At 48.5% G+C, this 60948-nt stretch overlaps 1 long non-coding RNA gene across 1 annotated transcript; it reads left to right on the forward strand.

Annotated features, from left to right (window-relative positions):
* The first annotated feature begins 48112 nt into the window (after window positions 1-48112).
* Window positions 48113-50452, forward strand: LOC308252523. Its single transcript, XR_013961042.1, has 3 exons — window positions 48113-48278; window positions 48874-48968; window positions 49786-50452. It is a non-coding gene; the product is annotated as an uncharacterized lncRNA (long non-coding RNA).
* Window positions 50453-60948: the final 10496 nt, after the last annotated feature.

Consider the following 60948-nt stretch of genomic DNA (forward strand, 5'->3'; position numbering starts at 1 on the left):
ATAGAGAGATAGAAACATCAATGATGAGAGAGAATCATTGATCAGCTGCCTCCTGCATGCCCTACACTGGGAATTGAGCCTGCAACCTGGGCATGTACTCCGACTGGGAATCAGACCAGGAATCGAACCGTGATCTCCTGGTTCATAGGTTGATGCTCAACCACTGAGCAACACCAGCTGGGCTAGTTTTTAATAGTTCAGTAGGACAACGAAAAGTATTTTTTACTTTAAGAATAAAAACACAAAGCAAAGAAATCAAAGGCTTCATTTGAGATTCAGCAATTGACTCTGAAACTGAGGACCATGGGAAATAAAAGGAAGCTCTGAATGAAAAGTAGCAAATATTTTATCCCATAATATTGAGGCAAATGGAAGCAGAGCACTGAAGCTTACACTGTGCTGAATCCTGTTTGGAGCAACCATGAGATATTATCTTACACTTAGTTCCAACACATATTCTCTAGGATCTGACAATCCTTTCCTGGCCGAGGATGGTGGCAAGGTGTGGGGAACAATCTGGGTGTGGATCAAACCCAGCAGCTCTTTTGGGATGTTCTGCTCCCCCCCCCCACCACTGTACCCTTTGCACTCTTTCCACCTGCAGAACTGAGCTCACCTTTCAGGACCCCATTCTACAGCCACCTGTTCTGTGAGGCCCTATGAATCTCCCGAATGGTTTTTATTGCTTCTTGCAGAATCCCATGACAGCTTTGCATCACTATTTTCAACGCCTGTATTTTTCTGATAATATTGATGTACTGCCCTCCCCACAACCGGGCAAGGAACTGCCCGAGGAGCAGGGTTCTGGCACATGACAGACTCTCACTGAGTACTCATCGGATGAATGAAAAGACAAATCACAAGAAGATGTGATTAGAGGCCCTGGCCTAGTAGCTCCATTGGTTAGAGCATCATCCCGATACACCAAGTTTGCAGGTTTGATCCCCAGTCAGGGCACATACAGGAATCAACCAACGAGTGCACAAATAAGTGGAACAATTGATTGATGTCTCTCTCTCTCTCTCTCTCTCTCTCTCTCTCTCTCTCTCTCTTTCCCGCCCCCCTCTAAAAATCAATCAATAAATCTAAAAAATGGGAATAGAACTTAACAACTTGTCCCAGGGTCAGGAGTTCTGAGCTCCAGTCGCAGCTCCACCATAACTCTCTGTGTGACTCAGGGGAGAGACTCATCTTGTCTTGGTTTAGCAGAGTGTCAAAGAGGAATAAGAATCATTCCCCACAGGATACTCAACTCAATCACATGAGATAAAGGGTGTAAAAGTGCCCATCAAATGTAGTGAGGTAATAGTACTCATCTAAAGTTGAGGAAATCAGTGGAAGACAGGTTAGCAATTTGCAAAGGCTGGAACCAGCATGAGTGTTCACTGAGAATCAGGGGACCTTCCTTGTGGTCAGCACTGTCACCAAACAACCTTCATAATATTGAGCAAGTCAGTTTTTCTCTGGGCCTTGGTTGTGTTACCGTAAGTTATAGGTTAGGAATAGATTGTCCCCGAAGAGCCATCTGCTTTAAGGATGTGACATTCTTGAGACCGAGGACAATGGGACTCTGGGTGGAACTGACTGATGTGCATTGGGGCAGGGATACTTTATGTCACGAATGTCCTTAGGAATCCACATTTCATTTGACTTCATCTCCCACCAGCACATGGGCAAAGCATGGTCTTAAGCAACCCCTGGCTTTCACGTTGCAGAATGCTGTAGGGTTTAACCAGCAGCAAGCTGTTCCTGAACACTGACTGCCACCTGCACCTGGACAGAAACTCCACTCGCACTGAATAGCATTCTGAGCATCTCCTCTGTTGGCCCATAGCACTGAAGAGGGGACAGGGAATGTCCCAGGGCCCGGGGTCCACACTAATCTTCTCCACAGGCACCGCTTCCAAATCTCCTCTGGGGTCAGAGCCTCTCTCCGCCCTCAGCCCCTGAGCCCTGGTTCAGCTGAGCTTTTTCCTGTGGCTCTTCCATCTCACCAGAGCCCAGCGGCCATTCCTTCTCATGGCCCAAGGCTGAACGAGGTTGTGGATCAGCCTGGCTTCTCCTTTTAAATCAATCCTTTTTGATGCTCTGAACCACCCTGGTGAGGATAGACTAACAGCCTCATATGGCACCCTGCATGGCACAAGCTACACTGTCTCAGGACAAATGGGTATTAACTTTGGACCACACCCAGGGTCCCTGCTCTCAAGGAGTTCAGCCCTGTTGGTGACACGGATAGAAAGGAAATTCTAATGGAGTGTGAGGAGTGCTAACGTTGACCCTGAGGACCATAAGCACTGAGAATGTGAGCCCATCGTGGGAACATTGTACAGACTCTCTTTAGAGTGCAATTCCTAAACCAGAAAGAAGAGTAAGTACTTGTCTACCCTCTTCATCCTGATTTCACAATGGCAGCTGATGAAAGCTTTGTGAAATTAAATGGAGGTCTGGAAATCAAGGGGCAGGTCTACCTTAGAGGTCCATGGTGATGGTCAGTGCACTTGTGCGCACTGGCAATGGGCCTGGAGGAGCAGCCACCCGCCTTGTGTGGAGCGTCTCCTCACCTTGGAAGCTCAGAACTGTGGTCTCAACAGATGCTGTTTCCTATTTTAAATTACACTTTTCAGTTTGGCTCTACTTTCCAGTGTCCTTTCCTAAGTTTCACAGCCATCCTCAAAACTGGAGGCAGAGGGTGTTAGAAATGAGGGGGTGGGGACTGGAGGGAACTGGGAGGAGAAAAATGAGGGAGATAGGAGGGCAGGGCAGGGCCTGGTGTGGGACGACCATGCTAGTGATCTATTGCTGAGAGTTACCCCACACTAGAGACTTAACCAACACACACTTACTAGCTCACACATCTCTGACGAGGAATCCCGCATGGCTCAGCTGGGACTACTGTGGTGTCACCTGAGGCAGGATCTGTGTCACTGAGGGTCTGAGCTCACTCGGGGGGACTCTGGGATTCAGTTTGGATGGAAGGCCTGACTTCCTCTCTGTCTGTTGGTCTCATTCAGTGCTAGGCCATGTGGGTCTCTCCAGATAGCAGCTCACAGCACAGAGGCTTATTCCTCAGTGTGTGTGTGTGGGGAAGAGAACAGATCAGAGTGAGCAAGTGGTAGGCACTGACTTTTTAAAAAACTTTTCAGGGTGGGAAGAGATCAACCAAAGAACTTGAATGCATGTAGCATAACCCAGGGACACAGACAATAGGGTGGTGAAGGCCTGGGGTGGGGGCAGGGATTGGCTAGAAGAGATCAATGGGGGAAAAAGGGGACATATGTAACACTTTCAACAATAAATATTAAAAAATAAAAAAAATGAATTTGCTTTAAAATTGTTAAATTTCTTTTTCAAAAAATTGACTTGAGGCAGAGCGGGACGGGAGGGGGTGAGAGGGGGGGGAGAGAGAGAGAGAGAGAGAGAGGAACATCAATGTGAGAGAGAAGTATCATTTGGTTGCCTCCTGTATGCACCCCAACTAGGGATCAAACCCACAACCTAGGTACGTGCCCTGACCAGGAACCAAACAGCAAACTTTCAGTGCCCAGAATGATGCTCAACCACTCTGGCTGGGCTAGGCACTAACTTTTAGAACCAAATCATGGAGGTCATTGGATCCTTTTGCCATCTTCTATGGAGTCACTACTGACACCCACACTTAAGGGGAGGGCACACATTCACACCACATGAGGAAGGTGAAGACCATGGGGAGTCACTGAGGAGAGAACCGGTGACCCGAGAGGTCCATGCCTTGCCCAGGATCACAGATGGTCAGAATGCAGAGCGTGAGATAAACCCAGCTGTGTGTCCTCAAGGTGGGGTCCTAGGTGCACCCAGGTTCCATCAGGGGCTCTGGAAAAGGCGGTGCTGGTGGAATCGTGTACAGACATGGAAATGGCCTGGGGGAGACGGTGAGCATTTGGCAGCCTAGACAGTATTTGTCTGAAAAGGCGCCCAGATCTGGAATCACAAAGGTGCACCTCTATCCACAACCCACTCATGGTGGAGAAAGCTGAGACTGGGCCCCCTTATGCTGAGCTCATGCTTACACAGTCCTGAATCACAACCTCATTGGATAAGTGGGAAACAGAAGCCCATAGTCAGGCAGGGATTGGACAGGGTACATGATATTCAGAGTCCAGAGTTCAGGAATGTTCAGACCTTCCAGGCCAAGGCTCCCACCTCCCCGACAGAGTTGGTCTGGAAATTAGAAATCCTGACGTACTGGGCAGCTCCTGCCTGTTTTTCCCTATGTGGGGCTGTTTTGTTCTGGGATCCAGAAAGGGAGCACTGGCATGCACGCGCGCGCGCGCGCGCACACACACACACACACACACTCTAGATGTGATGATCTTGGGTGGGATTAGAAGAAAAGCAGACTCAGAGGAGGTGATAACAGGAGGGAAAAAGAGGTTGGAGGCACTACCTACATGTGACAGTCCTCCTCCTACTTTACAGCTACTCCCCACATGAGCCTGAACAGCCCTCAGAAGCACTTGCTGCATAACCCATTGTGCAGGCAGGAGAAAGACGAACCCTGACAGGCACAATGACTTATCCAGGATCCAGAAGAAGTAAGAATGAGGGGTTGAGTCTGAGCCCAGGTCAGTTTCCTCAACTCTGGGATCCTGGCTGCACCCAGAGTTTCTAGGGAGCTAGGGGTGTGTTGGTGCCACTGTGTACAGATCAGGTGCTTCACGGGGAAGAGAGGTCCACTGACAGCGCCCACAGGACTATTTGCATAGCTGTCATGAGATGAGGGGACTCAGGCAAGACAATCCCAGGTACTGAGGTCACTAACCAATAGAACTTGGAAACCCTGTAACCAGGCCCCCACATCTAGCCCCACAGGCAGCTCACTTGCCAAGAGGCATTTGCCAATGCAAGATGTTCTCTTGCTGTGTTCCCAGTGATTGGTGCTCTTGCTTCCGGAGACCTGGCAGTGAGAGCTTTTCCAGACGGTGCAGACGTTGGTTCAACCCTCGTCCCCGACGTTTTTGGCCATTTTCAAAAATATGGCCTCAGGTAACACAAGGTGGGCTGGGTCAGACCCATTCAGGCCAGGCCACCTCTGTGCACCATCCCTGTGCAACCCACATCCCCTCCTCTTCATGTATTGGGAAGAGGAACCTGAAGGGAGACCCCTGGGGCAGGAACAGCTTTTGGGGCAGCGCATCACCTAGAGGCTCTGCTGTGATCACACCCCAGGGCAGGGCAGGGCAGGCCATTGGAGATGGGCTTCCAGAGGGGTCCCTTATCTGCGCCAATGGGAGTCCTAGGCCCTCAGGCTGTCACTGCTTTTCCTCCGCAGTGTAGTTCTGAACGGATCACACTGTGTGTGTCTGGAGTGGAGGGTCACAGGGGTCACAGAACCAGCAAAACAGGGCTCTGAGGCTTTCCCCTGGTGACTGGGAACTGTCTTTACAGAGCTCCACACAGGAGAATGGACTGGAGGCATCAGATGGGGTCCTCAACTCCATGCCCCTGCAGGAGGCACAGGTGCCCCATACCTCCTCCATTGTGCAGCAAGGCTGTGGGGTGAGTGCAGATGCTGAGGTGACCCAGACTCCAGGATCCCATGTAGTTGAAAAGAGCCCTGGGTTCCAGAAGCTGCTCTGCTAGGCCCCTAGGTCCCTCCTAGAGTCCAATTTCCAAAGGAATTTGGGGCCCGTATCTTCCCCACAACCCACACTCACTGTCCAGCCCCTTCAGAAGAGATGCAAAGTCACTGCCCACAAAGTGTTAGGAGTATCAGAGGAGAGACATTGTTCCATTTCACTTTATTCTCAGTCAAGAGTATTTTTGCATTTTTCTACAGACTTTCTCTTTTTAACGCCCATCTCCATGTGTCCATGTTGTTCTGACAATCCTTACACACCTTCTCCCACACTTACACATCATCGTGATTAGTGGGGATGCTTTTGCCAAAAGGACATGGGGCTCAAGGTACCAAGTCTGTTGCTTTACCCTTTGCTGCCCCGAGAACCACATCCCCATAGACCCTCCAGGTCAGGAGCTGGGTCTCCTTGTGCTGCACAACATACCAGGAGGGAGACCTGTTATCAAGGCTAGTGATCCATCTCTTCACTGCTGTGGGACCTGGATATGATCCCATCCTGTTGACATGTCAGCTGTGCTGCCCTGTTGACATGTCAATTGTGGGATCACATACAAGTCCCACCCCATTGTCCTAATATCCAGACCCTCCCACCCCAGGAAAAGCCTCTGTGTTCCCATCTTAGAATGAGATGTTTTGTCAGAAATCCCAGGACTGATGCTGTTAATACAGAGAGGTGCTGTCCATCCTCTGCTAAGAAATGACCTAAGGTACTAATGTGTTTCATCATTCCTCCCCTACAATTCCACTTTTCCTGTCAAGTATCTTTTCTCATGTCAATGTAAAAAATTTTTAAACCTGTGAAGAATTTTGGTGAATTTATTTGAGCCAAAGTGTCACCAATTGCTGGGAAACAAAATCTCAAATGGATGGAGATAATGCTCTGGAGAATGGCAGATTTGCACCTTATTTATACATTAAAATTCAAACAGGAGACCTCTGTGGGTCCCATGAAATCCATTGGTGATAGACTAGGGAGCCAGGAGAAAGCAAAGTGGGGAAAACTCTGAGGTTGGATGAATAGTAAAATGGTGACACGTACTTCTTTCAGTTGGGTGTGTGCAGGGTAGTTAACAGTCAACAACGAACCCAATAACAATGAGGGGATGTGTGGTCTCTGCAGAGAGCAGAGCGGCGCTTGTGCTTTGAGGGATCTGAATAAAGGAAAATTGTGTTGACATTCAGAGGATATGTTATTCTAGATGCAAAAAGACAATAGGCTCAGTTAAGGTAAAGATTGATCCTCGTCAGGGAAGATGTAGGCCTAGGACTTGACTACCCACCACAAACTGCATTTAGTTAAGTTTTAATTTCAGACCATCCTTTGTGGTCACTTTAGGTCTCTGAGTTTGCAAGGCCGCCAGGTTAGCATGTGGCACCTGTGGTCACTTCTGTCCCACCTCCTGCTGCCAATCACTGAGTGCCTGGAAGTTCGGTCTGAGCTGCAGCCCCCAACCCACCTGGCAGTTTATGAGCTGCCTCTGATGGCATGTGCCCCCTCTCCCAACACAGAATAGAAATCAGAATGCTATGTTGGCGCCTGCGGGCCTGGACAGCATGCTCACCGCACTCAAAAAAAAGTGCCCATGAACTTGTTTTTGAATGCTCCAGCCCCACCTGCGTGCCCAGGCTGTGTAGCCTCACCTTAGCCAAGCTGCTGATCTACAAGAAGTTGGAGAAGAAGCTCAGCGCTGTGGGGATCACTGTGAAACTGCAGGGCTCTAAAAACATCTTGAGGTCAGATGAGATTCTGCTGCCCCCCTAGCGGTCACGTGAAGACCGACCTGGCACTGACCTCACTGCAGTACCCTCACTTCCTAAAGAGAGAAGGCAACAGCTTACAGATCATGCTGCAGCAGAAGCAGCGTCTTAAAAACCAGACCATCCTGGGTTACGGGAAGCTCGCCCTGGGCACCATCGACATGGCTGAGGTGATGCAGCGACCCCTTGAGGGTGGCCAGATGCTGAGCCTCATATAGCACCATCATGGAGGCATGTGCCCACGTGGGTGAGGTCAGCATCGCCTCCCTGTCCAGCCAGCCCATTGACCCCGAGGACAGCACCTGGCAGGCCGGCCCCAAGACCCAGTCCAGGGTTCATTTCTCAGAGATGGAGTATGAAATCTTCTCGGAGCAACATGCCAGCCATGATTCCAGGCACGGGCAGGACCAGGAGGAGGAGGACTTCGACTTTGAGGCACCCAAAAAGCAGCGCCAAGGAGAAGTAAGATCGCCATTCATGACCAGGCAACAAGATGCCAACAAGAAAGTTGGGGCTTGGCTGCGCAAGGTGCAAGTGTGGAAGGAGGTCCTGGACTCAGAGCAGGAGTCTTCGGAGCAGGTCCCTGAGGTGGAGGACCTGGATCTGCTGTATGACTCACTAGGGAACCCCAGGGACAGTGGCCCATGAGCGTGTCCTCAGGACCCCGAAGCTCTGGCTCAGGCCATACTTGGAAGACATGTCCCAGCCCAGCTCTCATGGAGAGCTAGAGCATCCACAGTGCCAGTGCCAGGAGGAGCCTCCAGGTCCAACCCATGTGCTTGAGAAGACGAGCCCCAAGCAACCAGTGGGCGCATCACCAAGACCGAGTCTCTCCTCATCCCCTCCACCAGATCCCAGAGGAGCAGGAGGGCTGCTGGGGCTGAAGCACATCCCTGAAGGAGCGGCAGGAGGCACAGCCAGGAACAAGTGGGTCCACAGCCTGGACAACAAGCACTGCCCCAACCCGCTGAGCCACATGCAGATCCCCAGGGAGACGGTGTACGACCAGCTGAACCACATCCTCATCTCTGACACCAGCTGCCCCAGAACATCCTCCTCCTCAACGCCTTGACTGGCAGAGGCAGTTCCCGTCTGAGTTCTGCAGCAACACATGCTGCCCGGGGTGTGCACCTGCTCCAAGGCTGAGGTCCAGGCGGCCTTCAGCACCATCATCTCGTGGATACAGAGGTACTGTCACCTCAATTCCCAGTCCCCGAAGCCTGTGAAGATCGTGGTGGCAGGGGCACAGCACTACTTCAGCGCTGTGCTGTGGCTCTTCCTAGAGCTGCTGTCCTACAACCTGCCCCCCCACCCCCTGGCTGGGCTACATTCGCTTCCTGGTAATCCTGATGGGTTCCCACCCTGTGGCCAGGTACCTGGGCTCCGTGCATTACTGTTACAAGAGCTTCTTCCAGGACCTGGCCTGGAAGGACCTGTTCTACAAGGAGGACCACAGGGCTGTGCACGACATGCTGGGCTTGGTGTTGAGAATCACACAGTACGTCTGAGGGGCCAATTGTGCCCACCAACTGCCCATCGTGGAGGCCACACTCACCTACAAACAGAAGAGCCCCAATGAGGAGTCCTTGACCATCATTCCCTTTGTGGGGGTGGTGGAACTGGAATTGTGGGACCATTCTGGGTCGCATCAGGACACTGAGATTATGTGGCCCGCTTGGGCTCTAGCGTGCTGTTGTCCACCCCGCCACACAGGTCTGTGGCAAACAAGGAGGCCTCACACATCCTTCCCTCCTCCCCTTCTGTGAGTGGAAACAAGTCCTCCTCCAGCCAGGGTGCTTGTGCTGAGCTGATGGGGCTGCAGGTGGATTACTGGACGGCAGCGCAGCCCACAGACAGGAAGAGAGACACCGAGAACAAAGACCAGGCTACTGCCAACAGCACCCTCAAGTGCACCTTCCAGTCTCTGCAGCTCAGCAGGCTGCCCAGCAGGGGTGAGGCTGCAGCCACGCCCTCCAGGTCCATGACTGTGGACAAGGAAAACAACAAGAAGGTGATGTGTTTGCCCAGGAAAACCAAGGACAAGGATGTGGAGTACCAGAGCCAGTGCCGGGAGGGCATCAGCCGCCTGATCTGCAGGGCCAAGCACCCTCAGGACGCACTGCGGGTCCTCATCGACGGCGTTGAGTAGAACAACGTGAAGCTCCCAAGTCAAGCACTTCCCCACCTGCATCTTCAGACGCTCCAATCCCACCTTCAAGCCTGCCCGTCCCCTGCCCTTCTCCTGCCCTGGCCAAGCCCGGGAAGGACCAGCCGCTTTTCTGTTCACATTTCAGTTTAGCACCGAGACAGACTCTGGAAACACAAAGTGGAACCCTTTTCAGTGTGAATGAGCTCACAACCTGGAAAGTAACGTGGTGGAGCCCACAGGGAGCCCCCAGCTGCTCTGCTTATTACCCAGAATGCTCTGGCGAGTGGGGGGCCAGGCAGACAGGGTTGAGCTGGACAATCATTGAAGGTGATGGCCCTCAGGACCCAGAAACTGCCATTGAGAAAGGTTCTCACCGTCAAGACCTGCCCCTCCTGGAAGCCAGGACTCTGCTTCCCGGGGAGTCAGCCTCACTGTGTGCCCGACTCAGCGCTGGCCTCCCATGGGAGCACCTGACAGAACATGGAGGCCGGTCAGCCAGCCCTGGGCCCAGCTGCAACCAGCCCAGTGGCCCCAGTCCCACCCTCTCGTGGTGTCCAATAAACTCCCTCCTCACAAGGCAAAACAGAAGAGAAAAAGCAAAGGACCAGTGTGGTACTGACCACCTGGGCTCAAAAACTGGTGCCCACCTTCCTGGGCAGGGACCCCACATTTGTCCCCACCTTTCGTTGTTATTATAGAGCATTTGCTACAACAGGTGAGGGACCAGCCATGTACCAGGTGAGCTGCTGCCCCTGCACAGCACAGTGGTCATTTGACCACCTGTTTGCTGTGAAACTTCAGGTCACTGCATGTCTCTGAGTCTTTGTTCTTTGGAACATGGGGAGAAATGAGGCCCAATAGGTTATTGTAGGGTCTCAGTGGGGTGCCTCTGGATGTCTGGACAGTGGAGAGGTCTGCTGGAGGGGCTGTGTTTGAGCCAATTGGTCATTTTCTCTTACTATTGACAAAGTCTCTGCCAAATTCATGATTCTCCTCAAGGCCCAGGGCTAAGCACTTTTCTCATTAGATAAAGAGATTGGAAATTCCATTATGGGTCCCTGTCCTGTGTGAAGCCAGATCAGAAACCCCAGGGGTGAGCAGTAGGGCCCAGACTCACCCAGCTATCTGAGATGGGGTTGGTTTGGGCTCACTCACTCAGCAAATATATGAGAAGTCTGCCAGGTACAGACACATCTCTAGGCACTGACCATATCCAGTGCTCAGAGCAGACCCCAAGCCTGCACTGCAGAGCTTCCTTCTAGTCGGGAGCGATTCTGCAGTTGGCTCAGCGATTCAGTCACAGGTTCATAGTGTCCACAGGACAGCCGATGTGACATCATCCTGGCCTCCTCTACCTATGGCGCATCTTCCCGTACTGTGAAGAGGACGGTGGACCTCTGTTCCAGCAGAAAACGTGAGTCAGTTTTGGGTCAGAGCCAGGAGAGGAGTATGGGGAGTGTGAATTCAAGGTGCTGGCAGAACCCTGGATCACACTCATGGTGGGATTTCTGCAAGAGGGCAGAGGTCTGAGGGCTTCTCCTAGAGAAAAGACATGAATCAGAGAGCTGTGCATGTGGATATGGGTGGTGTGGGCGAGTGGGGAGGTCAGTGGACAGAGTGAGCCCCTCAGAAAATTCATACCTGTCCATTCCTAATCCCAGCCCTGCCTGCACCCCTATCCAGGGACCTTGCTCACTAATCTGTAGAACCTCCTCAGTGGCAGTGTGGCTGTTGCTCTCTACCCATGGGAGGTAAATGTCAACGGGAGGAGAAGAACCCCACAGGCAGCTAGTGAATCAGGCAGCTAGTGAATTAGGCAGCATGTAGGTCCAGGAGCCAAAGTCTGAGGTGTTAGGAGTCAGCAGAGGTGGAGACGGTTTTTCTTTGTTCGCTCATTGGTCAGCTATTCCTGGAGCACCTACTGTGTGTCAATGAGTGACATGAACAGAGCAGACACCAGCCCTCCCTGTCCTCATGGAGTTGACATTTGGGCGGGAGAGTAGGGGGAGGGGACAGGGACACTGAGAGAGCATGTTAGGTTCCCGTGAAGAAGGGGTACAAGTGGTTCCCTCATTGATCCAGAGCTGTCAGTTAGGAGGGCTTTCTGCCAGCCCCTCCTGGGTGACCAGACACATCTCTGCCAGGACTGCCAGGTTGAAGGTGGACAAGGAGTAGGTCTGGCTTCTGGATGGGCAGGAGCAGCAGACACAGGACCCCAGTCTCTCTGAGTGGTGCTCTGGGAAGGCCGTGTGGAATGAAAGGCCAGGCCTCAGACCCTGCTGTCCACCTCTCTCTCTCCCCAGGGCCAACTCCTGCACCCTGGCATTTGGCTGGACCAGTACCCTCAAGATTTTTATCGGCCGCCAGAATTTCCCAGCCTGATCATGCTTTTGGCCTCCATAGAGCTCACCTTTCCAGTCCCAGACCTGCCAAACCAGGCCCAGTATCTCCCTCACAGCTGGAGCACCTGAGCCCACTGAGGCGGAGACACAGAAGGAGGAGGAGTGGGTGGTGTGTGTGAGGGGGTGGGATGGGGCTGGACCACACAGAGAAGAGCTCCCAGAGGCTGGGGTTAGGCAGGAGCACAGAGTTGCTCAGGTCAGTGCCTATGGCCTGCAGTCTGGAGGACTTCCTGGGTTTGGGTTTGAACTGGGATTTTAGTGATGGAGATGGGAGGTTCCCTTCCTTGGAAGGTACACAAAAGGCAGTCATGGTGTAACATATTCTCTTCCTGGATCCCTAGAAGCAGCTCCAGAATAAGATGAAGAAATACCTAAAGAGGAAACGCCAACTCTGGTGCCGTCTCCAGAGCCAGAGCAGGCTCCAAGCACAGCTGTCACTGAATTTTCAGATGTGGACCCACCTCAGCTTGTGAGCAACTCGCCTCAGCTCCTGTGAGGCCTGTGGTCTCAGGTCCTGGTCGGCAGCCTGTGTCAGCTGCCATGGCAGAGAGGGCTTCCCCTCCCCAATAATAGCAATTTAAAACATTTTTGTGTTTATCTTACACATACTTAGAACTTTAGTGCATTTTCCTTATACTATTGAGTAAAATAAAATGTATTTTAAATATTATATTAAAATAAATTTAAATTATATAAATTTTAGTTCTTTGATCCTTCCAAGTATAAATTCCAACATCAAGTACATTCACAATTTTTTGCAACTGTTCCATAACATCACAAACACTCTCTAGTTCCAGAACATTTTCAGAACCCACAACCTAGGTATGTGTCCTGACCGGGAATCAAACCTGCAACATTTTGGTGTATGGGATGACTCCCCAACCAACTGATGAGGCACCCTGTCCAGGGTGAGAAAGAGCAATATTTTCATTTGAATTTTTCATTCTGGTTTAAACTGCAGTTGGATATCTTTTACACATTTTTTGGCCTATTCCTTGTTTTGGAATTTCGGTTTGAGACCCTTTGCCCTCTTTTCCATTGGATTGCTAGGAAATCTGAACTGTTATGGATATCACCTTCTGGCAAAACACACATCAAATTGAGACAAATGGCAAACTAGAGAAACCATATTGGAGGTCAGGCGGGCAGTGCTGAGCTGGAGACTCATGGGAGGTGAGTTTGGCCTCAGGACCCCTAACACTCCCAGCGAGAAGGGCTCTCACCTTCTCTACCTGCCCTTCCTGGAAGCCAGGACTCTGCCCCCACAGAACTCAGAGCTGGTGGTCAGATGCCAAGGGCTGGCCTCCCAATGGGGGAGTCCTAAGCAGAACACGGAGGCCAGTCAGCCCAGCCCTGGGCCCCAGCTGCCAACCACCCAGTGGCCCTAGCACCACCCACTCGTGGTTCCCTAAAAAAATACCTCTATGGTGCAGACCTCCAGGAACACCGACTAGACAAACTGGTGGAATACCAGCTGCCCGCCTTCCTGAGCAGGGACTCCACTTCCACCCTCATATTTCTGTGTTATTACAGAACATTTGTACCACCAAACAGGTCGGGGACCATCTATTTACCAGGTGAGCACCCTGCCCCTCCACAGCACAGTGGTCACTTGGCCACCTGCTTGCTGTTAGCCTTCAGGTCACTTTGTGTCTCTGAGTGCTTGTGCCTCCCAACACGGGGTGAGCTTAGGATCAAGCTCACAGGTTTATTGTAGAGACTCAGTGGGGTCCTCCCTGGAAAGCGCTGTCTGGGTGCCTAGACAGTGGAGAGGTCTGCTGGACGGGCTGTGGTTGAGCTCATTGGCCATTTTCTCTTCCTCGTGTCAAAGCCTCTATCTCATTTGTGATTCTCCACGAGGCCTTGGGCTAAGCTCTTTTCTCCTTAGATACAGAGATTAGAGATTCTATGAGGGGTCCATGTCCTGGGTGAAGCCAGAACCAAAAATCCCAGGAGTGAGCAATGGGGCCCCATGTAAGTTTATTCTTGACTAAAAGAATACAGAAAAAGTTTGAAAAAAATTCTAAAATACTAGTTAGTGTCAGCACTGTGTAGTGGATGAGGGACAGCATGTTAAAGAGCGTGTCTTGCTGAGGAAAATATAGACATGTGTAAGAAACCACAGGGATACATTTAACTGAATGTGTTTTAACTTAAGGGAAAGCATCCTGTCTTGCAAAATAGAATGCGTTAATTTTTAACCTCCTTTAAGAAATAGGACCTATTAAATGAGAAGCAATAAATGATTTTCTAAAAATCAGAAGAAAATTTGACAAATGGAAGTTATTGTTTGCTTTGTTATACATAGACTAGCAGATTATACCCAGTCTTTTAAACAAAATAAATCATTACCACGTACTATGCCACATAGGAAGTCTCAATAAATTTCAGTGAAGAAATATATGTTTGTTCTCCATTGACATGTTCATGAACCATAATGCATAATGCATGATGCATATATGTTGTCTAACATAATGCATTAAGGTAAGAAGTTAATGATAAAGGATAACTTTAAAATTCCCAAATATCTGGACACTGAAGAAGGTATAAGTGAAGCTGAAGTGAAGTATATTCTACATAAACCCTGAGTTCAAAGGAAATCATGAGTGAGATTATGGAATACTCACAACTAAAAAACAATAAAGAAAAGCTGCCAATCAAAAGCAGCCATAAAAGAGAGAGTTTTAGTTTTAAATAGACTTCTAAGGGAAGAATTACAGCTGTGAAGAGAGATCTAAGTCTCCAAATAGTAAATTAGAGAGAGCAACAGAGTGACCTTGAAGAACCAAGGAAGGGGGAAAACATAATGGCAGAAATCAGTAAAACAAAGAATTTCAAAACAACCCTCAACAAACTGGAAAACTGCTTCTCTAGAAATATTGGTAAAATAAACAGATTTCTAGCCAGACTGACCAAGAAACAGAAGAGCGCTGTGCACATAGTTCCAACAGGTTAGGTGAAATGACCGATTCCTGGAAAGAAACAAACTATACAACCTTCCTCAGAAGAAAGTGATGTGCTGACTAGTCTATTAAAGAGACTGAATTTGTAGTTAAAGCATTCTAATGAGGGGCTTCCAGGCCCACGTGGTTTCACTGGAGAATTAAACGGAATAAATGAACAGACACTTCAATGAAGAGGCTATAACATGTCACATGCGCCCTTGAAAAGTTCAACATCATAAGCCATTAGGAAAAGGTTAATTAAACCACAAGGAGACTAACTAAAATAAACGATGGTGATAACACTCAATGCTGGTGAGGATGTGGAGGAACTCACTCATTCAGGGCTGGTGGGAATGTAGACCATTACAGCCACTGGGGAAAGCAGTTTGGTCGTTTCTTATAAAACTAAACATGCAACTACCGCACAACCCAGCTATTGCACTCCTGGGCACTTATCCCAGAGAAATGGAAACTTTCATCCACTCAAAAACCTGAGCACAAATGCCTATAGGAGCTCCATCTTAAAACTTGCAAGCTTTCTCTGAAATCCCTTGTTGGGATTAATATCTAGAGTTTTTAAGAAATGTCTGTCACATAAAAAATGGGTAGAGTATATGAAAAGGGAATTTCATAAAGGGAAACCCAAAACGTTAACAAGATATGAAGAGACGTTAAATTGCACTTGTAGTCAGAGAAGTAATGAGGCGCTCTTTACACCAATCTGCATGACGATTAGAATGTGATGATGCCAAGTGTTGGTGAGTCTATGGGACAAATGGAAACATCGTGGACTGATGGGACTGTAAACTAGTACAGGCACCCAGGAGGCCCATCTATAAGTACTTAGCAAAATTAAAATTAAATATGCTCTTAGATATTTGAATATTCACATATATAATTATGCTAAGTCCAAAGAACATGTAGAATCACCGTAGAACAGTGGTCGGCAAACTCATTAGTCAACAGAGCCAAATATCAACAATACAACGATTGAAATTTCTTTTGAGAGCCAAATTTTTTAAACTTAAACTTCTTCTAACGCCACTTCTTCAAAATAGATTCACCCAGGCCGAAAACCGACTTCTGCGCATGGGCCATGAAGTTTCAATTGCACTGTACGTGCACACCCGCACGTGGCATTTTGTGGAAGAGCCACACTCAAGGCCAAAGAGCCGCATGTGGCTTGCGAGCCGCGGTTTGCTGACCACTGCTGTAGGAGAACCTATAACATAGGCCTCTCATTCTCAAGCTTGAACTGATCACTTTTTGAATAACATTTCCTCGGCTGGGACACAGGGGAAAAGCAGGGCTTCTGTGTCAAAATATAGCCCCTCAGAGTCTAAGAGCATGAACCTGGTTCTTCTGATCAACATTGTAGGGCCTTGAAGACCCCCGGTGGGTCCTTTGGCAGAACGACGACCCCAAATCAAACGCCGAACTCGAGTCTCGATGCAAAAGCAAGAGGTTTCTTTATTCAAGCGCGGCGCAGGGACTCACAGGCAACAACTCTAATAAGAGACTGCTGACTGGAGCCCTGAACCAGGGTTGGTTACAAGCTTTTAAAGGCAAAAAATCACACGCAGGTGGGGGGCAAGATAGAATGTTGACTTATTCTCACGGGAATGGTATGTTTTATCTCAACAGAAAACTTTGTGAGAACAGAAATTTTAACAGAAACCAGAAGCTAGGACGTTTACTGATAAGCGCTGAGGGGGAGGTCAGCATGCTCTTCTCTGGGAACAGAGCTGTGCCTGCTTTATTTTAACTATTCCTGCGCCTGCTCTGAGAGTGCATTCTTTCATTCCCCCCTTTTCTTTTTGGGGAGTTCCAATCCTGGGACTACAGACCCTCACTTTGGGAAAGCGGTTGGTATCTCTGTTGGAGTACCATTACCTGGACTGTACTTATTCTATCCCGGATAAAAGCTACCAATCTGTTAAGGATGTAGGGGCCAAAAGTCAGGAGTATCAAAAGAATTACTAGGGGCCCCATTAGGGTGGAAATCAGGGTGGTGAGCCAGGGGGAACGATTATACCAGCCTTCAAACCATCCCTGGTTAGCCTCCCGTTCTCGCCGCCGGGTCTCAAGCCTCTCTCTAAATTTGGACATTGAGTCTTTTATAATCCCAGAATGGTCTGCATAGAAACAACACTGTTCCCTCAAGGCGGCACAGAGTCCCCCTTCCTTAAGGAACAGGAGGTCTAGTCCCCTCCTATCTTTAGGGCAAACATAGAAAGGAGTCCCTCTTAGCATTTCTCGCGCCCCCCGATAACTGCAATGTACCGAACCTCCAGCCTTCTTTCTACTTATGTTTTCTCTAATTTCTAACCCCGTTTTAGAGGCTTCTTCTGAGGTGTCGGGAAGATCCCATTCCAGGACTCCGGCAGCCAGAGCACAGATGTCAGGGGTTAGCTGAGGCCACCAGGTCCAGAGAGTTGCTATCTTGGTCGTCTCCCAAACTATTTGATGCGTTTGGGAGGATATAACTCACCAGTTTAGTCTCTTCGGGGCATGGGGGTTGCTACTACTACTTATCGGCAGGCCCAGCAGGAGAAGGAGAACGACGGCAAACATGGATCTTGAGGGGGTTGTCAGTCCTTTCCACTGTCCAGTCATGGTCCTGCGGGGGCGCTCGTTTAGCGTGCGAAGCGTGGATCTAGGTGGCGATGCCGTCTACTTTAACAGCCGTTGGAGTCGTCAGCAGTACCAGGTAGGGTCCCTTCCACCTTGGCTCGAGATTGGCAGCGCGGTGGCGTCGGACGTAGACAAAGTCCCCAACCTGGAACTGGTGTGGCACCTGAAGCTCCCCTGGTTGATAGAGGGCAGCCAAGGGGGTCCACACTTCCTTCTGGACAGTCTCTAGCGCCTTCAACCTGGCAAGTAGGGATTGGGGGGTATGAGTACCAGTTTTAACCGACCAGGGGTCTGCAGCCAGGGGCGGAGGGGCCCCAAACAAGATCTCGAACGGAGTTATTCCTAGGGGGCCAGGAGTGTTTCGCACGCGAAAAAGGGCAAAGGGAAGGAGGACTGTCCAGTCTGCCACGCCAGTCTCTATGGATAATTTTGTCATGGCCTCTTTTAATGTTCTATTTATCCTTTCTACCTGACCTGAGCTCTGGGGCCTGTACGAACAATGTAATTTCCAATCCGCCCCCAGTATCCTGGCCATTCCCTGACTTACCTGGGCAACGAAGGCTGGTCCGTTGTCTGACCCAATTACCTTTGGTACTCCAAACCGGGGGAAGATGTCCTCTAAGATCTTCTTGGCCACCACGGTTGCGGTCTCCTTCTTAGTGGGGAAGGCCTCTACCCAGCCTGTAAAGGTATCTACAAAGACTAGGAGGTATTTATAGCCATATCGGGCCACCTTTACCTCTGTGAAGTCCACTTCCCAGTAGCTTCCTGGGCGGTCGCCCCTGAGTCTCTGCCCAGGTGGGAGTCGGGAAGGGTGTGAGTTCACCAGTTGGCACACTTTGCACCGGCTGACCACCCTTTCCACGAGACGAGTGAGTCCTTTGACGAAGTACCCGGAGGCCTGACAGGTAGTGCGGAGGTGCGTTGCTCCTAGATGTGTGAGCCGGTGTAGCTGCTTAAGATAGGCTCTGGCGGCTTCCTCAGGTATTACTATCTTCCCTTCTACCGTCCTCCAAATTCCTTGCTCGTCCCTTATATATTTCTCTGGCCTTTTGACCAGTTCTTCCTCCTCTTCCTGGGAATATTTGGGAAGTTCCGGCAGGCTCATTGGGGCCTCAGCTAGAGCTAGAATATTCAGTCCTAGAGCCGCTCGTTTAGCCTCTGTATCCGCCCTCCAGTTTCCTTCTGCTACATCTGAGGTCCCTCTTTGGTGGCCAGGGCAGTGGATAATAGCTACTTCCGGGGGGGGGGGGGGGGCGTGTATGGCATCCAGAAGGGAAAGGATTTCTTGCTTATTCTTAATTTCCTTGCCTGCTGAGGTAAGGAGGCCTCTCTGGCGGTAGATGGCCCCATGAATATGGGCAGTGGCAAAAGCCATGGTGAACGGCACTTGACCAGGACTCCCAACTTTAGGATGCGCTGCATATGGGGCTTAATCCCTTCCCAGGCTGTCCTTGCCATGGGGTATTGCTTTACTGCTATCGGGGTAGCGGAGGACTTGAGCTCTACTACCACTGGGGGCTGTCTATCAGCTAGGCCCATTCCAGTTGTCTCCGCCCATGCTCCTGGATACTGATGAAGCCATTCAGTTGCCACCCCTCCTGTTTGTAACCCTGTTTCAAAGAGCCGGTGTTCGTCCTCTAGGCGGAGAGTCAAGAGGGTGGCAGCTTCTGTCTCGCCCTGGGTTACAACAGGGCCTCGGGGAGTGAAGGTGATTTGGGCCCCCATTTTGGTCAATAAGTCTCTTCCCAACAGGGGGGCAGGGCATTCAGGTATCACGAGGAAAGAGTGGGTGACCTTCCCTGACCCCAAGTCTATAGTCCGGGTAGTAGTCCAAGGGTACTGCTTATTACCGGTGGCCCCGATTACCCAGGATGTCTTCTTAGAAATCGGCCCCAGCGGCCCCTTTAAAACTGAATATTGAGCTCCAGTATCTACCAGGAAGTCTACTGGTTTCCCCTCCACTCGAATAGTTACCCTGGGCTCAGGGAGGGGTTCCGAGCCCCGTCCCCTTCAGTCACTGTCCTCATGAAGTGCCAGTACTTGCTTTGCTGCCTTATCTGGTTTCTTAGGGCATTCCCGCTTCCAGTGCCCCTTCTCTTTGCAGTAGGCACACTGATCCTTATCCAACGGCGGTCTGTTGCCCAGGTTTCCTGACTGCCTCCTCTTTTCTCTTGTCAGTGGTCTGCTTTCTCCTACCACTGCGGCCAGGATACGTGTTAAGTTCTTCTCCTGTCTCTTTTCCCTTTTATCCTCTCTCTCTTCCCTTTCTCTTTCTTTCCTCTGTTCCTTCTCCTCTTCTGTTTCCCTCTTATGATAAACCTTTTCTGCCTCCTTAACTAGGTCCTGGAGGGTGTAATCCTGTAACCCTTCAATCCGCTGAAGTTTCTTTTTTTATGTCTAGAGCGGACTGACCTATAAAAGCCATAACCACTGAAGCCCTCTGTCCTTCCGATGCAGGGTCAAACGGGGTATATCTCCTGAACGCCTCTATTAACCACTCGAGGAAGACAGAGGGGGGTTCAGCTGGTCCCTGAAGGACTTCTCTTACCTTAGCCAAATTGGTGGGCCGGCGCGCTGCCCCCCGGAGGCCAGCCACTAGAGTCTGGTGGTAGACTGTCAGTCGCTCCCTACCTTCTGCTGTGCTGAAATCCCAGTCTGGTCGGGTAAGGGGAAAGGCAGCATCCATCAGGTGGGGGAGTTGAGTAGGTCGCCCGTCGGGACCAGGTGCGTTCTTCCGGGCTTCTAGAAGAATTCTTTCCCTCTCCTCAGTAGTGAAGAGGGTCTGGAGCAGCTGTTGACAATCGTCCCAGGTGGGCTGGTGAGAGAACATAAGGGACTCCACCAGCCCCGTCAACTTCTGGGGATCCTCTGAAAAAGGAGGATGGTTAGTTTTCCAGTTATAGAGGTCAGCAGAGGAGAAAGGCCAATACTGAAGGGGCTGAAGCGGTGCCGGTCCCCCATCGTCCGACGGGGGAGGCGGAGGTCTGTATGCTCGGAGGGGACACGCGACGGTGGAGTCCGGGGAAGGGGGCAGTCCCTCCCCTTCGGCTTCGGGTGCCCTGAGCCGGTCCCTCAGCAGGGGGAGGATAGGGAGCAGAGGGGACCGCCGGCCCTGGGCTCCTTTGTAGAGACGGCTGGAGGGAGGGAGGATAGGGTGGCGGAGAATCGAGAAGGAGGAGGTCGGCCTGAGGGTCGACCAGCGGCTTCTTGGTCGGCTCCTGTGGGGGAGACTGGACAGTTAGAACCCGCGAGGCGGTTCGGGGCAACCAGGGTTGGACCCACGGGGGAGGGTTTTGCACAAGATCCTGCCAGACGACAATGTAGGGCTGTTGGTCGGGGTGCGACCCGGGTCCGGGCTGAAAAACAGTGTCTTTTACTGCAAAAATTACGGAAAGGTCAAAAGTGCCCTCTGGTGGCCACCCGACATTGAGCCGAGGCCATTCAGAGGAGCAGAAAGTCTGCCAAGGTCCTTTTTTAACATTTACAGAGAGATCAAAACCTCGTCCCCGCACGTCCTTCCAGTTAGTGAGAGTCAGAGACAAAGGAGTACTCTTTCCCTGTCCCATTCCGTCCGTGTCAGAATGAAAAGAGAGAAGCAAACAAAAGGAGACAATAATGAACAAGACACTTAGACAAAGGGCCCAACGAGACTGAAACAATAACCTGATATAACCAGACGGACGGACACCCGTCCTACAGATTGCCCGGCCGGACTTTGACTCGCCCGTCGCCGGACACCCGACGACGACCAATTTTACTCGGTCGTCTCCTGAATCTGGGGCGTCCCCCAGTTTGACAGTTTTTCTGACCGAACCCTAATCGGCCAGAGGAGCCCTCTCCTCACGGAGAGAACAACCTGTCTTTACCAGAACCAGAAATCCTGAAACAGTTAACAGACGAACCAGACAACAGACAGCAAGACGAAATCTTTTCGGGGGCCCCCCTTACCTCCAAGGTCGGTTCTGACGCTTGAGGGGTGGTCGCTTCTTCCCGGCCAGCGCACCAAATGTAGGGCCTTGAAGACCACCGGTGGGTCCTTTGGCAGAACGACGACCCCAAATCAAACGCCGAACTCGAGTCTCGATGCAGAAGCAAGAGGTTTCTTTATTCAAGCGCGGCGCAGGGACTCACAGGCAACAACTCTAATAAGAGACTGCTGACTGGAGCCCTGAACCAGGGTTGGTTACAGGCTTTTAAAGGCAAAAAATCACACGCAGGTTGGGGGCAAGATAGAATGTTGACTTATTCTCACGGGAATGGTATGTTTTATCTCAACAGAAAACTTTGTGAGAACAGAAATTTTAACAGAAACCAGAAGCTAGGACGTTTACTGATAAGCGCTGAGGGGGAGGTCAGCATGCTCTTCTCTGGGAACAGAGCTGTGCCTGCTTTATTTTAACTATTCCTGCGCCTGCTCTGAGAGTGCATTCTTTCACCAGCTGCTTGGATGTTGGATGCTCATGGCTCCTGACGGCCCTTTCCCTGTCCAGAGGGGTTAGGCGCTCCCCCTCCACTGCCCTGGGATGTAGGCTCAGCCAGAGGCCAGTAATGACTGGCACTGGGTAGACAAGCCTGGCTCCTTTCCTCCAATGGGACTCATTCAATGGGTACCATTCCTGTCCCAGATTTCCTCTTAAGACCAGGCTGAATGTAATGTGCTGAGTCCACATCTCTGCTCACCTCCCTCCATCTTCTCCTTCTGAGGTCACTCCTTCACTAAACTCTGTCCCAGTTCCCAGGAGTCACTGCTTCCAGGGAGCCTGGAGCAAGATGACTAATATTGCCAAGGTCTCTCCAAAAGGGCTGCACCAGTGTCCACAGTTAGGAGAGGCTTGAAGGCTGAGAAAGATGAAGCCCTTCCAAGAGATGAGGTGGGGGAGGGGGAGAAGGCAAAGGCTCTGAGATGAAAGAGCTTTGTGAATTCCACAAACTGAGTGAAAGCCAGTATGGCTGAAGTGTGGGGAGCAGAAGAAGGAGAAGGACACTGGTTGAGGTTGGAGATGTATGTAGGAGCCAACAAGTAGACCTCATAGGCTAGTTTCCTTATTTTTAATTGTAATGGGAAGTTCTTTAAATGCTTTGAGCAAGAAATAGATAGGGTTTGATTTAGACTAAGAAAATTCGTCTGTGTATAGAGAGAATGGTTTGGAAAAAGATAAAAGAAGCAGAGATTTGAGTATCCATATAGCAAGCAGAGTGGATCATAAAAATTATAGTGTTAGCACAGAAAGTAAGAAACTCTATGGGGTTTTTAGCACAACACTGTGTGTATATAAAACACACAAGCATACAAAGACATGAATTATTCAAGTGCAATACCTATTTTTAAGTGGCTACCTTTGTGGAGGGAGAAGGGAATGGAGATTCGATGTAATAAAAGACAATAATATTAAGAAGATAATCTTGCAAGGAATGGTGGTGACGAGGTGTCATGAATTGAGGCATATGATTTACGGAGACTTGAACCAAGAAAACAAAAATCAAAACAGCAACCACCCACCTCCCTACCCATTATTTTCCTTCGCCCTGTGGAGACCCATGTCTGGGATGGGGAACAGGTTTTCTGAGAAACTTTCCAAATAATCCAACTTTTACCCACTAAGCAGGTTGACCTGGATGGCAGAGACCTTCCTAGTGATTAATGCAGCATCTGAGTCAAGGAACCTGGAGGAAGGAGGAGGCAGAACCTTCCTGGAGCCGCATTAGTGAGGGCACAGATGGTTGCACTGAGGCAGTCTCATGCCTGACCCTGGTGGGTGCTCCTGATGCTTCCTCTCAGCCCAGTTCCTCCTTTCCCTGGGGGCTCCATGGAGCCCGGTCTTATCTCTGGGATCAGAGATATTCCAGGTTAACAAGTCCTGTTATTTCGCCTTTGCATAAGTTTCTGACCTGGTCCCAGGAGATCTGGGGACCAAACTTCTACCATGTCTGGTAGCTTGGTGCCCAGGGCAGCAGTTGACACCCATTAGGCATCAATAAATGCCTGTGGATCAAAAGTGATCCCTTGAATCTTTGACTTTGGGCAAGGACCCTGAGACTTCCCTTGACATTTTTCTTCAAGTGCCCAGAGAAGCACATGGCATGCTCTGCAAATGCATTTGTCAGTTGGCGTTCAAAGAGTTTGCTGAGTTGGTGCCTTTGTTTCACTGTATGGCCCTGAGAGACAAAATCCCAGTGGACAGAATAGAGTGGATGCTGGCTTTACCCAATGGCATGCTGCTCTGAGGCACTCCAGAGCGACACTCTGGCAATATGTATAAAAATGAAGTGTGCTTCCCTTTGAATGTACCTAGAAATATATCCAAAAATGATGTACAAAGACATTTACTGATTCATTGTCTATAGTAGGAAAAAACAGGAAAAAAGCTAAATATTATCAACACAATATTCATTAAAAATATTTCTGATGCAATCATAAAATGTAACAGCATGCATCCATTTAAAATGATGAAAATATTTACAGAGTATGTTCACTAGCACATTGAGTGAATAAAAATAATTTAGTAAGAAAACAAAATTGGAAGAATTTTCACGAAAATGTAAACAGGACCTGGAGTGATTTTTACTTCCTTTACATTTTATACTTAAGGATATTAAAGAAAATTCAACAAAATCCAAATATTAGAAAATAAACATATGTGAGTGCAAATTCAATATGGAAGTTAATGCAACAGATATCATAATAAAAAGTAAGTTTGGCACACACAAAAAACCAGCTGTGGACCAACTTATTAATAAATATGACTACAAAAGCCTAAATAAAACATTAGCATATCTACTTCATTAGGTTATACTGGAACACAAGTATGGTTTAACATTAGGAGAGCTTCTAAAAGCTCTGCCTCTATGCCAAACTTTTTGACTCGAGGGCCACAATGGCTTCTTAAACTGGACCGGAGGGCCGGAACAAAAGCATGGATGGAGTGTTTGTGTGAACTAATATAAATTCAAAGTAAAGGAGTGGAGGGGAGAGCAAGAGAACCCTCCGCTCTTTCGGCTCCGTGGGCCAGATAGAACAGCCGAACGGGCTGGATCCGTCCCGCGGGCCGTAGTTTGCCCATGGCTGCTCTATGCTCTACCCTTATGTTCACTGCAGCATTATTTGCAATAGCTGAGATACGGAAGTAACCTAGGTGTCCATCAACAGATGAATGGATGAAGATGATGTGGTGCATGTGTACAACAGAATATTACTGGACCATAAAGAAGAAGGAAATCTTACCATTTGCAACAACATGGGTGGGTCTAGAGCAGGGGTGGGCAAACTTTGTGACTCGAGGGCCACAATGGGTTCTTAAACTGGACCGGAGGGCCAGAACAAAATCATGGATGGAGTGTTTGTGTGAACTAATATAAATTCAAAGTAAACATCATTACATAAAAGGGTACGGTCTTTTTTTTTTTTTATTTCAATAGTTTTATTCATTTCAAACATTTTAACAAGAAGAATGTAAACACTAATTATTATAATTTGAAACTTCAAAAAATGGAGGAATCATAGCACAATAACATACCTTATATTGAAGGTGGCAAAGGCAAAATAAAATTGCCTAACAAAGGAAAGGTACAAAAGCCTTTCAAATGAAACTTAAATATAATAAAATAATTTAAAACTAAAACATATAGAAAAGAACAAAATGTGTAAACAGTAAATTAAACATTTTCTTTAGTGCAACTTCCAAATTATGCCCGGTACGTAGATGTAAATGGCAATGTAGACTGGGTTGAAAGGTTTTTGGTCTTTAAAACATCAACTTCAGTGGGAACAGTGTTGTTGGTCTCCTTTTTAGCTAATGCTCTGATACTGTGCTCTCCAGGGGCGTGTCTCCATACATCACCATGATAACGTGTCTACGCATTCCCAGGGTGATGTCGGGGGACGCGTCCGCGGGCATTACAAGGAGCCTCTGGAAGATTGAGAGGTTGTTCCTCCTACTGAATGGGCGGATATAAATCCGCCCACTCAGAAGAAGGAGCTGCGGCCGTGTTTCCCGACGTTGCCATGTTAACACTGCTGCTGGTGAAGGAGCAGAGGGGAGAGCAAGAGAACCCTCTGCTCTTTCGGCTCCATGGGCCTGATAGAACAGCCGATCAGGCCGGATCCGGCCCGGGGGCAGTAGTTTGCCCACGGCTGGTCTAGAGAGTATTATACTAAGTGAACTAACTCAGGCAGCAAAAGACAATTACCATAGAATTTTATTTATATGTGGACTCTAAAAACAAAACAAAACACAGACTCATTAAAAAAAAAAGAGAGAGAAAAAGGAATAGTTACCAGAAGGGACAGTGTGGGGGATGGGTGAAAGGGGAAGGGAAATATAGTCAATAATATTGTGATAAGTTTGCATGGTGACAGATTGATTATAAGAATTGGTGAGGTGATAAAATGCTCCAATTACTATATCATACACCTGAAACAATATTTATACTAATAAAAGGGTAATATGCTAATCAAACCGGGAAACCTTCCGGGAGACCTTCTGGACATCCTCCCGGACAAAGCCATGGTGGGAGGGTCAAGGCAGAGGTGTTTAGGGGCGATCAGGCCAGGAGGGGAGGGCAGTTGGGGGCGCGCAGGCTGGCAGGGAGGACCAGCTGGGGGCAAGCAGGACAGCAGGGGGGGACAGTTGGAGGCGAGAAGGCTGGCAGGGGGACACAGTTGGAGGTGATCAGGCCGGCAGGGGGGGGCAGTTGGAGGCGAGCAGGTCAGCAAGCAGAGTGGTTAGGGGCAATCAGGCAGGCAGGCAGGTGAGCAGTTAGGAGCCAGCGGTCCCGGATTGTGAGAGGGATGTCTGACTGCCGGTTTAGGCTTGATCCCGCAGTCGAACATCTCCTGAGGGGTCCCAGATTGGAGAGGGTGCAGGCCAGGCTGAGGGACACAACCCTCCCTCCCCCCACCCCCCGTGCACAAATTTTGTGCACCAGGCCACTAGTAACCATATAAGATTGTATATCAACTACACTTAAATTAAAAATAAAAAAATAAATTTCTCAGATGCTGTAGGTTTTTTAGAAAATTAAACCTAGGAATGAATATTCTAAAATTTAAAAACGTATCTTAATAAAAGTTAATAAAAAGTGATAGGCACTGAAAAAGCGTCTGATCAAAAATGCAACAGCCATATCTGATTATTAAAGTACTATTGTCAAATACAAATGGAAAGATAATAAATGTCTTTCACTTGAAACCCTCTAAAAGGCCTCATTGCACTTGGAATAAATTTTACAGCCTGAACAAGACTCTGCAGGCTCTGCACCCCTTTGGCCTGCACAACTTCCTGTCTCATACTCTCCTCTTTACTCCAGCCACACTGGCCCTATTTCATTCCTTCAACCCAGTGAGCTCTTCCCCACCTCAGGGCCTTTGCACACACACCTCTCTGTCTGCAAGGCTCTTTGCTCAGGACTTCATAGGACTGACTTTTTTCTCCTTTACATCTCACCCAAAAAAGACATCAACATGTGGAAAGTGTTCTCTATCTCTATATCATGGCATTAAATAGAGTCTATTTATATTCTCTCATTTTTTATTTTTAAAATTTTAATTCCAAATGCATTAGATTTTCAAAAGGAAAAAGGCACAGGAAAATGTATTAATTTAAAATACATTTAAATGTTTTCTGTAAGATCTGAAATATTGATCTAAAGTTTTCCCCTCAATCCCCCAATTGTTTTGGCTCAGTGGATAGAGCGTCAGCCTGCGGACTGAAGGGTCCCAGGTTCGATTCCAGTCAAGGGCATGTACCTTGGTTGCAGGTACATCCCCAGTGTGGGGTGTGCAGGAGGCAGCTGATCGATGTTTCTAACTCTCTATCCCTCTCCCTTCCTCTCTGTAAAAAATCAATAAAAATATATTTAAAAATAAATAAAGTTTTCCCCTCAATAACTGAGCAGCTGTCACAGTGCTATTTATTGCCAAAGGGCCTCCATAATGATCCACTCAGTCCCACGTATGCTCGGCCCTGTTCCTGATGTCGCTGCCCAGCTCCCGTGGCCTGCTCACTCCAGCACCCATTCCGCACTGCTTGAGAATCCTGTCTATTTGACAGAGCAAGTCCCCTTATATTCTTTTCAACTGTTTGCTGATTTGTTTGCATATTTATTTTTAGATAAGGTTTAGAATATTTTTTGTTTCTCCAAAATCCTGTTATGATTTTTACTTCAAATAAGTAAATTTTAGACTAAATCAGGAGAACATGTGCCTTTGCGATATTTTATCTTTCTATCCAGAAATTAGTAAGTCCGTGCATTTATGATTAAATGGAGAAATAGAGCATTGGAAGGCCCTGGGCAATTCCTGTTAACATCTTACTGCTTTAGATTATTTTGTCGATGTCACACTTTGTATTTCCACCTGATGATTGTTTACATACATATCCTATATAATAAAGAGCTAATATACTAATTAGACCGAACAGCCGAATGACTGTCCAGACGACATTCCTGATGAAGCCGGTGCTGTGAATAGCTGCGAGAGCCAAGCCCTTTGCATGAATTTTGTGCATCAGGCCTCTATTGTATTTATAATAGTAATGGGCAATATATATTGAGTGCCCACCACATGCCAACTCTTTATGTTAAGCACTTTATTACTCAATTTTATTCTTGCAACTCATCTTTCACGTGAAAAAAAACAAGCCTTAATGAACTCAGCTAACAGTCCTGAGGTTTCAATGCAAGTGGCAGTGCCATTCTTCTCACTAAAAATATTTTTAGTTAATTCTCACCCAAGGATAAGTTTCCCTTGGTTTTTAGAGAGATTGGGAGGGAGGGAGGAAGACAGAGAGAGAGAAACATTGATGTGAGAAAGAGAGACATTGATTGGCTGCCTACTTCGCTTGCCCAGACCAGGGCTAAGGATCTAGCCTGCAACTGAGTATGTACCCTTAACTGGAATCAAACCCAAGTCCCTTCAGTCCACTGGCTCCCAACTATTACAGGCGAACAGCTCTGTCTCTTTCTCTCACTCGCTGGCTGCTCTAATTTAGTTGAGAACATCCAGAATTTTCTTCTGGTCACAAGTATAAAGAATCTTATTAAACTCACTGAAGTCACATGTCCACATACAACCATCATCACTGTGGTCTGACCAAAGAAATGTGCTGATACCTCCACTCTGGGGCCCTGACCCACACACCCCAAAACGAGCTGGATGTGGAAATTGGCAGCTATTAGAAAGGGGGAATTGGAAGTCATGTCCACCACAGGCCATTGTCAAATAAAACATTGACTTCTGGTTTCCACTCTGACATATAAGAGCTTGGAAGTCCTTACTGTTATCCTTACAAGAAGAGAAAAGATGAACAATCCAAAAGACAGGAACTCTTTTTAGATCCATCAGATCATTGAAGTCACATGGCTATCAAATTAAGCGTTGCTGCTGCAAACCACTGAGATTCAGGGCTCTGTTAACACAATACAACCTAGCACTAGCTCTTGTGTGTGTGTGCGCACAGACAGAAGAAAAGCAGACACCGAGGAGGTGACAATAGGAAGAAAAAGAGTTTGGAGGCACATTTGCCTGTGACAGTCCTCCTCCTACTTGATAGCTACTCCCCCTCATGAGCCTGAACATCGCTAAGAAGCACATGCTGCAATAACCCATTGTGCAGGCAGGGGAGAGACAGGCCCTGACAGGTACAGTGACTTATCCAGGATCAAGAAGAGGTAAAAATGAGGGGTTGAGTCTTAGCCCAGGTCTGTCTCCTCAAATCTGGGACCTTGGCTATAGCCAGATCTTCTAGGGGCTGTGGAGAGGGGTGTGTTGGTGTCACTGTGTACACTGTTGGTATTCCATGGAGAAGGTGGGTGAGCAGTCAGCAGTCCACAGGACTATCTATAGCTGTTATTAGGTGAGGGGTGTTGGGGGGGGTGGCAATCCCAGTGAGGTCACTTCCTAATAGAACTTGGAACCCCCGTAACCAGGCACCCACTTTCTAGCAACTGCCCAACTGCCACTCACTTGGCAAGAGACGGTTGACAGTTCAAGATGTTCTCTTGTTGTGTTCCCAGTTATCAGGGCTCTGGTTCCCAGAGACCCTGCAGTGAGAGTTGTTCCAGACTCTGTAGACGGTTCAACACTCGTGCCCGACACCTCTGGCCGTTTTCAAGAAGATCCCGTCAGGTAAGAGAAGGTGGCCTGGGTCAGACCCATTCACGCCAGGCCAGCCTCCTCTGTGGGCCATCCCTGTGCAGCCCACATGCCTTGCCTTCATGTGGTGGGAAGAGGGACCTGAAGGGAGACCCCTGGGGCAGGAACAGTTTTTGGGGCAGCGGATCACCTAGAGCAGTGGTTCTCAATCTTTCTAATGCCGCGACCCTTTAATACAGTTCCTCATGTTGTGGTGACCCCAACCATAAAATTATTTTCGTTGCTACTTCATAACTGTAATTTTGCTACTGTTATGAATCGTAATGTAAATATCTGTGTTTTCCAGTGGTCTTAGGCGACCCTGCTAGTGGTTCTCAACCTGTGGGTTGCGACCCACAGGTTGAGAACCGCTGCTTTAGAGCCTAAAACCATCAAAAAACACAGGTATTTACATTACGATTCATTAACAGTAGCAAAATTACAGTTATGAAGTAGCAACGAACATAATTTTATGGTTGGTGGTCACCACAAAGGAGGAACTGTATTAAAGGGTCGCGGCATTAGAAAGGTTGAGAACCACTGACCTAGAGGTCCTGCTGTGATCACACCCCAGGGTAGGGCAGGGCAGGTAGTTGGAGATGGGCTTCTAGAGGGGTCTCTATCTGTGCCAATGGGAGTCCTAGTCCTCAGGCTGTCACGCCTTTTACTTGCCAGTGGAGGTCTCAGCAGATCACAGTGTGTGTGTGTGTGTCTGGAGTGGAGGGTCACAGGGGTCACAGAACCAGCAAAACAGGGCTCTGAGGCTTTCCCCTGGTGACTGGGAACTGTCTTTACAGAGCTCCGCACAGGAGAACAGAGAGGAGCTGACAGATGGGGTCCTCAACTCCATGCCCCTGCAGGAGGCGCAGGTGCCCCATACCTCCTCCAGCGTGCAGCATGGCCGCAGGGTGAGTATAGGTGCCCAGTTGATCCAGACTCCAGAACCCCTGGGTGTCAACAGGACCTGAGTTCCAGAAGGCACCCTGCTACTCCCCTAAGATCCCTCCTAGTGTCCAGTTCCCAAAGGGATCTGGGTCCCTGTATCCTCCAGGTCAGGAGCTGGGGCCTCCCTGAGCTGCACATTGTACCAGGACGGGGACTGGTTATCACGGCGATTCATGTCTTCATTTCTGTGGGACCTGGACCTTATAACCATCTGTTGCCATGACAACGGTGCCACCCTGAACAATCCACATGTCCTAATATCCAGACCCTCCACCCCACGAAAAGCCTCTGTGTCTCATCTTACATTGGGATGTTTTGTCAGAAATCACACGGTGACACTGTTAATAAAGCATGTGCTGTCTGTCCTCTGCTAAGAAAATGACCTAAGATACTAATGTGTTTCATATTCCTTACCTCCAATTCTACTTTTCCTGCCAAGAACCTTTTCTCTTATCAATGTGAAAAACTTTCAAAGCTGTGAAAAAGTTTTGTGCCTTTATTTGATCCAAAGTGTCGACAATTGCCAGAGAGCAAAATCTCAATGGGTTGAGAGAACGCACGGGAGAATGACAATTTTGCACCTTATGTTATAAGTTACAAGCAAAGTGCAGACATATGTGGGTCACATGAAATCCATGGGTGATAGATTAGGCAGACAGGAGAAAGCAAAGTGTGGAAACTTCTGTGATTGGATCACCGGTACAATGATAGGCATATACTTCCATAGGTGGATGTAGGACAGCTTCAAGTCAACAATGAACTCTATAACAACGAAGGGATTTGTGATCTCTGCAGAGCACAGAGTGGTGCCTGTGCATGAGTTGTCCAAAATAAGGAAGATTCCTTTGATAATCCAAAGACATGTTATCATAGATGCAAAAAGGCAGTACATAGACTCTGTTAGGGTAAAGATGGACCTTTGTCAGGGAAGATGCCAGACTACGACATGACTACCCACCATGAGCTCCATTGAGTTAGTGTTTTAATTTCAGACCATCCTTTGTAATTACTTAAGGTCTCTGAGTTTGCAAGGACTCCACACAGGACTTCCCTGACGTAGTCAGGTTAGCATGTGGCCCCTTTTTTCGTCCACACATTCTCCTTTTGTTCATAAATCAATACACATTATGCATTGATGATCAGTGTTAGTGTTTTATCTTGCTGAACAATGGATCATTGGGGATGAGGCAAGACCTTAAATAAACTTAAATGGCTTTCAAGGTGTAATTTTTATTATTATTCAAAATAAAAGGCAGGTGAATGGGAGGCCATGAGATCCTCTATGTCCTTGTTACAAAATATTCCGGATCAATTTTAAATTTTGAGCTACCATGAGCAGGGTCATTTGGCTGCTTGTCTTAAGTTTTAGTATTTTGCATCGAGTATAATATTTCCATACCAAGAACAAAAGCAACAGTATTAAAGCAGTAACACCATTTAGGAATAGAAAATATCTAGTGCTAGACTGAGGGGAATAAGCATCTCAGCCAACCAAAAAACCCTTTGCATGCATTATCATAATGGTTCATTAAGCTAAGTATATGTTTTCCTCCTTCATCCACTGTCACTTGTACTTATGCTATGTTTGGCCAGATGAATTAAGACTCTCTACTCTTTCGTTATCATAACTGATCATCAGAATGTCATTATCTACTAGATGGGAAAAATTAGCAGGTATCCAAATTCAACTTTTCATGTGTAATAAGGGAGGGGCCTGGGGAGACAGATATTGTTTCCATTAGGAAACCATAAAGAGGGTCATAACAATATAAAGTCAGTTGATGTACATTTAATCAATAACAATTAGGAGACAGAAGAACAAGGTTTGAGCAGCAGTAATTTGTGAGCATCCAGGCCTTGTTGACTTCTTGGGATAGCTGTCAGCCCGCATGGCCAGTGGTTTCTCACCCTTGAAAAGTCTTCAATCTCCATGGTGGATGGCGACCAGTGTCAGAGACAGATGTCCATTTGTGCTTAGGCATCTGATAAGGTAACACCCTTTTTTTCCACATTGGAGAGAGTCTTTAATTAATGTTTCAATAAATAAAAATTTCCTGGTTGTAAGTTTTGGTCTTTAAAGTCTTTGTCTCTTGGGAGTACTATGAAATGAATGTCACTCATTTCAGGCCTATAACCTTAGTGAGTCATTGATAGTAATATAGAATGTCTGCTTTTAGTTTCCCTTACATTTGGAAATCAAAAAGATTTAAAAATCAGCAGTATTTTAAACAGAGTCATAACAACAATAATCATCTTCACTTCATTTAGTTCCATACCCATTTTTTTTTGTTTATCCTGATTATTTGCCAGTATTTTCATGAATTCAGTTATTCCTTAGAATTCTATACTTCTTCATTCAGTTCAAAGATGTGACCTGCTTAGAAACCTGTAATTTAGAGTAAGTCAGAGTCCTTTTCATGGATTTTTCTAAAGATGTAACATATTTGAAAATTCATTAGAATAAAACAATAACTACGAATGACAAAACAAAGTGGCATGGTTATAGTTTTGATTGTAATGCAATTGATAAATAACTTTGCTTTTTTTGTAAACTATAACATTTCAAGGCAATGATTTTTGGAAAATAATAATTACTATAAAATGACAGAGAATAATATGAAAATATGTAAGTATATGTATATATTTGGATTCAATTCACAATTGTAATATAAAAAGAACAAATAATATGTAAGATTTTAAAACATTGTCCATGGCTTTTTGTATTGAGCATTGGGTATAATTCATAAACTTCCAATGTTTGAGCCACAAATAACCAGAGTCCCATTGCCAGATGCCCTCATAGGGAACCATCCCTCTTGGCTGCCCTGGTGTCGTTGATACCAAGACCCCTGTTACATCTGAGAGTTTCCAATTTGAACTTTTCTTTGAATCTTTCTATGTTCCTTCCTAGGACAGGTTGAAATCATTAGAACATCCATTTTAATAAAAATATATGTACACAAATAGCACAGTTGTTTTCATTTTTTAATTTGGCAAAGCTTCTCAAGTAATTTCAAGCATATTAAGTAGGACTAATTCAGTTCAACAATGGCCCTTTAATAAGGAGAGAGAATATATCCTTGAGGTATTCCAGGGCCCATTGGAATTAACTCAAAGCCATCTTTTTTTAAAAAAATTATTTTTATTATTATTTTTTTACATATGTGTCCTTATTCCCCCATTACCTCCCACCCCCCACTCATGCCCCACCCGCTTGTTGTCTGCATCCATTGATTAGGCTCATATGCATGCACACAAGTCCCTTGGTTGATCTCTCTCCCTTATCCCACCGACCACCTCCTTCCCTGAGGTTTGAGGTTCTGATCCACATTTCTCAGTCTCTGGATCTGTTCTTGTTCATCAGTCTATGCCGTTGATTATATTCCACAAATGAGTGAGATCATGTGACATTTATCTTTTTCTGCCTGGCTTATTTCACTTAGCATAATGCTCTCCATCTCCATCCATGTTGTTGCAAATGGTAGGACCTCCTTCTTTTTTACTGCAACATAGTATTCCATTGTGTAGATGCACCACAGTTTTTTAATCCACTCATCTGCTGATGGGCATTAGGCTGTTTCCAAATCTTAGCTATGGCGAATTGTGCTGCTATGAACATAGGGGTGCATATATCCTTTCTGATTCGTGTTTCTAGTTTCTTGGGATATATTCCTAGAAGTGGGATCTCTAGGTCAAATGGGAGTTACATTTTTAGTTTTTTGAGGAAACTCTATACTGTTCTCCACAGTTGCTGCACCAGTCTGCATTCCACCAGTAGTGCAAAAGAGTTCCTTTTTCTCTGCATCCTTGCCAACACAGCCATCTTTTGTTTAAAAAGTCTTTTAAGCCCTAACCAGTTTCGATCAGTGGATAGATCAGCGGCCTGTGGACAGAAGGGTCCCAGGTTAGATTCCGGTCAAGGGCATGTATCTTGGTTGCAGGTGCATCCCCAGTAGGAGGTGTGCAGGAGGCAGCTGATCGATGTTTCTCTCTCATTTATGTTTCTAGTTCTCTATCTCTCTCCCTTCCTCTCTGTAAATAATTAATAAAATATATATTTTTTAAAAAGGTCTCTTAAAATGGGAACTTTAGGAAGGTTGTCAAATATACATATGCAAAAGATTATACCTTGTACTTTTTGTAAATCTAAGTAAAGCAAACACAGGCTTATGGTAATAACTCTAAAGACATGAATCATACTTACAAACAGTTTTAATATTAAATATTTTGTCCAGACTACAGAATTCACCTTAATTTACATAAGTATTTAATCTTTTAGGTAAAAGATTGTATCCTACTAATGACATCTGGAGGCTGAAAATTCACCACACATATCACATAGATGAAAACATATCACATAAAGGCTATACACATAATTTTTTTCAGAGAAAATACAAGAATATTTTATATAAAACTTTCACAAAAGTTTATAGCCTGTACCCCCTTTTACAAAGATTTCATGAAATTTCACAAACCTTCTTACCCATTCAGAAATCACTATCCTTAGAGAAAATTACATTTGTGCTTTTCCTTCAAATATTACTCCCCATACCTCAACCCTTGTATTAGCACAACTATATAATTTCTTCCAACTTAACTGGAACTTTTAACTCTTAGGAGCCTTAATTTCCAGTGATAAGCACAAAAGTGAACAACCAGCATTCCTTAGATTTATGTTGATGAACATATTTTAATCACACTCTCATGTTCAAGAAACACACCTTTGGGAGGAGAAACCAAGATGGCGGCATAGGTAAACACCTAAACTGCTGCCTCGCACAACAATTTCAAAACTACAACTAAAAGACAAAACGGACATCATCCAGAACCACAGCAAGGTTGGCTGAGTGAAAATTCTACAACTAGAAGGGTAGAGAAAAGCACACTGAGACTCAGAGGAACTGCTGGAGGCAGAGGTACTGAGACGCACGCGCGGAGAGGACTGACAACTGAGTGTGCGGCTGGCTTTCTCAAGTGGGAGGGAGACAAAAGCTCCCAACTGCGCTGAACTCCAGTTCCGGGTGAGGCTCTGGGGACCCAGACTCATAAGGGGTGAAACTGGACTGTCAGGAAAGAGAAAAGTATACTGAGACTCAGAGGAACTGCGGAAGGCAGAGGTACTGAGGCGCATGGGTGTGGTGAGGGCGGGCCACTGAATACGCGGCTGGCTTTTTCAATCTGGAGGGAGACAAAAGTTCCCTACTGCACTGAACTCCAGTTCCAGGAGAGACTCTGGGGACCCAGACTCATTCAGGGAGAAACTGGACTGTCTGGCAGCAGGTGGAACTTGAGGGCGGCTTTCCCTCAGAGGCGCTTGCAGCGATTACCATGGGACACTGAGACACAGGGGCCTATTAGGGCAGGGCTGACAGGAAACCAATGCTGTCTGCTCTGCCCTGAGACTCTGCCCCATCCAAGCTGAGCACAGAGGCTTTTGCAAGTCTTGTCTCATAAGGGTGTCTCCAGCACAGAAGTTCTCCCAGCGAAGACACAGCTGATCCTCACAGCCATTTGGCCTGGAGGTCAATTCCTCCCCGTGATACCAGTAACAATCAAGGCTTAAATACAGCAAGATTGTGCACACAGCCCACAAAGGGGTGCACCAAGAGTGTCCACCTCAGGTAACTGGGGAGGCTGAGCCACTGGACCTATAGGACACCTAGCACACAAAGCCACTCTATCAACTCAGGGAAGCAGCCAAAATGCGGAGACAAAGAAACAGATCACAAATGAAAGAAATGGAGGAAAGCAAACGACTGGATATAGAGTTCAAAACATATAAGGTTTTTCAAGAATTTTCTAAAAAAGGCCAATAAATTTAGCAAGACCCTTGAGGATATGAAAAAGGACCAACTAGAAATTAAACATACACTGACTGAAATAAAAAATATTATACAGAGATCTAACAGCAGACTAGAGGTTCACAAGAATCAAGTCAAAGATTTGAAATACGAAGAAGCAAAAAACACTCAACCGGAAAAGCAAAAAGAAAAAAAAAATCCAAAAATATGAAGATAGTGTAAGGATCCTCTAGGACAACTTCAAGTGTACCAACATCAGAATTATGGGGGTGCCAGAAGAAGAGAGAGAGCAAGATACTGAAAACCTATTTGAAGAAATAAGGACCGAAAACCTCCCCCACCTGGTGAAAGAAATAGACTTACAAGTCCAGGAAGCACAGAGAACCCCAAACAAAAGGAATCCAAAGAGGACCACACCAAGACACATCACAATTAAAATGCCAAGGGCAAAAGACAAAGAGAGAATCTTAAAAGCAGCAAGAGAAAAACAGTTAGTTACCTACAAGGGGAGCACCCATACAGCTGTCTGCTGATTTCTCAACAGAAACTATGCAGGCCAGACGTGAGTGGCAAGAAATATTCAAAGTGATGAAGAGCAAGAACCTACAACCAAGATTACTCTGCCCAGCAAATCTATCATTCAGAATTGAAGGGCAGATAAAGAGCTTCACAGATAAGAAAAAGCTAAAGGAGTTCATCACCACCAAACCAGTATTATATGAAATGCTGAAAGGTATTCTTTAAGAAGAGGAAGAAGAAGCAAAAGGTAAAGATAAAAATTATGAAAAATACATATCTATCAACAAGTGAATCTAAAAATCAAGTGAATAAAAAAATCTGATGAACAGAATAAACTGGTGAATATAATAGAATCAGGGGCATAGAAAGGGAGTGGACTGATAATTCTCGGGAGAAAAGGGGTGTGGGGAGTGATGGAAGAGCCTAGACAAAAATCGTACACCTATGGATGAGGACAGTGGGGGAGGGTAAGGGCAGAGGAAGGGTGGGAACTGGGTGGAGGGGAGCTATGGGGAAAAAAGAGGAACAATTGTAATAATTTGAACAATAAAGATTTATTAAATTAAAACAACAACAAAAAAAACACACAAAATAAGTTAAAAAAAAAAAAAAGAAACACACCTTCAACAAAGCACAAAACATTACATCAATAGCTCCAAATCAATTTTACAGACCTGTAATAAAAAACCCAAAAGCAGGGGAACTTAAGACTTGTCTAGCAATCAATGTTTCAGTATTTCATGTTATTTCAAAATATCTAGATATTCTATAACTTTCATTAAAACTTACTAAGTTAGAAAGAAATAGTTAAAATAAGCTAAAGTGATTTGTGTAGGTGGGTAAGATATTTTTTTTCTATTGGGATAAGACATATCTTCCAGAGATTTGTATTTTTAAAAATGGCCTAGACAAGAGGTCTTGGTGAACTCAGGTATTTCCACTTCAAAGGTTCTGGGACTTTTGTTGCATAAAGCCAATTATCTACAAGCCTCTGAAATGAATAGGGGAGGTTTGTGGAAGGTAAAAGGAGTTGATGGGCTTTGAATTGTTTCTAGAGCCAAACCTCTGGCCCCTTGAAAACTTCATTTGTGAAATAAGGATAGTCATATTCAATACCTCAGGGACTGGGTTGCCACTCAAATGTTGGCAAGGGACTGACCAAATCATTCACTCATTTTTTGAATGTTTCTTTCTATTTGGGTACATTTTTCTAGTTTCCAGAAAGCACATACCTCTGAGAGGAATAAAGGCTTTCAGGTATATGAAACCTCTGTCTATCTCCCTTGGGAATGGCAAAACAGGTCCTAGCTGCAAGATAGTCTTGAAATTAATGTTGTGAAACCTCTCTATCACCCACTTTATATTGGGACCAGGTAGGTGGTGTAACAAAAGAAGGTTGGATTCTTTCTTGAAGGACTCAGGGTCAAGTTTCTCCCATTTGGTGAATATGTACCCCAAAAGAGGATTCTCAAGTCACTGTGGGCTGGTTCCCCATTTATAGAGAGACAGAAGAGCAAGCCAAGTGTTACAGGCAGGTGTTTGGGCTGTTTGGGGCCATTCTGAGTAGGGTGGGGACCCTGTGAAGCCATCTCTCAGGCTCTCGTGGAAGATAATAATGAAGAAAAGATGATTAGCAAACGTTCGGTCAATCTCAAGCTTAGTTTCCTCCTGCAAGGTTCCTTTAAAATCATTAATTTCCCTTTTGGTTCAGTATCTGGTTCACTTATTCTGAGTATATATGTAACTATTCTGGAAAAAGCATATATAAGCATCACTGATTTCATTAAAAAGAAAACCCCCCACTCATTTAACAGGTGAATTGGGGAAGATTTGATAAGCAACCCATATAAATATATAAATATATATATATTCCCATGACATTCCCTAGTTGGAAGGAAACAGGTTTTGATTAAAAAACAGACATTTGTAGGGAAGCTTTATTTAGATGGTGAAAGCAATTGGGCGCGGTTAAGAACAAATAAAGCAACCGTAGTATATACAGGGTACTTAGTGGCTTCTCCCCTCCCCCCATTTTTAAAATAGATTTTTATTGAATTCAGAGAGGAAGGGAGAGGGAGAGAGAGATAGAAACATCAATGATGAGAGAGAATCATTAATTGGCTGACTCCTGCACGCCTCCTACTGGGGATAGAGCCCGCATCCTGGGCTTGTGCCCTTGACCAGAATCAAACATGGGACCCTTCAGTCTGCACTCAGGTACTCTATCTCCTGAGCCAAACTGGCTAGCGCAGTGGCTTCCCTTTTAATGATAATTTAAAATTCTGCCAAAGTATCAGTGAGAAGGTGAAACACACTTGGAGCAACCTATGCTTGTTTGTGTTTGTTTACTTTTTCTAAATCCTATTTCAGTTTCCTATAATCCTTCAAGTGGACAGACTTCTCTACAGGAGTTTTCTTACACCCTTATTTAGTAATTCTGTTGCTTTTGCTCCCAGGCACCAGGAGTATATTAATTGGGATAGGTTAGAATAGCCAGGATTACATGTTCTAACAGTGAAATTTCTTTGTGAACCAATCAGGGCCATAGAGAAAATCGAGAACAATTGCTGGTTCCTCCCTGGCTGAGAGCAGCTTTTCTCCAAAGGGAGCTGGTAGGAGTCCTATTCTCATTTTCCCTTAAGTCAGTAGGGAGTGGTAGTGGAGGAGACAGAAGAGGAATGAAGAAGGGAAGGGAAAGAACACGTCTGGACAAGGAAGCTCAGAGAGCAAAAGATGGAGTGGAAGTGCTATAGAAGGGGGAGATGGGGTGTTAGCATTTATTAGCTTCAGGAGAGTTCAGAGATAATCTCTGAAATTTCATTTTTTAAAAATAAATCTTTATTGTTCAGATTATTACAGTTGTTTCTCTTTTTCCCCCCATAGCTCCCCTCCACTCAGTTCCCACCCCACCCCATGCCCTGACCCCCACCCCCCTCATTGTCCTTGTCCATAGGTATAAGCTTTTTGTCCAATCTCTTCCCGCACCCCCCACACCTCCTTCCCCCCCGAGAATTGTCAGTCCATTCCCTTTCTATGCCCCTGATTCTATTATATTCACCAGTTTATCTGTTCTTCAGATTTTTTATTGACTTGATTTTTAGATTCACTTGTTGATAGACATATATTTGTTGTCACTTTGTTGTTCATAATTTTTATCTTTACCTTTTTCTTTCTCTTCTTAGAGAATACCCTTCATCATTTCATATAATACTGGTTTGGTGGTGATGAACTCATTTACTTTTTCTTGTCTGTGAAGCTCTTTATCTGACCTTCAATTCTGAATGATAGCTTTGCTGCGTAATCTTGGTTGTAGGTTCTTGCTATTCATCACTTTGTATATTTCTTGCCACTCCCTTCTGGCCTGCATAGTTTCTGTTGAGAAATCAGCTGACAGTCGTATGGGTACTCCCTTGTAGGTAACTAACTGTTTTTCTCTTGCTGCTTTTAAGATTCTCTCTTTGTCTTTTGCCCTTGGCATTTTAATCGTGATGCGTCTTGTTGTGGTCCTCTTTAGATTCCTTTTGTTTGGTGTTCTCTGCACTTCCTGGACTTGTAAGTCTATTTCTTTCACCAGGTAGGGGAAGTTTTCTGTCATTATTTTTTCAAATAGGTTTTCAATATCTTGCTCTCTCTCTTCTTCTGGCACCCCCATAATTTGGATGTTGGTATGCTTGAAGTTGTCCCAGAGGCTCCTTACACTATCTTCATATTTTTGGATTCTTTTTTTCATTTTGCTTTTCCAGTTGGGTGTATTTTGCTTCTTCGTATTTCAAATCTTTGGCTTGATTCTTGGGATTCTCTAGTCTGCTGTTGGATCTCTGTATATTATTCTTAATTTCAGTCAGTGTATACTTTATTTCTGATTGGTCCTTTTTCATATCCTTGAGGTTCTCACTAAACTTCTCTGAGGTTTCTAGAAGATTCTTGAGTAACCTTATAACTGTGGCTTTGAACTCTATATCCAGTATTTTGTTTTTATCCATTTCTTTCATTTGTGACTTGTTTCTTTGTCTCCACATTTTTGCTGCTTCCCTGTGTTTGTTTCTATGTACTGGGTAGCTGCTAAGTCTCCTTGAGTTGATAGAGTGGCCTCGTGTGGTTATTGTCCTATAGGGCTCAGTGGTTCAGCCTCCCCAGTCACCCGAGGTGGACACTCTTGGTGCACCCCTTTGGGGGCTGTTTGCACAGCCTTGTTGTAGTTAACCCTTGATTGCTGTTGATATCACTGGGACGAATTGACCTCCAGGCCAATAGGCTGTGATGACCAGCTGTGTCTACACTGGAAGATCTGTTGCACAGGACACACCCTTACGGGGCGGAACTTGCTTCTGTGGGGCTTTGGTGCTCACTGAGTCTGCTCCTTGAGTGTGTGTCTCTTAGGGATGTGAAGAGTTGTAATCCAGTATGGTCTCACTCTGACCACTGGGTACACTGGCTCTTGGATCTCCAAGGAGGTGCAAGGTCAGTCATTGTCTGGGGCCGCCCAGCAGGAGCTACAGAGACATCTGCAGATTCCTCCTCTTTGTATGGGGTTTGGAAGTGCCCAGACAAGGCCCAGCTGTGAAGCAAGGCCACTGCTGCTGCCAGGTGGTAGGCCTTCTTTTGGAATCTCTGGGTCTCTCTGACCCAGCTGTAGTTTGTTTTAGGCAAAAGGACAGGCCATTCATATGCAAAAGCTGCTGCACACAGCTTGGGTGGGGTTGTAAATGGCATGGGGCGGGGTCTCTGAGAATCACCAGGACAGAGCAAACAGCAATGGCTGCCCTGAACTGGAACTTCCCAGGTTCTCTGAGTCCTGCGCCCCCCATGCAGGAACAATGATCGCTGTGGGCATCTCTAAGAGTAAGCTGCCCTCGCGTTCCTGTCCCAATGCCAGACAGTGCAGTTTCACCCCATATGTACCTGGATCCCCCAGAGTCTCGCCGGGAACTGGAGTTCAGAGCAAGCTGGAGCTTTTATCTCCTGGTTTAAAGAGCAGCACATCCAGGTGCCAGCACTTTCCTCGCCTCTGCACCTCTTACTGGTCTCAATGCGCTTTCTTCACCTATCTAGTTGTGGAACTTCCACTCAGCCAGCTTTCCCGCAGTTCTGGGTGGTAGTTGTTCTGCCATTTAGTCATGGTTTTGATGTGGTTGTGAGAGGCAGCAAGTATAGGTGATTACCTATGCCGCCATCTTAATTTCTTATTAATTTCTTTTTGAAGGAGAGTTTATTGGTGCTTCTCCTTAAAAGTTTCTAATTTCCAAATCAAGATATGCGTCCTATTCATTCAATCAGTTTAATTTTCAGGCCGGCATTTTTCTAGTTTTTCTTTTTTCCCTGCGAAAAATTAACTTAGGCACGCAAAGACAACTGTGTATTGGTCACTTTATAGTTGCTATTTTCTAGATAAATCTTCCTATTTCTGTAAAGCACTTGCAAGTCAAGGCTCCCTATCAGGGATATTAATGAGGGCTGGAGTCTGGGAGTTCCCAGCCGTGGAGGCACAACTTCCCATGTTAACTAGAGGTTTGTTTGCTGCTGTTGTTTTTATTGTTGTTTGGTGTCTGCAGAGTCTCAGCACATTTTTGAGGGTGTGATGTAGTGGGTTGAAGTGTGTTGCTTTGTGGGTTGAGCTGGGCGATGCTCATCCCCTAGAGTCTCATTCAACCCTCTTCTGTGCCTCGGTTTCTCTCCCTGCTGTGTAAAACAACCAGAAGGGCTACCAGTGCAGGTGGACCACACCTTATTAGTGCTCCCCGTGAAGAGCGAGTTGGTGTAGTTACAGTTGTGTGGGAGTTTCCCTACGGGGCTCGGGCATGTTGTGAGGAATGACCTCTGACACATCTGCAAAGATCCTCAGTTGTCTAAGAACACCTGAAATTCGTGTAGCAAGGAGGATGTGCCCCTTTATCTTCCTAGGTGAACCAGATCAGCTCTCATTTATACAGCCAAGGTGTTGTCCCCAATCTCTCAAAAGGCAATTCCACTAGAAAACACAGAACCAGGCCCATTTTTCCTCCTGTCTCTCCTTAGCCTGGGATCTGTCAACCATTAACCTTAGTTCCACCAAGAGTATTCAAAAATATGGCTCAAATAAAGTCAGCAGCACAAGCAAGGGAAGGACCTGGATCCAAGAGACAACTCACACAAGTTCACCCAACGGGCAGGGAACTGGTCGGTCAATGGGCCCTTTGCTGCATCCCAGCACCAGGTGTAGGTCTGCAGGGTGGTGCTGGGCAAGCTTTTCTGGGATCCTGCTGTATTGTGCCAAGTAAACGTCAATGTAAGAAGCAGTCAAAACTGTGAATGATTGTTGCGATTTTATCTGAGCCAAACTGTCAATTGCCTTGAAGCAAAATCTCAATGGATTGAAATAATGCTCTGGAGAATGGCAGTTTTCACCTTATTTTAGATATTACAGTCAAAAGTGGAGATGTATGTGGGTTGCATGAAATCCATTGGTGATAGACTGGATAAAAAGTAAAATGATAGACACATACTTCTTTCCATAGGTGGATATAGGATAGAATAGCCAACAATGAACTCAATAACAATGAGGGGATTTGTGGTCTCCACAGAGCACAGAGTGTCCAGAACAAGGAAAATTCCTTTGACATTCTAAAGCTATGTTCAGTTAAGTTAAAGGCATGTTCAGTGAAGGTAAAGATTGACTTTTTTTAAGAGAGGATTCCAGCCTAGCACATGGTGACCCACCATAAATTGCTTTTAGTTAAAATTTTTAACTTTAGGACATCCTTTGTGACAACTTCAGGTCTCTGAGTTTAAAAGACCACCACCCAGGCCTTCCCTGACCTAATCACAGGTTAGCGAGTGGCCACTTTTTGTGTCTCCACACTCGATCACTTATGCCCCACCTCTTGTCACCAATCATGTCCCTCCTCTGTCCCACCACAGGAGGACAAACCATCAACCCTGAGTAGGAAAAGGACCAGTAAGGTGCCAGCAGCTGCAGCTTCCTCACGAACTGTGGGCCTGGCCAGCACATCCACTGTGCTCAAAACACAGGTACCCCAGAAGCTGTTCGCCATCTGGGCGGTGGACTGCTCCAGACCCGGCTGCGTGCCCAGGTGGTGCAGTCTCACTTTAAAGAAGCTAGTGATCTTCAAGGAGCTGGCAAAAGACCTCAACTCTGTGGTGATTTCTGTGAAGATGCAGGACTCCAAGGGCATCCTGAGGTCCCAAGAGATTGTGCTGCCTCCCAGTGGACCAGTGGAGACCGACCTGGCGCTGACCTTCTCCCTGCAGTACTCCCACTTCCTCAAGGGAGAAGGCAACAAGCTACAGGTCATGCTGGAGCAGAGGAAGCGCTATAAGAACAGGACTGCCGTGCGCTACAAGACACTGGCCACGGGCGCCATCCACATGGCTGAGGTCATGCAGCAAAACCCCAAGTGTGGCCAGATGCTGAGCCTCTACAGCAGTGTGCAGGAGTCCTCCACCAAGGTGGCCAAGATCTGGATCTCCTCCCTGTGCAGTCAGCCCATCGAACATGAGGACGGTGCCATGCAGGCCAGCCCGAAGGCCAAGTCCGCAGGTAACTACACCGAGTGGCAGGGTGAGAGCTCCTTTTCTGAGCGGAAGGCCAGCTGCAGTAGAAAGCACAGACAGGACCTGCACAAGGATGACTTTGAGAAGGGGAAGCCAAAGAAGCAGCGGCGATCAATACGAGGAAACTTGAAGCGAAAAGTCCTGGCGCTGTTTCACAGGTCCAAAGTGTCAGAGAGGGACCGTCAGTCTGACATGATGGGGAACCCCAGGAAAAGTGACCCATACATGGAGGATGATGAGAGCGTCCTCAGCATCCCCAGGCCCAAGCTCAGGCCATACTTTGAAGGCCCGTCAGACTCTAGCTCGCAGACGGAGATGTGGGGCAGCCACAGTGACATGACCCAAATGGAGCCTCTGAGTCTGGCCCAAATGCCAGAGAATGCGTGGGCCTTGGGAGGCAAGCAGCCATGTGAGAGTGACAATACATTTGTGTCCTATAGCACACCCACCAGCAAGGTGGACAAGATCCAGATGGCCTCCCTGTCCAGGCCGCCCATCGACCATGAGGACAGCGCCAGGCAAGCCAGTCCCAAGGCTGAGTCCTCGGATAACTACTCTGAGTGCAAGTGTGAGGACTTCTTCTCCAAGCTGGAGGCCAGTTCCAATGATGCCTACAGGCAGGACCAGGAGGAGGATGACTTCAATGAGGGGAATCCGGAAGTGAGAGAGAGGACCATGACCGGGCAACAGAACTACCACCAGAAAGTCCTGTTATGGCTGCACACAGTCCAAGTGTGGGAGGAGGTCCTGGACCCTGAGCAGGACCATGGGGAGCATGTCCCGGAGGTTGAGGAGGACCTGGACCTCCTGTATGACATGCTGGAGAACCCCAGTGACAGTGGCCCAGACATTGAGGACGATGACAGCGTCCTCAGCACTCCCATACCTAAGCTCAGGCCATACTTCAAAGGCCTGTCTAGCGGCCCAGACATGAAGGACAATCACAGTGTCCTCAGCAGCCCCAATCCCAAGCTCAGGCCATGCATCGAAGGCCTGTCAGACTCTAGCTTGCAGATGGAGATGTGCGGCCTCCACAGCGCCAGGATCCGAAAGGAACCTCTGAGTCTGGCCCACCTGCCTGAGAACACGTGCTCCCCGGGAGGCAAGCAGCCAAGCCACAGTGACTCCAAATTTGTGGCCTACAGCACACCCACCACTAAGGTGGACAAGATCCGGATGGCCTCCCTGTCCAGCCAGCCCATCGATCATGAGGCCAGTGCCAGGCAGGCCAGCACCACGGCCCACACCTCGCCTACCGACTCTGCCGGCCAGTCTGAGAGATTCTTTTACCAGGTGGCCAGCTACAGTGCTGCCCACAGGCAGTCCCAGGAGAAGAACTTTGAGGAAGGGAACCTGATAGTAAGAAGGAGGTGCATGACCTGGCAACAGAATTACCACCAGAAAGCCGTGGCATCTATGCTCATGGCCCAAGTGTCGGAGAAGGTCGCGTCCTCAGAACAGGCCCTTGTGAGACATGTCCCCAAAGTGGAGAAGGCCCTGGACCGTCGGTATGACATTGTGGAGAGCTCAAGCGAGAGTAGCCTGGACATGGAGAACGATATCAGCGTCCCCAGCACCCCAAAGCCCAAGCTCAGGCGATACTTTGACAGCACGTCAAGTGATAGTGGCTCTGACTCAATGGCCCATAGAATTCGCTCCCCTGGGGAGCAGCTGGCACAGCTGGAGGACAGCCGGGAGGCAGAGTCCTCCGCCCGGGGTTGGTTCACCAGGAAGCTGCCATCCATAGTGCGCTTCACCAAGTCTCTAGGCATCCCCTCCAGGAGGTCCAAGAGGAAGCAGTCTGGCCACCGGGGCTGCAGCACATCCCTGAATGAGTGGTGCAACAGACCGGACAACGAGGACCCAGAACCACAGAGACAGCGGCAGATCCCCAGGAAGCCCGTGTGTGACCAGCTAAACAACATCCTCATTTCCCACGATAAGCTGCCTGAGAACATCATCCTGGTTAACATCTCAGAATGGCAGGGCCAGTTACTTTCGGACATCCTGCAGGGGCACACGCTGCCCGTGGTGTGCACTTGCTCCACAGATGACGTCCAGGAGGCCTTCAGCATCATCGTCTCCTGGATGCAGAGATACTGCAACTGCAATTCCCAGGCTCTGACACCTGTGAAGATCGCGGTGGCAGGAGCACAGCCCTACTTCAGCGCTGTGCTGGGGGTCTTCGTGGAGCAGCTGTCCCACCAGCCACCCCAATGGCTAGACTACATGCGCTTCCTGGTCATCCCACTGGGTTCCCACCCCTTGGCCAGCTACCTGGGCTCCATGGATTGCCGCTACTACAACTTCTTCCATGACCTGTACTGGTGGGACATGTTCAACAACCTGGAGTCTCTGAACACCTTGCAGGACACACAGGACGTTGTGTCGAGAATCACAGAATACGTCGCGGGGGCCAACTGTGTCTACCTGCTGCCCATCGCAGAGGCCATGCTCATGTCTAAGCAGCAGCGCCCCAACGAGAAGTCCTCAAAGAAGTTCATCCCCTTTGTGGGGGCAGTGAAGGTTGGAAGAGTGGAACCATCTTCATCCATGTCAGGAGACTCAGGTGATGCGGCCCCCTCATGCTCCAGTGAGTTTCCGACCCCTGCCAGGAAGGCCTCATCCAACACACTCTCCCCCCCGTCAATGAGTGGGGGCCTGTCCTCCCGCAGCCAGAGTGTCCATGCAGAGATGATGGAGCTGCAGGTGGATTACTGGACGGCAGCCCAGCCAATACACACAAAGAGAGTCGTGGAGAAGAAAGACCTGCCTACCGCCAAAAGCACACTCAAGTGCTTCTTCCAGTCTGTCCAGGTCAGCAGGCTGCACAGCAGTGGCAAGGCCACAGCAACACCTGCCATGTCCATGACAGTGGTCACCAAGGAGAAAAAAAAGAAGGCTCCCAAGGAAATCAAGGACGAGGATGTGGAGTCCAATAGCCAGTGCATCAAGGGCATCCGTCGCCTGGTTTGCAAGGCCAAGCACCAGCAGAACATGCTGCCGGTCATCATCGACGATGTGGAGTGGAACGACGTGACATTTCTCCAGCTGGCAGCCCAGTGGTCCTCCCACGTCAAGCACTTCCCCGTCTGCATCTTTGGACACTCCAGTTCCACCTTCTAGCCCTGCCCCTCCCCCTGCCCTTCACCCTGCCTTGGCCTTGCCCAGAAGGACCCAGCTGCTTTTCTGTGAACAGTTCAGTTTACTACAGACACAGACCCTGGAAACCAAAGGGAAACCTTTTTGGGTTTGAATGCGCTCACAGCCTGGAACCTAAGGGGGTTGCCCCTCACTGGGAGCTCCTCACTGCTCTGTTCAATAACCAGAACGCTCTGGCAGGTGGGAGTCAGGAGGGCAGTGTTGAGCTGGAGAATCATGGGAGATGTGTTTTGGCCTCAGGATGCCCAACATTCCTAGCGAGAAGGTTCTGGCCTTGAAGACCTGCCCTTCCTGGAAGCCAGGACTCTGCTTCCCTGGGAGCCAGCTCCAGCCTGTGCCCAGACTCAGAGCTGGGTGGCAAGAGGTCAAGGGCTGGTCTCTGATTGCGGGCATCTGAGCAGAACACCGAGGCCAGTCAGCTTAACCTTAGGATCCAGCTGCCAACCAGCCAACTGGCCCTAGTACCACATACTGGAGTTTCGCAATGAACTTCGGCCTCACAGGGAGAAAAAAAAAAAGACCTGTATGGTGCGCATCGCCCCGGCACACTGTCTGGACAAAGTGGTCGAATTCCTGAGCAGGGAACCCACCTTCATTCCTGTCTGTTACTACAGAACATTTGCTACCACCCAACAGCTGTGGGACCAATTATTTACCAGGTGAGCCCCTCTCCCTCCAGAGCACATGGTCACCAGGCCACCTGTTGGCTGTTTGCCTTCAGGTCACTGCACTCCCTGAGTGTTTGTTCCTCTGAACCCTCGGTGATCCCGGGAGCCAGCTCATAGGGTTATTGTAGGGACTGGCTGGGGTCCTACAGGTAAGTTTTCTCTGGGTGCCTAGACAGTGGAGAGGTCTGCTGGAGGGGCTGTGATTGAGCCAGTTGGTCATTTCCTCTTCCTGTTGAGGAAGCCTCTGCCAAATTTGTGATTCTCTTTGGGGCCTTGGGCTAAGCTCTTTTCTCATTTCATAAAGAGATTGGAGATCCCATTAGGGGTCCCTGTCCCAGGTGACTCCAGATCAGAGATGCCAGAGGTGAGTAGTGGGGCCCCAGCGTCACCCAGCTATCTGAGATGGAGCTGGTTTGGGCTCATTCATTCAGCAAAAATATTAGAAGCCCAGCCAGGTACAGACTCATCTCTAGGCACTGACCATAATCCAGTGCACAGAGCAGATCCTAAGCCTGCACTCCAGAGCTTCCTTCTAGTCAGGAGCGATTCAGTCACACTAGGCTGCAGAGGCTCGTGGTGTCCACAGGACAGCCGATGTGACGTCCTCCTGGCCTCCTCTACCTGTGGCTGCATCTTCCTGTCTTGTGAAGAGGAAGGTGAACCTCTGTTCCAGCAGAAAACGTGAGTCAGTTTTGGGTCAGAGCCAGGAGGGGAGTATGCGGACTGTGAATTCAAGGTTCTGGCAGAACCCTGGATCCCACACATGGTGTGATTTCTGCAAGAGGGCAGAGGTCTGAGGGCTTCTCCTAGAAAAAAGGACATGAATCAGAGAGCTGTGCATGTGGATATGGGTGGTGTGGGCGAGCAGTGGGAGCTCAGTGAGAGAGTCAGACCCTCAGAAAATTCATACCCTTCCGCTCCTAATCCCAGCCCTGCCTGCACCCCTATCCCGGGATTTTGCTCACTAATCTGGTAGAACATTCTCAGTGGCAGCTTGTCAGGTGTACCCCAGCAGGTGGGAGTTCAGTTTCAGTGGGAGGCAAAGAACCACACAGCACAGCTAGTGAATTATGCAGCATGTAGGTGCAGGAGCCAAAGTTTGAGGTGATAGGAAGGCCCTGGGGTTCGTTTGTTCGCTCATTGGTCAGTATTCCTGAAGCACCTACTCTGTGCCATTGAATGACATGAACAAGGTGGACACCAGCCCTCTCAGTCCTAATGGGAGGGAACAGGGACTCTGAGAGACCATGTCAGGTTCCTTTGAAGAAGGGGACAGGTGGTTCCCTCACTGATCCAGAGCTGTCAGTTAGGAGTGCTTTCTGCCAGCGCCTCCTGGGTGACCAGGCGCGTCTCTGCCAGGACTGCCAGACTGAAGGTGGACAAGGAGTCGGTCTGGCTTCTGGGTGGGCAGGAGCAGGAGGCAAAGGACCTCTGGGAGGGCCGTGTGGAAGGAATGGGCACACCTCAGACTCTGCTGCCCACCTCTCTCTCTCCCCAGGGCCATCTCCTGCACGCTGGGCATCTGGCTGGACCAGCACCTCCAGAATTTCCCAGCCTGATGATGCTGTTGGCCTCCATAGGGCTCAACTTTCCAGTCCTCAACCTGCCAAACCAGGCCCAGTACCTCCAGTCACATTGGGAGCACCTGAGCCCACTGAGGCCGAGACAGGAGGAGGAAGAGGCCTCTGGAGGTGGTGTGGGTGAGTGTGCCTTTGGAAGGCACACAAAAGGCAGTGAGGGTGGTAACATGTCCTCTTCTTGGATCTACAGAACCCGTTCCAGAGCAACATCAGGAAAACCCTCAAGAGGCAACGCCACCCAAGTGGCCTCTCCAGAGCCAGAGCCGGATCCAGGCCCAGCTTTCACTGAACTTCTAGAGGCAGAAGAACCAACTGCAGCATTTGAGCAACTCACCCAACTTCTGTGAGGCCTGTGGTGCCAGAACCCAGGCCACAGCGATTGTCAACTGCCATGGAAGAAAGGGCACTCCCACCCCCATTTAGATGTAGTGTTAAACGTTTTGTGTTCATGTTACATGTGTTTACAATTTTACTGTATTTTTTATGATATTTAGTAACATAGAGTGTATTTAGAGAACAATTAATGAAATATTCCTAAACATAAACTTAATTTAGATTCTATAAAATTTAACCCTATAAACCCTCAGAGCTTTGAGCAAGTCTGTTTTTCTGGACCCTGACCCACGTAGGGAGAACTGTCCTCACCTTCTCCACCTGCCCTCCCTGGAGCCAGGACTCTGCTTCCCAGGGTGCGGGCTCCATCCTGTGCCCAGACTCAGAGCTGGGTGGCCAGAGGCCAAGGACTGGCCTCCCTGGGGGGCATCCTGAGCCCAACATGGAGGCCAGACATCCCAGCCCTGGGCCTTCATATTGACCCCAACACCACTCACTCAGGCTTCCAAATAAACTTGACCCTTACAGGGCAAAAATAAAATAAAATAGAAGTATGTACAGTACAGGCTGCCCAGGAACAGTGACTGGGCATACTGATCAAGTACTTGGTGCCCAGCTTCCTGGGCAGCGGCCCCACCATTGTCCCCACCCACCCTTCTGTGTTAATACAGAACATTTGCTACTAACCAACGTGTATGGGACCAACCATGTACCAGGTGAGCCCTGCCCCTCCACAGCACAGTGGCCACTCAGCCACCTGCTTGCTGTGAGTCTTCAGGTCACTGCATCTTTCTGAGTGTTTGTTTCTCTGAACATGGGGAGAGCCTAGGCCCAGCCTCATAGGGTTATTGTAGGGACTCAGGGGGGTAGGGGGGTGGTTCCTCCTGGGAAAAGGCCCTCTGGGTGCCTGGACACTGGAGAGGTGGCTGGAGGGGCTATGGTTGTTCTAATTGGCCATTTTCTTCTTAAAGAAGCTTCTGCCTTATTTGTGATTCTCCTCAGGCCTTAGGCTAAGCTATTTTCTCTTGTGATAAAGAGATTGGAGATTCCATTATGCATCCCTGTAGTGGGTCAAGTCGATTAGAAATCCTAGGGGTGAGAAATGGGACCCCAGGCTCACCCATCTATCTGAGATGAGGCTGGTTTGGGCTCATTCATTCAGCAAATGCTCTGTCCCCAGACTGCACTCCAGCGCTTCCTTCTAGTCAGGAGTGACTCAGTCACACTAGGCTGCAAAGGCAGGTAGAGTCCACAGGACAGTCAATGTGACTTCTTCCTCGAAGTATCCCCGCATCTTCTCATATTTTGAAGCAGAAAGTGGATCTCTGGACCAGCAGAAAAAGTGAATGGGCTTTGGATCAGAGCCTTAAGGAGAGTATGGGGACTGTGACTTGGAGAAGGTGGAAACACCCTGGTTCCCACATATGGTGGGATTTCTGCAAGATGGCAGCGGTCTGAGGGCTTCTCCTAGAAAAAAGGGAGGGAGTCAAAGAGAGCTGTGCATGTGGAATTGGGAAGTGTGGGTGAGTGGGGAGGGGATGGGGCTGGGCCACACAGGGAAGAGCTCCCAGAGGCTGGGTTAGGCAGGAGCACAGAGTCGCTCAGGTCAGGGACTGTGGCCTGCAGTCTGGAGGACTTCCTGGGGTGGGGGCTTGAACTGGGACTTCAGTGATGGAGATGGGAGGTTCCCTTCCTAGAAAGGCACAAAAAAGGCAGTTATGGTGGTAACATGTTCTCTTCTTGTATCTACAGAAGCAGCTCAGAGCAAGATGAAGAAACACCTAAAGAGGAAATGCCAACTCTAGTACCCTCTCCAGAGCCATAGCAGGCTCCAGGCACAGCCGTCACTGAACTTCCAGATGTGGAACCACCTGCACCTTGTGGGCAACTCACCTCAGCTCCTGGGAAGCCTGTGGTCCCAGGTCCTGGGCCAGAGCGCATGTCAGCTGCCATGGCAGATGGGGCTCCTACAAGCCCTATAGATACAGTTTTAAAATATTTGTGTCTATTTTATATATGCTAACAATGTTACTCTATTTTTCTCATACTATTGAGTAATCTACAGTCTATTTTAAAGAAAATTTAATGAAACACTCTTAAACATAAATTTAATTTAGATTCTATAAAATTTAACTTTATAAACCTTCAGAGCCTTGAGCAAGTCTGTTTCTTCTGGGCCTCCAGCGTGTTAGTGTGACTTATAGGTTGGGAATAATTAGTCTCTGAGGAACCATCTGCTCTACAAATGTGACATTCTTGAGGCTCAGGACAATGGGACTTTGGGGGAAATTGACTGATGAGCATTGGGGCAGGGACCCTTTATGTCAGGGCTGCCCCTGGGAACCCACATTTTGTTTGACTTCATCTCCCACCAGTACATGGGCAAAATATGGTCTTAAGTGCCCCCTGGCGTCCACGTTGCAGAATGCTGTAGGGTTTAACCAGCAGCAAGGAGTTCCTGAACACTGACTGCCACCTGCACCTGGACAGAAACTCCACCCTGCTCCAATTGCACTGAACAGCATTCTGAGCATCTCCTCTGTTGGCCCATAGCACTGAAGAGGGGACAGGGAATGTCCCAGGGCCCGGGGTCCACACTCATCTCCTCCACAGGCACCGCTTCCAAATCTCTTCTGGGGTCAGAGCCTCTCTCCGCCCTCAGCCCCTGAGCTCTGGTTCAGCTGAGCTTTTTCCTGTGGCTCTTGCATCTCACCAGAGCCCAGAGGCAATTCTTTCTCACGCCCCAAGGCTGAACAAGGTTTTGGAGACAGCCTGGCTTCTCCCTTTACACCAATCCTCTTCAGTGCTCCAAACCACCCTGTAGAGATGGCACTAACACCCTTTTAGGCTCCTTGCCCTGCAAAAAGCTGCAATGTCTCAGGACAAATGGGAATAAGCTTTGGACCAGGCACACAGTCCATGCCCTCAAGGTGAGCACCTCTCTGGTCTGACAGGGATATTAAGGAAATTCTAGTGGGGTGTGATGAATCCTACGGTTGACCTGGTATCACAAGCATTGAGAACACGAGCCCGTCTGGGGATCACACACAAGGCTCCTTAGGATGGGATTCCTAAAGCAAATCGGAAGATGAATAAGGATTTGTCTACCCACTGTATCCTGCTTTTTCATGCACCATGGCAATTGAGGGAAGCATTGTGAGATTAAACAAAGGCTGGAGAAGTAAAGGGAGGCTAGGTCTACCTTAGAGGCCATGGGCCTTTTTACCTTTAGGATTGCTGGTAACAGTAGATGGGATGGACCAGAGTTTGCACAAATACATTTTAACAAAAAAAATGGTTTTAGAGTAAGTCCTGTGTGCTGGAACTGCTAAGTACTAGAGACCAGTGATGGTAAAGTCTTTTCCATCACCATTCTCATTGGAATACAGATATATGAGGACAATGATGCCATGTGGTTCCCATAGCACAAGTGGGCTTAGGGTGACAGGAAGAGGACATTTCTCTATGGAGAAGTATTGTGTGTCCACTTCCAAAGAGAGTCCCTAAAGAGAACTTGCCATTTCTAGTCTGTGGAGATATAGGATGTTAACCAGGTAAGCCAGGCATTGAGAGACATTTCAGGCAGAGGGAAGAATTAGAAAAACAGAATTGAGTCAGGATACAGTCAGGGATGTGGGGGTGGGGTTGCAATTACTGGGATCATCAGGAGGTTGGTTCCCAGGACAGGAACAGGGATGGCTGAGCAGAGAGCAAGTCAGACACCAGCTCTGGGAGCCCTGGCATGATGGTTCCAGGCATGATAGTTCCTGAGCAGTCCTGGTGAGGAGGAGAGAGGGGAAGCAGATGTTCCTGAGTTTGAGAGCGGGTGGAATGAGAAGGGGAAGGGAATGGACAATAGTAAGGGGAGAGTGAGGCATAGGCGGGGAGAAGTCAGACATGTCCTAAATGATGACAAGCTGCGGAGTATGGTGAGGACAGGATGTCCCTGAAGTGGAGGGAGGTGATGGTCTTAGCACTGAGGTGCTAATGAAATGGTGAGAGTAGGAGGTGGAGGAGGCAACCTCATGGACAAGTACCGAGTTTCCTGCAGGTGGAACAGAAGAAGATTTTGGAGACAGTTGCCTATTTGTCCCTAAAGATTGTGGCCTGATTGGGGGGTTAGTAGGAGACTGTGGTAGGAGGTAGGAGTGACCCACCGGGATGATGGGATCTCAAGGAGGGGGGCTCCTGAAGCAACAGAAGCATGTCTGGAGGTGGCCCTGTGTATACAGGTGAGTGCTGACTGGCCTGCTGGCACCACGGAGACACCCCCACCTGTGGGAGGTAGCTGTGCTAGGGACTGCTGATCTGGAGGTGCCTGCACAGGCTGGGTTACTGAAAGGGCCAGTCCCGATCTGGGTGCATGGCGCCCCCTGGAGGTTGTATGGATGGCTCTGGAGGAACATCTGGATGGAGAGGAGCAGTGGGCAGTGGTATATGGATGTGGAGCTTGGGGTAGAGATCTGGGCCGGGCCAGGAGTCAGGTAGAGCTGGGAGGGTGGGGCGGCCCACCGAGAAGGGGCAGAGGGAAGAGAGCAGAGGGCTGGGCATTGAGCTGTAGTGTCAATTGCGACATTTGTGAGCGTGGAGCCCAGCCTGGCCTGAGGTCCACACCATCACCAAGATGCACTTGGCCCCAAGAGCAGTCCTCATCCAGGCATCTGGAGCCCCCTCTGCTCTCAGTGCCTGCTCCACAAACTCCACCCTCCTCCCTCCCAGGACCGGACGAGGGCTGCCCTCTTGGACAACCTTCATGATGAGCTCCATGCCCACACACAGGCCATGCTGGGACTTGGCCCTGAAGAGTACAAGTTTGAGAATGGGGGCCACGGGGGATTCCTGGAGTCCTTCAAGGTACGGGCACAAGGGCGGCTGCCGATTGCTGTGGCCGGGAGGGTCGGGACAAACAAGGGAAGAGGTCCAAGATCCACATGATCCTGACCCCAGAGCCCAGTGCCAGCCAGATGTGGCAGGACCAGCAGGGGCACTGCAGGGGTTGGCAGAGGACAGGGGCATCAGGAAGTGTGAGTGTGAGTGTCTTGACCTGGATCCTCTCCTGCTGGCCCGGAGTCTGGGGCTGGGGGAAGAGTTAGCAGGGGAGAAGCCAGTGCAAACCAAGAACACTCCTGCTCCCACCTGCCTCCTTCTGTGGTCAGGCGCCCAGGGCAGAATGACAGGAGCAAGGACACAGGTCGTCGCTGTCTTCAGCAGCTGGTGTGGGGTTCCGCAAGGATTTCTTCAGCTGGCAGGGCACCGAGGACCTGGCCAGGGCCAGTGTGATGGAGTTAGAGGCAAGTCCCTGTGGACTTTGCAAAGAGAAGGACTTTCTAGCCAGAATGAGCTGCTAAAATAAGTAGCGAGCTCCCTGTCCCTGGGAGTATTCAAGTGGATCTGGGACAGCCACTTCGCTGGCCTGGCATAAAGAAGATCCGTTGTCATGTGTTTGCCAAGCGCTTGCTGGTCCACACAGCACTGACGTCCAGCATCTGATCTGAGCCTGGCTGTTACCCTTTCCGGTTAGCACGGGTCTTGATATTTCCAGTCCCACACAGGGGACAGGATGAGAGGCCACAGGACTGCTCAAACCTACACCCACTGCCCGGCCGGCATGGCTCAGTGGCTGAGTGTTGACCCATGAACCAGGAGGTCATGGTTCGATTCCTGGTCCGGAGGGCACATGCCCAGTTTGTGGGCTCGATCCCCAGTAGGGGGCATGCAGGAGGCAGCCTATCGATGATTCTCTCTCATCATTGATATTTCTATCTCTTTCTCCCTCTCCCTTCCTCTCTGAAATCAATAAAAACATATTTTAAAAAACCCACAAAAAAAACCTCACACCCGCTCAGAGGTAAAGCCTTGTTTCAAACCCGGGTTTTCTGGTTCTTAGTCAATGTTCTGTTGATTGCCCGTGGCAGAAGGATTTATAAAGCTACCGTTTTGGGGACAGTGTGTGGGGTTGGGGTTGGACCTGCCTGTATTAGAATCCCAGCTGTGTGATCCTGGGCACAGTCTTTCAAGTCTCTGTGCTACATTAACAACACAGGGATGATCAACGGGACCTGTGTCTTGGCATTGTTGGGAGAATTCATGGAAATAGTCCGAAGAGGTTGCATGGCCCGGAATACAGTCAATGCCCGGTGAACGTGTGCGCTGTTAGCATTGCCCTGTAAAGTGAAAGCTTAACACCCATCATCCCTCTAAACCAGCCGTGGGCAAACTACGGCCCGCGGGCCGGATCCGGCTGTTCTATCCGGTTCTCTTGCTCTCCCCTCCGCTCCTTTACTTTGAATTTATATTAGTTCACACAAACACTCCATCCATGCTTTTGTTCTGGCCCTCCGGTCCAGTTTAAGAACCCATTGTGGCCCTCGAGTCAAAAAGTTTGCCCACCCTTGCTAAACTCTCATGGCTGCTCCCTATGCCCTGTGTGAGGCTGGGATTATGGGTAGAATCACTTTTACTCAGTTTCAATATTTAGGAGTGTAATTTTGCATATGAGGAAACGGAGACCCGAAGAAACGGAATAATTTGTCCCAAGTCACCCAACAGATTCGGGAATCGAAGCTGTGTCTGGCAGATTCCGAAGCGTGTGTTCCCAATTGCCACATGACACCGCCTCTGGGTCCCAACTCAATTAAGATTCCACCCACTAGCCTGGCCCCGGCAAGCCTGGGGTCTGCCCCCCTGCCAGGCAGTGGCACAGAGCACAGGGCAGGGCCTGCTGGCCCCAAGGGCCAGCTGCCGAGATTCCTCACGAGGGTGCAGGCAGGAGCCGAACTGCATGTCCAGGCTGGTGGGAGATTCCTGGGACATCTGTCTCAGCCCTGATGGACAGTGGCGGCCAGGGTGAAATGGGAGAAATGGAGATTCAGAGGAAAGGGGGATGGGGGAGATGATGAGGGGGGAGGAGAGGGAGCCAGGGCAGCTAGCCGGGCAGAGGGAGGGGTGAATGGGAGACCAGGTAACTAGGAACACCTCCGTGGGCTCCGCCCACATCCTGGTAAGCATGTCAAATGCTCCCGGCTCCATAGCAGATGTAATTTATTCATGACTCGAGCTGTGGCTGACTGCAGACATCTAGTGATTTGCTGCTTTCCGTTTTGCAGGTTTCTCTCTGCCTTTTGGAGTTAACAATAGTTTTTTCAGTTTTCAAATATTTCTGTAACCTGTCAACTCCTGCAGGCCGTGGACACCGTGCCCAAGGTGCCCAGCGGATAAAACGGCCCGGCAGCGACCTCAGGTTGTGGGTCTAAAGGACAGTGACGCGAGGCCATTTCCCAGTCCCCTGCCTCTGGGCCGACTCCAGTGGCTTGACTACGGGGAGGGAGATCTTCAGGCCTTGCCCATTCCTTGTCTCTGATCCAGTAATCCAGGGAAGTTTTCTCTTCAACCCTAACTCCTTCCAACTGTGGACTGAGGACAGTCCCTTCTACCTTCTGCTTCCATGCCCATGTCCGAGAGGCACTGTGGGGTGAGGGAGGGGCCGTCACGGTCAGTCGCCCAAAGCACACCTTCCCAGCTCTGCCGGATATGAGTAGCTTTGTTTCCTCCTCCCGTCGGGGCACTAGCTCTTTGCCCTATGCGTTCCATCACTGCCTTCGGTGGGTGTCCCAGGCTGTGGTCTGCCCCAGCTCAGGAAACTGTCTTTAGTTTCGCTATTTCTTCCCAGGCACCTTGGACGGTGCTGTGGTGTCAGAATCATTGGCATTCCTCTTGGCGTTCTGTCTGGACTGCCACGAAGTCCTTGCAAGAGTGGTGCATGAAACAGTTCCAGGAGGAGAAGTTCCTGCTGTCTCCTTGCTGTCACAGGTCTCCTCACACAGATACACAGAAACATAATCGAGAAGTCCCAGGACTCACAGCGACCCCAGTCACCCATCCCTGCCTCTGTGGCTGTTCCCCCTCCCCTACAGCCCAGGGACCCTTTGTCCCTCTGCCTAGAAGCAGACCCGTCGCTGCCCCAGGCTGTGCTCCTGGCTCCTCACACCACTTAGAGTAGCTCTTCTCCTCTCCACGTCTGAAATCAGTTCACTGGCTGTCGGCTTAGTGTTTCTTCCATGAGAAACAGAACAGTTAGTTCATGGACGACTAGACCTGCTTCTGAGAAGCTTGGGGATATTCTCAGGAATCCTCCAGTTCTACAAACACTTACACATTTTGCATTTTTACATAGCGGATGATATAAAAAATCCATTTCCAGTCGAGATTAAACTTTGGCAGTGAGACTCACCATCGAAAGACAAAAGTAAGTAGGCAGGGGCCAGTGCAGCCGGCGCCACCGGTGCTGGGGGTGTATGGACATAGTCTTGGAGTCTTGCAAGAATAGTTTTATTTGAAAAACATATACATTAGTTATTGTTGACAGTGTTACAGATGTCCCGCATTCCTTCCCCCATCGCCCTCCTCCACCCAGAATAGTTTTCTTTTTCAAGCAGCTGGGTATTACTCACATTTGAAAAATATTGATCTCTGAACTGTTGTTCTCAAATGCCATGCTCAGCCACTGCCCGCTGTTGAAGTTTCTGTTGGTCCCTAATAAAATGGAAAGGCAAAGGGATGCTACTTGATGTATCAACATATGTACACAAGGCACGTGGGAGCCACATTTTGAGAAACCCTGAGCTAGCCCAACCCTCTGATGACCTCATGCAGAAGGGGGCCCTGAGGGCCAGAGGAGAGTGTCACCACCAACCCCAGAACTGGGACAAAGGAGAGCAGGAGTATTGGGTGAATGTCTCTCCACCTGTGAGGGGCTGGCAGCCTATGCACTGGTCTGCTCTGACCCCTAGTGGCCAGAGTGCCACTCTGCAAGTAACTCTGGCAAAGTGCCCTCCCTGGCTGGGGCAGCTCATGGATTGGAGCTCTGGTCTGACTGAAAGGAGACATGGAGGGATATTTCCTACTCCCATCAGCCTTCCTCCTTTATTTGTGCTGCCAAAGGGGCAGAAGACCCTGTTTTTGACCTCAGATTCTTCTGATTAGGGGGCCATCACAGCTGGCAAGAAATTAGCATCTTTCTCTCCGTCGGCCCTGCTTCTGTTGCTTACTTGGTACAGATAAGCATGCGTTTCCCTTAGTGTTATCCTTGTGCATTGAGTCCCCCAAGTTGAATTTGTTAGATTGAAACAGCTCACAAAACCCATTTGTAAAGAAGTGGGGTTTGGGGTAGGCCCGGAGGAGACGGGCTCCCTCTGTGACACTAGCTGGTGTGACACACGCAGACATGCGGGAGTGACTCCACCCCTCTTTTCTCACTCCCCCCAAGGTGTGCTGAGGGCTGGGAAACCGCGGTGACTCAGGGTGGGGGACAGAACCAGAGGTGATGAGCTTGGAGGAGAGCATCTGAGGACAGATAGGGATAGTTGTGTGAAGTATGGAACAGACTAGTCCATGGTGCCAACATCTGGAAATGGTCAGATTTCAGCGTGGTGTGCAGAAGATCTTTTCAAAGGCCAGGGTGTTCGCCCACGAAGGCAGTGAGCAGCCCATCCCTGGGAAGGTGCAAGTGGAGAGGACATGAACTGTGGCCTGGATATGCAGGGCCTGAGTGGGAGAGGTGCCAGGTGGTCCCTGGAGAACTCCTGATGCCCTGGCAAAGGCTTCATGGGCCTGTCCTCTTCTCTCCTGCCTCCCTCTGTCCACATCACTGCCCTCTGTCCTCTTCTTCGCCCTGTACCTGACTCTTCTGACCGATTTGAAAAGGCTAGTGTGTCCAGCTCTACCTCAGATTGACATGTGACATTCTTTAGACCATGTCACTGCGTGATTTTGTCCAAATGGAGCATCATTGTAGGGTTTCAAGGTAGCCATCACCTCTTTTCCCATCCCTAAGAGTGGGGAGGAGAGATGACCTTGAGTAAGCAGGTGTCACGCCAGGGATTGGTCATCCATCGTGTCATGCTCACGTGGGGACCATCACCACGCTGTACAGGGGAGAAGACTGTCTCAGAGAGGCTCACATACCAAGTGCCGGGGGAAACCAGGAGTCAAGCCCCGCACATCCCTGGAGTTCCCTGCCAGCCACTGTGTCCTCAGACTTACCTCACTGACTCAGCAGCACCACGGCTTTAGAGGACACGAGTCCTCCCTAATGTCAAGGAGGCCGAAATCACTTGGTTTCTAATCACCCTCAGTCCATCAACCAGTTGAATTATATGTTCAAGCTGGGCTGGTTTTTGGGACCCTTTCATCTGGAACCCAGGGTCCTGGTTCCATCTCTTACCTTTGGTGTGACCTTCCTCGGCAGTCCTTTGCGTTTCAGGACCTTTTCTCTGTGTCTGTCTTCTTTGCATCTCAGAGCTGGAATGATGCAATAAGATCACGTGTGTGAAGCTCAGTGGATCAGCTGCCGTCACGCAGGGCTCATTTAATCTCCTCTGCAGAGAGACAGTGAGAAAGCATCCGAACATAAATGATTCATTGACATATCACAGTTGATGACGATGGTGGTGGCGGCACACACGAGGCACCAACAGAATGGAATGAGGTTGAGTTGATGGAGCACGTGACTCATTTAAGGAAACTGTTTATCCAAGGACACCTCCGAGTGGTGCCACGCCTTCCCTGCCTTCAGTTTTCCCAAGGGCACACGTCTGACTGATCTTTGGGTGGTGGAATGAAGAGAAGGTGCTGGCTGTTTATCCATGTTGCTAGGTGACGCTCTTCTGTGGTCTAGAAAGAGAGAGAGTTGAAGTCCCTCGAGGGGGCATCTTCGGCTCAGACAGGCCAGGCCAGATGAATGCCATCAG

Source organism: Plecotus auritus, assembly GCF_963455305.1.
Source record: "Plecotus auritus genome assembly, chromosome: 7".
Taxonomy (NCBI): Eukaryota; Metazoa; Chordata; class Mammalia; order Chiroptera; family Vespertilionidae; genus Plecotus; species Plecotus auritus.